Here is a 72,089-nt window from a genome sequence, read left to right as displayed (position 1 = left end):
GAAATGAAAAAAATATATGATGTTTCCAGATTTACCCAGGTCTACCTGGGTTATTGTACACATGCTGTTTGTGTGTAGCTTCTTTCTCAAATTTCATATTAAATATAAAAATGTGTCTTTTAAAAATTATTTTTTCTAAAGAGGATGCACTGTATCACTCATCAGTCATCTGTTCAATATCTGAATATCAGAGGCTTACAGTCTTTGAACCTGCAAAGTAGGGCGATACACAGCTTTAAGAGTATGAACTTTTCATTTCCGAGTTGGACCTCTACTATAAGGTCTTAGAATTCACTGGTTAACTGTAGCACATAAACATGTGTGGTTTTAAAAATACTGATGTTTCTTTGCTTTCCATATGTGTGCTGTTGTAAGCTTAGACAAGGCAATTGGTAGAACCAGTGCACTCATAATACTGCTGTGAAGAGAAGCATAATTAAAATGATTTTTGACATCTATTCATTAAGACCTAGGACTTCTAACATATGTGTCACTTTTGCACAAGGACTATTTGCATATTTAGGACGATAATTCTAGTATTTTGTAAAATGGTGGTTTTACTATTTTGATTTTTAAACAGATGAAAGAATAGCCACTCTGGCAATATCTTGTCCTAGTTTGCTTCAACTACTCTTTTTCAGCTAGAATGTTAAGGGATTATATTGAAAGATAATGCAGATAAAGATATAAGTATAGGTGTGTAAGATTAAAGTAACTTTGGCATTTATAAGCAAAGTTTACCCAGTTTGAAATACAAAGGTTGGGCAAGCCAGTTCTTGAAAGATCAAAAAAATTTCTAATGACATAAAGAAAAAGAAGCTGAAATGCTGGTTCTCTTAAGCCTGGAGAGATGGGCATTATGCATGTTTAAACCATGTCAAAATGACAGAATTCTCATCTGCTAAACCCCTTCCCATCCATGCACACTGGCAATCATTCTCATGAATAAAAGGAAGAAAAACCAGTGGGGACATAAGAACCATAAACATTCTTCAATTAGCTTATTTTTAATTATAAATTAAAACAATCATGTTTTAATTTATAATTAAAAATATATAGTGAAAAAATAGTGTTCAAATATCCTCAGCTTCCCACAAAATTACTCCCCACTATTCAGGGTGTGAGGGACCCTAAACAGGATAAACCAGACAAAATGTCAGGTTGGATGTGCAATGACAAAGAGAAGGAACCATCTATCATGCCATGTACTGCTGTTGCATCAACTCATACATTTCTACTCTTGGCCTTTGGTCTTCATAAACCAAAGGAAAGTCACTGGGGCAGGAGGAGAAAAATGAGCTTTAACTGAAGCTTTTGAGGAACACGGAGGAAGAAATATTTCTCTGGAAGCACGGACTTGCGGAAATAAGGGATACTAGTTATGTGTTGTTTCTAACACCATACAAATCACGTCCTACCAATAGAATATACTGGGAATTGCTCCTTCCCTCTAGGTGCATGGCAAGAGATCTCAACCATGGAAACTCAGTCTTTCAAGATCAAAATGTAGGGGCTGATATTTGCAAGTACAAACTGTGATCCTTTATTTCCCTTAGTAACCAAAGAGATAATTTTTAATTTAATCAGATGGGGGAAAACAAGGCATTGCACTTGGCATGAATAATCACTTTCATAAGAGCAGACTGTGGAACAGCTGGCTGGATGTCAGATCCGCAGAAAAGGATTTAATGGTTAATGTGAGTCAACATTTTCATGGCATTGCTCTAAGGGCAGACCTTTCTGTGATAAACAGGACTTGTGTGACCTTCAATGTCCCCTTCAACTCAAGCCATTCATTGTGGCCTTTAACAAAAAGAGTGTATTTTGGGATTCAGATTTGCCATGTCAGGGGAAACGTGCTCAAATGGAAAAAATCAAGAGAATGGCAGCATGAATGCTCAAAGAGTTGGCAATGGTTTTAGAGGGAAGAGCAGAGAGAATAAGACTGTTTAGTCTAGAGAAGGAAAACACTGTGACATAATGCTTTTTGCATTTTTAAATATATTCCATAGTTGTTGCAAACAAGAATAATTTATTCCTCATGCTTGGGGCAGACAAGGTAGAAGGAGAAAAATAGGCTGATTACTAGGAAATACTTTCTAACCATGAAATAAGAAAGCAAATGGATGAGCTGTCTGGGAAGATGCTGACATCTCCTCTATGAGAGGAAACTCTTTTCTTTAAGAAAAATTAAACAGATGTCCATTTTCAGCATTAGACTAAAATAATGAGTACTCTTCCAATGTTAAATCAAATGGGACACTCCTGTCCACCTGATTTTTGGAATAAAATCTACTTGGGTAGAACATTTTCTTGCCTAAGGAATAAGTCAGATTTTACAGTGATTTCAAAAATGTTGAGGTTAACAGTACACAATCAATATTTTTAACACAATGAAACCCCATTTTAAGCTTATCTTCTTAGTCCAAAAGGCATTGTTAATGAAGAAAAGTGTTTCATTAATAAAATCACATATTCACAAAATAACAGAATCAAAAAATGTGTCTGGCTGGAAGGGAACGCCAGCCAGGACATGGCTGTGGGACTGTGGGTCATCTCATCCAAACTCCCTGCTCATGCAGGGTTATCCCAGAGCACACAGCACAGGATTGTGTCCAGACGGTTGTGGAATACCTCCAGTGTATTCCCCAACCTCTCTGGCAGTCTGTTCCAGTGCAGTCACTCACACAATAAAGAAGTTCTTCATGTTCAAATGGAACTTCCTGTGCATCACTTACTGTTGCCTCAGCACCTCTAAGCAGTGCCTGGTCCCTCCTTTGCAGACAGAGACAGAATTGATGAGGTTCCCTCTCAGTCACCTCTTCTTGAAGCTGAAGAGGCCCAACTCTTTCAGCCTTTCCGTGCAATAGAGATGCTCCAGTTCCCTAATCATGTGTTGTACTGAGCCCAGAACTGGGCACAGCAGTCCAGATGTGGCCTCACCAGGGCTGAATAGAGGGGCAGAACCTGCTGCCAATGACCTCTAATAGCCCCTGGGATACCATTGTCCTTCTTGGCCAAAAGGTCACACTGCTGGCTCACAATTTGTTGTCCAACAGGACTCTCAAAACCTTCTCTGCAGAGCTGTTTTCTATCAGGTCACTCCTGTTCTGTACAGATGCATCTAAGATTTTGAGAAAATCAGAAAATAAAAACAATAAGAATATTATTAGTTTTGATTCTATATTTTTCATCTATGAAGTTTTCCTTCTAGTTTTTGTACTCACCCTTAGTCTTAAAAACACCCAACAGAATTTTTTTTGATGCATTCTAACATTGCATAGACCTATATTAATCTACAGTTAATCTTTGTAACCTACAGAAAACTTGGTAATCCAGTTGTCATTTACAATAAATATTCAATGCAGAGATAATTTCTGGTAATTGTCATCAACATTTGTGCCAAAACTCCACTCATTCAAGGAATACTAATTTAGTCTGTCTAAATTGTCAAGTAATATTTAGGCTGGAACACTTAAAAGAGCAATTGAATACATAATTTCAATTGATTTCACATTGCCATTTCACTTTCATCTTTCAAGAGGACATGCATCTTTGAAACAGATCAGAATGAATACAATGAAATTTGTTCTCTTATTACAACCTCCAGAATTTCTTTCCAGTAAATTATTCCATAAAGAATGATAAATACAAAACACTTCAGAAAGCTTTATTGATTTTTCTTTTTTTTTGTAATTAATTGAACACTTTTAAATGAAGAGGATAATACTTATTTGTATGTAGAACATTCACAAAACAGAAATCCTATCAAGTAACCAAAAGGGAAGAAATAAATCCTTTCCAGCCTCAATTTTTTATTCAACTTTTGGTTTGAGATCAGTTTTGTCATCCATATTTCAGGTTTTAATATTTGATCTATCAGTATTTGGGGAGCAGTACAAGATATAATGACCAACAAGTTTAGTCTTCCAACACAACATTAAACATCAGAAGCATTAAACCTCTTTTATAAGTTCTGTACAGACTTCATCCTGTAACTAGGACCCCTGTTCCCAGTGTTCATCTGCCAAAAGACAAAAGAAAAACCATGCAGACTTTCCCAATCAAGTTCACTACTGGTTACTCCTGGCTGCCTTGTGTAACTACCACAGTGTAAATCATGGTTGAATTGGACACAAAGAATTGTCAGTCCTGGTGTAATGGGTCTGGTCAGTTTATTTAGAATGCATTCAGAGCATCAGATTTAATTTTGTGTATTGACCACTATACATATATTTGACCAAATATTTTGAGAAAAAAAAGCCCTGGCCAATGTCAGAGGAATTTTTTTACTTCACAATACAATCAAAACACACTCCGTGGATGGAATAGAAACATTTTCCTTTTAAGATTCCCCATTTTTCATATCTGGACTTAAAAGAATGCAGGACTAAGGCAAAGGATTGCTCCCTGAGTATTTACTATCTCTTTCCTTGTTATTCACCCTTTCCCCAGGCAGTATGCAGAAAGCTTACATAATTCAACAAGAATCAAGAGATTTCATTACAAATGAGAAGTCTTAGTTAGGTGCAATGTCTAGCTGTTCCATGATGCTTGATTTATCGTAACACTGGAATGAAGAGAGAAGTCAAAATAAAATGCAAGAAAAACTAAGCAAGTATTCTTTAATCTGTGTTTTTAAGGAAACTTGCAAAAAGCAACTGCCTTCAAAGATTCAGATACCTTCAAATACAAGAAATGCGTTCCTCTATTCTGCTAACTCAGTGTTTTAGCAGCCTGCAATTGATTTAAAGCTGTCTAACTCCATATTTGAGTATTCATATAGAAGTTTATGACATTAAAAAAATATTTTTCTGTCTACATAGCAGAACCCCAGCTCTGAAAACCCAGCATGAAAATAGTCTATGACCTCAATCAGGACAGAGTAGGTGGCAAGGACACTAGAGGATGGCATTATAAGGGTCACTGTAAGGTTCGTTTATTATATTATGAACAAAGATATACCTAATTTCAAATTAAGTTTCATCCTTTTTACTCTCTTATGAAAAGAAGCTCTCTGTGACACCCTTCACCTTTAGTCCTGTATTTCAAAGTGTATTCTAACGTGGGACATCTGGCTTTTTAAGCAAAACAATTAGTACAATTTCAAGGACTGTAAATAACCAGTTCAAACCTCAAACATTAAAACAGCTCAAGAGATCATTTTGCATATTTCACAGAAATTCTTGCCTCTTAACAACATTTCAACTATGTAATTGTATAAACCAGGACTATGTAAGTCTAGGAATGCATTGGTAGCTCTGCTCTGCAGTAACATAAATGACTCCTTCGTGGATTAAGCTTTCCATACTAGCAAGCAGTAAAACATGCAGCACCTACAATTCATCTGTTCCTAAATGTTTTAATATTTTTTTCAATTATCATTATCTGAGATGGCTTCCACCAATAAGAAATACATATTTTAGTAGGTTAAGGTTTTCAGTTTTCAGTTTCTCTTCAACAATAGCTTGCAGTGCAGTTATTCCATTGTGCCTCAGTGTTTTTCCTGCAAGTTTAACAGAGATATTCTAAACATTTGACAATGGCCAGCCACAACTGTCTTGATCTATCATACGAAACAGATTGTACAAACTAATCCTGTCTTCCCAAGAGCCTTCTAACAGTGGGGTGTTCTCTGCCCTCTGGCTTTCTTAGAGGGGAAAGTTGCTGCCTTCCCATTTCCTTCCCTTCAGCCGGTCTCCAAGTGACACTAACTACCTGTTTGAGGAGAACTGATATTGCTGTTTTATGACTTTATTTACCATGGACCTGTATGAAAATTTCCTTAAGTGGATACGCTGGGGGAGAGACAACTGTGTTAATTTTGCTGTGGATTTGCCTGTAAAAGCAGTGTTAGGATGGGTAATGCCATACTTTGCAGAAATAGAGTTTCTCTATCTTGCTGTTTTTCAAGAACTGTCATGAATCAATGCATGCATCATCCTTAAGAGCACCACCATGCGTAAGGCATCACCAAGGGAACATCTGAAGATTTTTACACCTAATAGTTTACTTCCCCCTAGATTTCTTTGTTTCACAGAAAAGCCTAAAACATCATTTATTTTCTAAATAACTATAACTGTATTATGTCTAGCATAACTGAATATTGTTTAAAGAAATTTCCAAGCTATCACAATAGTATTGCTTGCTAACATGTCAGTGTTAAGCCTCTTAAAGTTCACTGTTCTGGACAAAGTAGTAGGAAAATATGAGAGGACTTTCCTAGAGAAGTTTTCTTTTATAATAAACCTCAGCTCCTTCTTAACAATCCTGGATTTTTTGAACTCCATTATTTGATTAGAGGTAAACCTCACCATTTTTCTCTGGAATTATATCAGTACATATCCTGCAAAGTTTATGCAAAAAAATTGGCATCCACCCATCCTGATATACCAAAATGTCAATTTTATAAGATGCCCAGTGGTTTTGCTGTGAAGAGAAAACATTAATAAATACTGCTCATTTTACAGAATGGGCAGAAACCAAGTACTTCTTTCTTTTTCACTCCTTAAACTGCCTGCATAATCCTGGCACTTCCAAAAATTCACATTCATTTTCAGTATATATTTAAGATAATTTTATCCAGCAGCTGACATACAAATTCTCTGAGGTTTAGATAATTAACAAAAAATAGTTATTGCTTTTAAAATTACAAAAACTTGTACTGTCTTAATGCCATTTATTTAAACTTTTAAGACATTGGAACAATTTTATAGCATATTTGGCTGAGAAGTTTACATGTTACATTATACTTTTTATTAGAGTTGGGAAAAGACCCATTGCTCATATCATATCTTGCTCATGAAATAAAAATAGTCAAGAAAATAAGATGAAGGGACCTTTGAAAATAAAACAAAACACTTGATGTTATTTCCATATATTTTATTCCTTTTCTTAAAATTACATATATTTAGCTTAAATGTCATTTAGGAATTGTACTTTGCTGTGAGAAATTTTGCATCTTCACTTAAAAATGTAAAAACAAAGCAGAAAAAAACCCAAACCAAGAAAAAAAATTAGCTGCATGAATTGCATTCCATTCAGCAAAAAGGAATTCCAGATTTAGTGCAAAACCAGATAGATTACCACAAGGATATGTTTTTTATTAACTTACCTGATCCCAAAAGTGATCCCATTCATATGGTAATATCCAGCTGTCAGCACTGTGTGTAAGGAGACTAGAACAAATTTGAATTGCTATGAGGTGCTTCCTCAACCAACAATAAGGCATAGCTCTGCACAGCCAGACTCACATTTTAGCTTAAACATAGTTTGTATATGCACACATGTAAGTCAGGAAGAAACATTCACACGTGACCAGTTAGATGCAAGTTTCAAGTCTGAAGTGTTGAGGACACTGTCAATACTCCTGGCTCTGGAGGTGGGAATATATCCTCACAGCACCATTTGAAGATAGGCTTGGTCGACCAGGGACAAAAATGAAATTTTCCTCCCATGGATATTTGTAAAGCCACCTTGTGGCATACAGACATGTACATGCAGACAGCCACAGTCACAACTGATTAACATTCCATATATTAATCTTTTAGACAGTTCCCCTATGCTCAAGCATTCTACAAAGAAACAATTGCAGACTTGTTGTCACTCTAAAGTGAAATAATGTTAGACTGTCCCAAGATATGGATCAAAAGGAATGCAGATCATTGCTCTTTCAAAGGAAGTCTATCTCTATCAGCATCAAATTCAATGGACTGAGAAATTTTCAATGTCTAAATGATGTTTATATTTTTGGTATTGTGTCTGTATTCAGTGATACAGTGCATGTGGCTTCCTTTCTGCATGTCTCTGATATCTGTTGTTCAGCGGAACAAGTAAATGAAAAAAATCCTCTGATAGAGTTTATTCTCTCTTTTCCCTACTGTTTTGAACACTTAAGAAATATGACTTTAAATTTAATTTTAAATTATTTTATTTTTCTATGAAATAGTAAGAAAAAAATGCTCCTAATTGAGATATCTTCAGTTGGCTAGCATCCTGGCCTTCATTCTTACCAACTGCTTTAATGTGAAGGGAAGTTTTTTGGGCATAGATATACTGGGAAGGGGCAAAAGTTAAGGAGGTGCTATCCTTTCCATACCCATTAGTATTAATATCTGTAGTATGTCACTGTATGTCATTGGTGGTGTAGGAGTACTTATTTTTCTTTTCTTCCTTCCTATCAATTCAGGTGAGAAGATAGGAAGTAGATTACTGGTTAATAGTAAAGTTATTTTTTACTTTTTCTCTTGATTTTATATGTTTAGGCAATATAGAATCATAAAATCACAATACAATTTTTGTTGGAAGGGACCTGTAAAGACCACCTACTCCAACTCGCCTGCAAAGAGCAGGGACATATTCAACTTGATCAGTTTGCTTAGGGCTCTATCTAAGTTTTGAAATTTTATGGGATGGAACATCCATCACCTCTCTGGGCACTCTGTTCCTGTGTTTTCCCACACTCATCACAAAAACTTTCTTCCTGGTATCTGAACCTTCCTAGGTCTGAACCTATCACCTTTTGGATTAAAAATATGGGGTTTAAACTTATTTAATGCTTAAATTTTCATAAATTTAATAAATTTAAAAATATGAGGGACTACAAATACTTTAGGCTGGATATACGTCTAACACATATCTCCTTTCCCTTTTTGTCATGTTTTCATGGACCCAAATGCACAGAAGGGAAGGAACATAGAATGGTTTTACTTGTACAGACTGATCTAGATGACATGTAGTTTTAAGCATACAATTAAACTGATTTATGTTTAATCCATAGAAATATTCCTGAGCCCAGCTGAAGCCAGTGAAGAACACATCAGCATATATGCAGGAAGCAGATCACACAAGTGGAACTACTGAGGATGTTTCTCTTCTGGAGCGTTCCGTCTTTTCACAGTAGGTGCTCAATAATTTGATTGTCTGTCTGAGCAGTCCAAGGACATAAGATTTGGCTTCGTAACCATTCCTGGAGGCTAACACATTTCACCAGAGCAAGGGCATGAGGTTCAAGCAAAGAAAGCTCTATCACAGACATAGTACCATGTTCAGAAGAGCCAAACAGCAGAGGGTGGAACTGATCATTTATCAAAATACCTATTTGTCTTTTCAGATTTCTTTTCCTCATGGTACTGAAGTCCCATCTAATACAGAGTAGTCTATATTTGTGAATTATGCATATTCTTGTCTAATTATTTATATAGAAATCCATATTGCTGATCATTGCAATATCTGGATCTCCAGAATTACTTCCATTAATCTTACACTGACTGTATATAAAACAAGCCCTATCTGCTTTGACAAGCACAGATAAATTTGCTCTTATTCATTTATTCAATATCCAGTCCTCTTGACAAAGCAATACAGAGAAATAAAAATGGTGAAGCAGGAAGAAAAGAGTCTAGGCTTATATCAATATGTGATATACTGAGAGAGAATAGAAAAGTATCACTTATAACTTACTACTTTCCATTTCAGTCTTTGTTGACCACATTCAGGTTGTTTTAATATACATTAAACATTCAAAGACATAGTTTTGGCAGAAGACCCCTGACTCTGGCAGCATTACAAGTAGGTGTCAGCTATGAGCTGTCCCAGCCCTCTGTGCAATACCTCAGAGATTACTTGGCATCCATGAGAAAGTTATTTGTTTCAGGCAGCAATCTGGATTCTCACCTCTAAACAATTCTAGAATATTGCTTTTAAAGGATTCCAGTGATTGTCAAGAAGGGGTTTATGAAAACAAATAGCCCAAAACATTGTGTGCACAGTTTTCCTGTAAGGAATAAGGACATTCTCCATAACTACTAATTGTTGTGGTCCATTTGTTAGCCTACTTCAGGGTGTTTCACCAGATTTTCGTCTTAGTTTTAAGAGAGAAAAAATCCACAGATAAAGATATACCTGACCTTTAAAATGTGCTTTATCCATAGCTATATGTATATAGAATTCAAACTCATTCACATCCACTCTACCCAGGATGCTTTCAGCAGTTTTCCTGTCTATCTGTAGACAGTAAGTGCTTAAAACATATCCTGCCATTCTGAAAAAATAGGGATTTGATAAATTACTGCTATAAACCTGATTCATTTGTATTGTTTAGACTTGAATAATAATAATTGTGGTCTGATTTTCTGTTGTTGTGAAGGAAAAATTCATCCCATTCATTCTAACCTTCCTGTTGGACTGTCATATAAGGTTAAAATTTTCAGATAAATAACACAGAAGTGTGGACAAACTTCTGAAAAAGGATTTGGTAATTTAAAAATATCCTTTTTATGTAAAATAAAATGGTTCCCCACAAAATAATTTTCAAATATTTTGAAAATCTTGAAAATCTTCTGTCTTGCTTTATAAACACATTTTAGGAATATCAATTTATGTATTGAAGAAAAATAAGTCATGCTATCTACTGCTGGCTGCTCTCTGGAACACTCACTAGTGGGTAGCCAGTGTCATTTTATATGAGAAAAACAAGTTTATCTGTGCACACACAAGGCATGACTATTCCCAGCTACCTGTAGATTTTTTTAGGTAGACAGGAAGTGTTTTATAACAGTGGAAAAAATAGGAAAAAAATAACTCTAGCATTTTCATATGAAGTAGATGATAGTAGTTGTAGAACAGAAATGTACATGCTAGTACAGATTTAATAAGTAAAAAAGGTCTTTAATGAGAATCATATATAAAAACATTGATCAAATTTAGATAAAATAGGGTGAAAGAAAAAATTCTAAAGCACGTAGTGAAATAAACAGCTGATTTGGGGATTTGTAACTGCCTCAAATTTGTTGAAAGACTTCATTTTTAAAATGGAAGTTTTCTGAAGCTTTATTTTCACAATTACCCAATTTTGTACTTTTGGCTATAAGATTTTCCACATCATTCAGATATCTCAAAGCAAGTATTACAATAAAATTTCAATCAGGCTCATAGAGAGAAAACATTGTTACATGTGTCAAGTCTACTTCTTTTTTACCCTTTGAACTTTTTAATATCCCAGAAAATTGGAAGGATGGATATGTTTGCAATTTTAGGCAAAGTCATAATTTACAAATAGCTTGGGTCATAGCTGCTTGTACGTGCAAAGATTTTCAGACATTCAATAGCTTCCACACACTGTGAGTCCTGGGTTAGAGCAGGACCTTTAAGAAGAATATCTTTTAGTCAAGTGATTCACCAGTCCTAGTGACCTGTTTCCAAAGATTACAATGAACATTCAGGAGAGAGCTGTAACAAGTCAGGGACTTTTTCTACCAGTTGTGAAGCAAAACTACAGGTACCTGAGATGACAGTCACAGAAGCTTTTCTTCTCAGTCCTGTGGGCCAGGATACTATGGAAACAATCATGTTATCAGATAAGATCCAGTATCAGTACCTTTTCACTGCTCTATGTGTCCTTTTAGTTGCTTATCCAGGAGGCAACTAAAGACAATGAATTCTCCACTGAGAATGAAGTTGAATTAAACAGCATATGAAAGGAGTTCAGGAAAAAGCTATATTTTTCTGATGGCTACTTTTCCAGAAAATTTGTTTGTTTACATCCATGAAAAGAACAATCCTTGTTTAACTCCAAGTTAAATAGGAGAAATTTAACTCCAAGTTAAATTGGAGAAGTTAAATAGGACAGTGTTGATAAAATGCATACCAATGGTACTGACACAAAGGTACACACTCCTTTATCTTGATATTCAGGTAAGAGTTGGCATTAAAAAAAAGCATGATATAAAAGGGTGTTGTTCATTCCTAATCCAAACAATTATTCATTAGGATTAAAGTTAAGAAAAGCTTGATAAAAAAAAAAGAGGACTCTAAAGAAGCAGAATGTGGAGAAAGTTCAGCAAGAAGTCATCCCTTTCATTACTTTAGACTGAAAAAACATATGCAAAATGTACATCAAGCAGGAAACAATGTAAAGAAAATTAAAGTTTTGAAATACAAGGGATTTTTCCTCCTCTTCACTAAACTAACATTGTGAAAAAAATGTACAAAGATTCTGAACTTTAACAAACCATGAGTTATTACTGGAAGAGACTGCAGGCTTTATTTTCTGTCCCAGCCCAAATTTATATGCGTGGTCAATAATTCCAAACTGAACTGCCAACAGAAAATGCTGAGTGAAGACCAGTTATGTGTCTATAAATCATATAAAATGGAAAAATTTTTGAAAGTTTGCATTTTTGATTTACAGGATTTCTATATTTTGAAGTTTTTTGAATTGAACTTTGATCAAAAGTGAATGGAAGTATATTACATATGTGTGTATGTATATATATAAATATACACACATAAGCAGTAGTCTGAAGCTTTCCATTTCAGTATCTTCAAAATCCTTTTAATCTCATATACCTCATTCTAGAAATCACTAAGTATATACATTAACCCTCAGGAAAGTAAAAGCAAGTAAAATTTGCAAGGCAGTAATCACCTTAAAATAGTAGATGTGTCAGGTATATCCAATCACTCTCAAAGTTTTGGCTTGGTCCCTAAATTATCTGCACAATTACCTGATATGTGTTGCTTACAATATTCTTCTCTAAGACACACTTCACTGTGGGGTACGTCACCAAAAGACCCTATATGACTGCATTATATTTCCAAAATATTCTGAGTAGATTTTTATCTCAAATAATGGCAATGATTGAGGATGTTGAAGCATATTTAGAGTTATAGACCACTATAATATTCTCATATAATATTTTCATCTTCTTGAAATATTCTCAAGACCCCCACTAAAGTCACAACAATATTACTTACAGGCCAGATGAAAATTTGAATGCAACATGCCAAACTATTTTTTATCAGCAGAATGACTGCAGCTTCAAATAGATGGAAATATGTTTTCTACCTCGAAGTATTTTAGTTTTCTAAGTCTGTGCACCACAGAATGTTAAACTGACAGTTATATATTCAAAACAAATAACTGTAAACAGGCACAAACAGAATTCTGAATTCTAAAATGAAATGTTGCTGTATCATATTCCATCAGTCCAAAAAGATAGTTCTACAAATGGCAATGTGTTAATAGTTGCCTCTGTTCTTTAAACTGTGGATTATGGCAAGAATAGAACAGAAGAATAAGGAGAATATTTTCATACTGTAGATGTAGAAGCAGTTCTGATACATTTTTTCTTACAAGTGCAAGGATTTGCAATTCATAATTTTCAATTCACTGCCATCTCACAAAAAAGAAAATTATTTTCTTGGCAAAATAATAGGCATGTTTTATACTTGCTATGTAATTTATCAACCACATGACCAGTAAGGATTGTTATTGATTGTAATTGCAAATTCTTTATATAATAGATTTATGGCAATATAAAATTGGAAAGTACTCCAGAAGTTCATCTAGTTCACTCCTTAGATTCCTTAGATTCAGATATTCTTTTATCTCAGACCAGTGTTATGCAGAATGCACAAATTTGCATCTTTTCCTATAAAGAAGAGATGCCTGAAAGGCATCAGCATTACAAAAAACATCATGTTTTTCTCTTGTCTAAGCAAAAAAAAAAAAAAAAAAACCAAAACAAAAACAACCTGAGCCAAAAATACGTGGTTCAGCTTTGAGTCTGTTTTCTCCCTAAGAAAGAGTCAGTCTACCAGTGCAGATGTTGCTTGGTGTTGGTGGCTGTGAAAATAAATCTGTAACATAGTTAGATTTTAAATTTTGAGGTAATAAATCTTTGGAAAAATTCTTCTCCAAGACTGCCTGTTGTAAATGTCCTGGGCATCATTCATTTTTTAGTAGTTGTATTCTTGAAAAATTTTGTTATTTCTTCTGGAAATTAGCTATCTATCTATTTTAGCCAAGGGATTCTACAGTTCCCACAAAGTGGGGTTTGAACTGGGGTTTAAAGCTTTTGGAGGGTAGATCCTTCCCTTCTGCTTTCCCTGTTGGTCAGATTTGCTTTTTTATTTTCCCCTGTTTTGAAGAATGTCTACAATCACCAATTACCTTTTCCTATGATTAAGAAAGAAAGAAGAACAAAGTAAAAATTATTATTCTAGATGTAAAGACAATTTCTTACTTTTTTATAGTTCCATTCTAAAGCAAAAAGAAGCCTCTATTATTTTTCTAGCTATGGTTTTAGAAAGGAAAGCTGATAGGAGTAACCAACCCCAATCACCAAATGAGTAACCAAACCCAATTATAAACCCATAGGTCATTCTCCTGGCGAGTATACTTATCTTGTCTTTCTATTTCTTGAAAATATAAAAAAGAAAATATTGGTAAAAAACTGATCCATTTAAAATCCACAGTTCAAGGCATAATCTTTCTATATTTTCAGATAATGCTGAAAAAACCAAAATATATTTTTGGCATTAGATGAGGGGGTTTGCTAAACAAATATTTTACAATAATTTTTAGTAGCTTAATTAAATATTTAAATTATTTTTTTGCTTCCATTTGGAATTTAAGCTTTTACTGGATCCAGTAAAAACAGTAGGTCAAAGGGCAAATTCTGAACTGGACTCTAATATTTTCCCTTTTTTTCCCATTAATCACAAGCAGCCTGGGTGAATACAGATTGAAGGAATGACACCTTGAGATCATTTTCAAACTTAATTATCCTATCAAATACAATAGCTAAACTCCTAAGGATTAAAAATATTTTCATGTCAGATTATCTCTAGGAAAAAGAAAAAAAAGGGGAACTTTCATGCATTCCCTTCCATGAACCAACAATGTCAGGCATCTCAAAATATCTGTCAGTATGTTCCAGGATTACATTGGTGTTCAACAGTAAACTTAATAAAGGGAAGAAAGGACAACATCATTCCCAGGAGATTTTGATGCCAACTCAAGGAGAATAGAAACATATAGCAGTTGCTTAGAAGACAATTTTATTAAAATATGGTTAATTCAGAACTTATTAAGGTGAAGTTACGATGGACAGAATATGAAACATATCTCCTGGGGAACAGAAAGGAGAAAATAAAATTCAGTAGATGTACTAAATTGTAACAGTAGCCAGGAAACTGATTTTCTGCCTTTCCCCTACTAAGCAGAGTGCATTGGCAGTGGAGAAATCAAAGACCAAGTATCATCACTGAAAAATCAGCAAACTTTGTTAATGTTGTCTTTTGAGGGCAATCTTAATATGCATAGGATGGGGATGAGAGTAGGCACACTAACCAGTTTAAGTGCTTTTTTTGTGTTTTTCTGCTAGCAAGTTAATCTTTTTACTTTTAAAAGGGATTTGATTTTATTTTTTTAATGAGGAAAATGTTTTGAGTCAGTATTTGCTGTTCACAGAAAGAGCCCATGCAGGACACTTCACTATGAAGGATTCATAGTAAAAGCAGTATTGTCTGGGTTTCAATTAGGAAGCCAATATTTTAGAGACAGTTAAAATTCTTGTGGGATTTTTTTACCACAAAAGTATCTTTTCAAAATCTTTTTAGTATCTTTTCAAAACCTTCCTTTTTCATGTTTGCACCTCAGAAGAATAATGTTAGTGGCATTTTGGATTTTTCTTAAGTACTTATTTTTTATTTCTATCCATAGTTAAACACAGCAAACATGATTTCTTTTATTTATATCTAACTGAACTAACATCATTCAATAACATTCATTTTATGGAATTTTGGTCAAAACAATACCACAGATTAATTCTTAAAGAAACGTAACAGTCAGTTTTAAATTGCTACATTATACAAATGTACATTAGTAAGCACAAAATCTTCCTACAATTGAAAACATGCAATTTTTGCCTTAAAAAACCTGGAAAAGCAGAAAAGAATATTTGATATGGAAAGGTTTAACACACACAGCCATACACTTGCATGCATAATTGTGAATACATGAAAGAATTCTGTGTAGGTGAAAAAAGTTGAAATGACTGGTCAAAGTTTTACTCAATGGTTTTAAGTTAAATGGCAACATTTGCCTTACTAAATCTCACTGTATATTACATTAGCAGCTGCCCCATTTCAACTGGGATAGAGTTAATTTTCTTCTTAGCAGACAGTGCACTGCTGTGCTTTGCATTCAGTGTGAGAATCACTCTGGTGGCACGGAGATGTTTGGGATGTTGCTCAGCAGAGCTCACCCTAAATCCAGGACATTTCAGTGTCCCATGCTCTGCATTGCTCAGGTGCCCCAGAGGCTGGGGGAGCATGGCCAGGAGAGCTGACCTGACCTGGCCAAAGGGATGTGCCATGCACAGACCAGCATGGCCAGGATGGGAACTGGGGGGAGCTGCTGGGGATGGGCTGGGCATCAGTCAGCAGGTGCTGAGCACCCGCGTCACTGTGCATCACTGCCTCCCTGGGGCTTTAGTCCTCTCTCTTTTTCTTCTCCATCATCATCATCATCATTATTTTTAGTATACTTAATTACATTTATAAAACCATTCTTATCTCAATAGTCTGAGTCTCAGACTTTTTTCTGATTTCCTGGTCCATCCCAGCAGGAGGAGTTTTGCGGTAAGTGAGTGCATGGCTTCATAGTATCTAGTTGCCAGTGGAGGATAAATCAGGGCTCAGCAGTCTCAGCTTCTAATAAGGTCTTACCAAAATGCATCATTAATAAACTGTGAGAAGTTTAATAAGACAGTAATTTTTTTTTCAGTGCCCAAAAGAACACTAAATTTTTCAATTGACGATCCCAAATTGTTCTCAAGTGCTTTTTGGGTTGCAAGGCTGCTAGAATTTAAAATATTGGAATTTGAAAGATTTTGATAATTAAAGCTTCTGTCCCATAAGTAATTCTGATCTTTAAACATTCTGTTTCAGACCAATTTGGACTATCAGTTCAAAAACCTTTCATAGAAAAACAACTTTGTCATTTTAAAATTGAAAGTGAGTTTCAATCACCAAGCTGAAGGATATTTTTGCAATCACAATACATGTGCATTCTTCCATTTCTGAACATATTTTTTAATTAGGATCTGATCCAGGATCCTTATATTTATTAAAACACAGATTCGTTCTGAATCATGTGGAGAATTCCAGTTCTGAATTCCAAGATAGAGTGTGGTTGTAGAACTCCTATGAAGGACTGCCTAAGCTCTAACAAGAGGAAACTTGGGGCATCTGCCTTAAACTTTGGTCACAGAAGAGAATTGAAGCATAAGTGGAATATAACAAAATTGCCTAAAAATTCAACTTATATAAATTTTCTTTTTCCATTTTAAAAAGGATTGGTATGTTTTACTTCAATTTTTTTAGAAATATTGCAAAATTGCAACAAATTAAAAAATTGTTCAATCTTTTGCTTGTTATGCATTGAGAGAACATATTTTCTGCTAATAGCCACAGTATTTATGCTACTATATACCTAATATAGAGCCAAAAAAGGGATCTTGTTTCTAACAATATTTGTATAGCTATCTATTTCCTACAAGCTTATTGGTATGTAGGTTCTATCCCAGCAAAATTTCCATCAAGAGTCCACAGTGGAACATGATAAAACACACAACAAAGTACACTTTCCCCTTTTGTTCCCCAGAAAAGCAAATTTTTTGAGCTCTCACATTTGTTTTATCCTCCTTCCTCTGCATTATTATTGTTGTGACATCTGAATGCCATATGAACCATTTAGCAATGTTTTATTTTCATTCAGTGCTGCAATATCACTCCTAAAAGACCTATAAAGTAAAGAAACATAAAGTAATTTCACAGGCAGTTTCTAATATCTCACAAAAATAAAAACTCCATATTGATTATCATAGTAAATCTGTCACAAAAGCATGCTACTAAATGGTGTCCACTGACTATAACCAAAACATTATTCAGTCTCTCATTTGAAGACGTAGTGATGGATAAACAATATTTTCTACACAAAAACACACACACACACACACACACACACACACACACACACACACAAAGAAACAATAAAGATTCATAAGATGACAGTTTAATTATTGGAAACTACTTCTTAAAAAATGCATATTGTTGGAGCCCACCTATACAAGGCCCTATTCTGATTTAATAAAATGCCCTTGCCAGTATTGTCTTTGTTGCCCCCCGAGTGCTGCGTAGGAAATGCAGAACACTTCTAGACCACCAGAAAACTCTTTGCCAGTTATTTTCTTTGAGGCTTTTCCAAAAGTGGAATTAGCTTTGTGTTGGTGTTACAGAGAACAATGCTAGAAAACAATAAAACAGTTCTCAGGGAGATGGCACTCAGACACTGCAGTTGTTTGTCAAACCTTGTAAACTGAATATTATGCAAAATGGAAAGTCAGATTTAATCTTAATTTCCAGCTAAATTTGAGGGCGAGGAGTAGAGATTTTTGATTAAAAAAGACTAACGAGACTTCTGACCTCAAACTTACAGGAATAAAAAGTATTTTTTGTTATCTATTTTTGGATCCAGTGTTCCAATGTTTTATCAAAAAGGAAACAAACAAAGCAAATTTGAGTTACTGTCTATTTAAACCTATATTCTAACCACTAGACTTTACTGTCTTTTAGAAAATCTCTGTTTATATACAAAAGTTATCATAAACATGGTGATAGTTTCCTTAAAATAGCTACCAGTTAATAACCACTAATAATTATTCTTATTATTATATATTTATTAATATCATTACTTATATGGAGAAATTTGACAGTACATCATCAAACAGACTGGAATCAACAAAACTACCTGGGCAAGAGTCTTCAATATTCTTCCAGCAGCAGGCTAGGGCTGACTTGGGAGTAAGCAATGGAGAGTGGGGAAAAAAAAGCAGATACATATATTTATGTCATCCATCATCTCAGCAGTCTGGGCGCTTCCAAGAGATCCTGGTAGACATTAAGTTTGCTTCTCCCTGAGGAAAATTGAAAAAGTTAACATTTGCTCTCTCACTTTTAATTCAGCTGTTGCACAGTATAAATACAGACATATGTAACATGGATTTTATTACTATAAAGTACCATATATCTAGGAAAATATAAATTTCTTAGTAGACTGTAATATATTCCGGTTTTCAGACAGTGGCTTAAAATCCTAAATAATAGAAAAATACATAGTCATATACAACATGACATAACAGAGTTGCAATAGCCAGAATAATTCCCATATAATTTTGACCACACACCTTGTATTTCTTGCAAACAAGCTAAATTCCATACTGATAAGAGTGCAGTAAAACTTTATATCTTGTATTTCAAGCCATGCATCTACAATTGTACTAAGTGCTTGACTGGTACAAGCCAGTCAGCACAGCCTGTGCTTTTCTGTCTTAAACTGAATGACAGACAAATGTCTCCAGCCATGCAGCACTCATTAATGTACAGCTAAAGCCACCACACTGCAACCTAGAAACAATGCAATGTAAAAATGAGACCTCTGAAAGACTCTGTAACCCAATGAGCACATCTACCAGGAGCTGTTAGTCAAATAAACAAGCAGCTCATTAGTTCTTATTGCGGGTCCTAAATGCATGAAACTCTCTGAGAAAAAACAAGGCACAGTAGTCACAATCTGTCTGGGTCTGCTGAATCCAATCAAAAGGACTTGGAGAGTACATGTTGGTGCTGTGAGACTGAGGAATGCAAGTGGAGATACAGAGGCTGAGGAACCCTCCACAGTCTGTTTTGAACACGCTAATGTGCTCTGCTCACTTAATGGCATCTTATAAAACACCTGGTCTCAAACACTCAAATATTGATTCAGTATATGGAAATCTGCTATTACACTACTGCTGTTTCTAGGAACAGCTTATATAAACAGAGCTGACATGATTGTGCCATATGGTTTTATTTCTGAAGTGCTTTGACTACATTTCTTAGGGGGAGGGGGTAATTGATTGGAGTGATTTATAGGTCCCCCTCACTTCCTTCAAGGTGGATGATGACTAAGCTGAATAAGCCACGAATTTTGGTGTCCAGGTTCATAGGGGCTGTTGGTTAATGGTTAACCTAGTGACAAATCTCTGCTGTGCATTCACGTGTGACTCCAGTGAGTGGGTGATAAGGGCTAAATCCTCCATAGAGTACAAATGTGCAGGCTGAAAAGGAAGTGCGTTTTACAGGTTCTGTGTGCTTTTACCATGCCACATTTACCACACATTAGTGGAGGCAAATACAGGGAAATGAGGGGGTTTGAAGGGACAAATGAGTTGTGCTCCTTTCACAAATAGCAGTAACAATTTGAGTATTATACCTGGGTAAAGAGTGAAGCTTCAGGCTCTGGATTAGATTTAAAACTCTGGGTAATTTAGTCAGCTTGAAGGTGCTGTTTGTCCTGACATTCCTTCCTCACCAGACTGACTCAGACCCTGCTCTTTCAGGTTGTCTCAAAAAACTGCCATATTCCTGCCACAAGTCTTTTATGATTTGGTGGATTCAATTATATCAAGATCAAGAATCTGCGGAATCATAGGGATATGAACTGCATTCATATGACATGAATTGCGTTCCAAGCAGAAGTGAAAAAGATGCATGCACCTGCCAGACTGTCCTCCTCCTTTGTTCTGTGTATCTTCATCACAAACATCTGAACCCTGCAAAATGGTTTTGTTCAATTGAATCTGAACTACTCCCTATTCTCTTCACAGGCCTTTTGCTCACATGGCTTTCTGGGTGCACTTCATCTCCATATTTCCTCTAAGGAGTTACAAAATAGACAAGAGTAATCAGCTAGCAGAATTATAGAGACACAGCTGTGCAACTGCCTCCTTGCACATATGAACCATCTCTTAAATATTTGTACCGCTTCTGTGTTTTGAATTGGTTGCATTGTACCTATCCTAGGAAGATACTAGATGGTCTCAATTGCTTGTCATTTGATGCTGTTAATAGCACACCTGGTACTTATCTATTGTCCTCCTACCTATGCAGTTTGTCAGACACAGGGAGGGAGGAGCAGGAGCAGTCTTATGTGTGGAGCTGCTTAGGCACACTTGGCAAGGTTAAACCCTAGGCTGGCCTGTCCCTCTTAACTCTCATATCATGTAAGTTCTAAAACACCCCAGGATGCCATATTGCAGATATGTAAATCACCGCATCAGATTGGATTAACAGTCCATCTTGTCAAAAGCTTCTTACTATAGAAATATCAGATGCTTTAACAGAAACAATCCTGCAATAAACAATTTTCCATGTTTCAACAGAACATTTCAGTCAGCTCAGTGGCATTTATATATTACCAGAATGTAACAAGTTCTGTGGACTCATTTTGCTTTGTGAAGGCTATTTCCTTGTCTTTCCTTGGAATTAATTGATTCTGTGAACTTACATTTACAGAAAAGATTGAAGAACGTGTGTTACATGCCTTAACATTGTTCATTATTCTGCAACTTTTGCCTTTCTAGTTTGGTTTTGTTAGCTGTTTTTTTTTTTTTTTTTTGCCAATGAGATCTCTTCAGTTGGTTTATTTCAGGTTTGGAGGTTTTTTGGGTTTTTTGGTGGAGAATTTTTCTAATGTCTTTATTAGTCCTACTTTAGGATTCTGCCAACTAGGAGTATATACTTTTCAGCCAGAACTGATAGAGGTTGAATCCAATATTAAATATTAAATGGCACTTTTCTTATACATGGTACTATGGATTTTAAAGTCTCCTGCATGCTTCCCTAACCATATTCTTCCCCTTAGTTTTACAATGTTTAAACCATTATTAATATATTCTAATATTATTAAGGTGGCACTATAGATGGAGTGGGTTTAAAATGCAAAGAAAACATTATTTATTTGCACACTACTTGTGTTTTAATATCTTGACTATAAACTTTAATTAAGGCCTTGTTTTCTCCTTTCCCACTACCAAGCCACGCAGCAGGAAAAACATCAGGGTTTTCCTCTTCCCTACCTCTAAAAACAGTTTGCAGTTTTAGAGTCTGCTGACTTGCCCTGTGTGGAGGTGAAAACCAGACCAGTGCTTCCCCATTAGGAAAGCCCTTCTCTCTTAAGGCTGTGGGGTCAGAAACACCAGTCTCTGACATTTCTTCCACACAACTGTCTGTCATGGGCCTATCCTTTATATACATTCCTACTGCTTTTTTTCCACTCCACCCTTCCATGCTGACCAGCTTTATCTGGTGGGCTTTCTGTGCTGAGAAGGAAGCCGTGAGACCAAGCAGGGAAGCTGACAAATCTCAGTTGGAGCCCTTCTGAGAGGAGTCTGACATAGGATGATGCACTCTGCCAAGGGTGATATCCATCTGAGGCGTGGTGAGAGGGACAGAACAGACTGTGATGCTGCAGGGTCAGGACAGCTGCTTCATGTGTGTGCCAGCAGAATAAGCCTGTCCAAGCCCAGGCTGTTTTGTTCTTCAGCCACACCTGGTGCCAAGCACACTTAGCCCATCCACTTTGGGGAACCACAATATCATCAAATTAGTATCATTCTAACACAGCTTTCCAACAGGAAAGACAAGGAAAATAGCTTTTACCTTGCACAGAGCTTGCCACCCTGCTCTTGCTAATCCCCAGGCCGCAATTGAGGAGCCTTCTACAGCAAAGGGAAGAAGCAAAGTAGACATATTATCCTTAAAGTTTGGAGGAATACAGGGACCAATACGGGCAGTGAAGTAATAACAAGAGAAATATTAGCAGAGCATGAAGGGAAGCACAGAGATGATTTGAAGCGCAGTAAATTCAGGTGGCCCAGGGTAGTCTGGGCAGAGCAAGAAATCCTCCTGTGAGATGGACTCCTGCTGAGATCCTGCTTATTCACCTTTTAGCAGGGTCCAGAGGTTACCCCCACCCTCGCCATCCCCACCAGGCACCTACCTTACCCCTGTCCCGTGACACGCCAGCAAGAGACCTGTCATGCTCTATGGGGTTCAGTGAGGTTCAAGGAATCAACACACCCAAAAGGGCACCTGGGCTTTAGCACTTGGACTGAGCAGCAGCTCCCTAGCTATTTTTCACAAAGGCAAAATAATTTGAATTTATGTGAAGATGTAAATTTTACCAGATGGAGTGTCACAGCTGTATCCAAAATTTAAAATGTTCATGGAAATTGATTTCTTTTTTAGGTGATTTCTTCTTTAGGTATAACTTAATGGAGTCACCACAAGATCTGCCTCAGCCAATTCCCTCCCTTCCTTATGTCTCAGTGTTCTGTTTAAGTTGATACCGCTTTGTACTTTGAACTTTTTCTCTGTTTTCCCCCTGAAATCCCCTGCACCTGTATTTTTCTAGTTTTCACCATTCCACAGGTATTTCTCCTCCTTCTCTCTTACACCTTTTGTTTCTGCAAAGTACTGTGGCTCAGACTTTGATTTTCTGTGTAGTCAATAAGTCCACAGAAATCTCAGAAATGAGATTTGCAAAATATATGGAGATAAACAGAATCAAGTGTGGATAGATGTGCATATAAGGGAGAAGCATGAAAATTCCTCAGTTAAGGCTCCTGATCATCTAGTGATATTCAAATGTGAGGCTCTTGAGCACCTTAATTAGCATAATTGCAAACAAAATAAATTATACCCAAAACATTTAATACAATAAAAGGAATGTTATATTGGGCTATGAAAACCAGATAAGCCTAATCAAACTCTAACATCTTAGCTTGGGATTTTTAGAAATCCTTCCTCCTCTCTGCTTGATTTGGTTTTAGTTTAAATAGAAAAACAGATGGAGGTCAATGTTTTGTATTCAGTTTAAATGTGACCCAGGGGTATTTCAATCTCTCTAGACAAATTGATTTCAAAAGAACCTAAGTGTTTAGTCAATATCTAATGGTGATTATTCATGGACTTTCTGGTCCCAGCAATTCTCAATATAAAATTTCCCATCATACAGGTTTGAATGTGAATTCCAAACAATGCTTATTGTTATTTGGAGGCTCAGGATTGATAATACTCAATGCAGGATTGATGATTTTAATCACTCTAATTATTTTTATGAAGGCTTTAAGAAAACATTTCCTTTGGCTGTGGAGCATTCCATCTTACTCTTCCAGAGTATTTCACCAAAAATGAATATAAGTTTATCTTATTAGGAATAAACTAGTAGCTGATTTTCTTATATGAGAGAGACAATACAGTGATCCATTTTTAGATTAAAATAACTGACAAAGCTCTTTTCATGCATGAGTCGAAAGAACACTGTCAAACTGGTGTGTGTTGTACAGAACAAAACAAAAAAACATTTAAATGGCTGGTAGACAACCTCCAGTACTTCTCATGTTAATGCTGTCAATGTTCAAATCATTCTGCTGGTATAGCTTTGAGCTTGTAACTGTGAGGCAAGAATCTGAATTCTGTGAGATATATTGAAATAGAATACGTATCTGATGAGGCAAATCTCCCCAGTTTAGGAGTTTATTATTATTTGCAGAGGTCCAAGTCATTGGTCACCTGCAGTTTAGATAACATCCATAATATACAAGTGGAATTCCATATTCACACTGGAACTTTAAGGTGGCTGAGGAGATGACAGAGAACAGGTGTAGCTCTACTTTGCTGCCAGAGGTAGATTCAAACTGCCTCACGTAATTAACTGGAGGCTAAGTGCATCCTTTGAAATTGGGAAGTTTGACTTCTGTAGTGGGAGAAAATTTTTAAAATATCACTTTTTTGTCTTTAAAAACGTGGCTTAGCTTCAGAACCACATTGTTTGTTTAGTAAGGAAAGGCCAAGCAACAGCAAGGCAAGCCTCAAATCAGCAAACTGCCCTCCAGCCTGTTCTTTGGTGATCAGCCACAGGAGATCCCAGAAAGGACACCTGCACAGTGAAAATGCTTTCTTTCAGAGCAATATCCTCCAGATAAATACTCTGTTAGTGATGATTATGTTTCTGTGTACTTTTTTTTTGCTACAAATACCATCATTTCTCTCTAAAAAGATGGAGTATAAGGTCCATCAGTGGAAAGTTCACCTAGTGTTAACATTAGAGACCTAGGATCTTCCTGATCACAGGTGAGAGTCTGCATCCCTGTGCTCCCGTTCTTTGCTCTAAAAATAGGACAGCTGAACAGGCCTTTTTTGTGAAGCACGATATAGACACCAAATGCTTACTGACAAGACTTCTGAGAATCTCATCTGTCAACAAGAACATTATAACAAGAATGTCACATTTCTGAACCCCTGCCAGGAAAAGAAGGAAATCTCTAAAACAGTCAAGGTTTCAAATCTTGTGTTTCTCATAGTTAGTGGTACATATTTTTTAATATCATCATGGTTTTACTTTGAAAACAATTGAAAAATAAATTTTTCTGCAAAGTAACAGCTAAATTTCTTTTGAATATGTAGAGCGAAACCCAATAATTTCTATTTTTTGTCTCCAAACTGTCTTTCCTCTTTGCAGGTTACATTCAACATGGAAGCATTGTAATATTCTTATAACAATATATTATTTATTAAACTGTATATTAGATTGTAGTCCTTCCAATAAATTCCCTTTCTACTCTAGATTTTTTCATCACTGTTCGCTCCCACACTAGGGAGACTAGGAAAGAAGAGACTTCACAAACACCATAAAAGTCAGATTCTCATAGCAATTGATAAAAGGGACCAGAAGTATACTTTAAAACATATAATACAATAAATCAGAGTTAGGGAGTAGTGTAATAAAATAATGCTTGAAAAAGGGGAAATGCAAGATAAATATGAGCCAAAAGTTCTGCCAGTGGAGTGTTTTATGTTGCTAGAATAAATCTCCCAGGGATAGTAAGGAATCATCCCCTGTGGGTTTCTGCACAGTGAAATGCACAAACTCTTCACAATATTATTGAATGGAGTGATCAGAGATACCTTTTAAAGGTGCTTTCAATATCATGCCTTTTCTGTTAGAGAAGATATATTTTTCAGTATTTGCATTGAAAATTATGTAAATTTCTTAAAATCTGTTTTTTCATCCCTTTGAAAACATAATTTTCTAACTTCACATTAAATGGCTGAATTTATATGCAAATCCATAAGTAGACATATATAAAAAATGTGTGATATTTGTAATCACTGTGAGTAAATTTGTTTATATCAGTTACTTCAGGAAAAAATATATTAAAATAGGGAATTTTATCACAGTGAATGCCATCCCAGTAAGGTGTGAAAGCTTCCTTTAAAAATATTGTACTTAGTTAGCTGCCCTTAATGTTATGTTGTTCAAGTAATTAAAATAGAAGTCATACTTAATTTTTACCAACATTTACTGTGTTTATATTCGTATTTTTTAAAGTTGTTACCTTTCTATCCTACTCAGAAATGAGGACAGTGAATTCATTTACAATATGCTAATTTATTGGTGAACCAATATGAATTTTTTATTATTTCTTTCTCACTATAATAAATTTGAATGTAGAACCTTGCTATAATCTGGAAATAAAATCCATATGCAAAAAATGTGCAGAGGATGATGTGTGACAGAAAAAAATTCACACTAAATCTATCAGTGTTTGCCAGTCTTTCCTAAAGACAGAAAAGGTTCAAGGACAATGAGTGAAGCACTAAATACAAAGCCATAGAGGGTTATATATTAATCAGTATATCTCATTTAAAAATTGTTGCTCTGTGTTTCAGATGCTTTCAAATTGAGCAGCATTTTTCTGTACTCTGAGAATGAAAGTGAGTAAATTATGTTTCTTCTGTTGCGTTTTCTGGATTTAAAAAGAATTGTACTCTAAAATAAAATTATATTCCAGGATTTATGCCACATCATGACCCAAGAGATGTGCATTCCTTGGATGTGACATTTCCTGTAGAGTCACAGAAGGCTCACACAAAGCTCATGCATAAAGCTGTCACAGAGGTTTCCATATCACTCCCAGGAGAAGCAGGGCACTGCTGAAGTGTCACTGGAACCTGGCACAGTCCTCAGCCATTCCCTGGGGATGACTGTCCTCCTCAGGCTTATGCTGGAGGATTCAGTGACATAACAACAGCTCAAGATAACAGGATCACAAAGAAGGCTTCAAATCAGCCTTGAAGGTACAGACAAGGTACAGAAGAGAATACACACCAAAACCTTCTGTGCTAATCAGGTAACTGTAGAAACCACTGGCAACAAGTGGAGGACAGAAAGTCTCTCACAGACCTAAAATCATGTGATTGTGCCTCTGATGAAGCTCTAGTTTTGAGCAGAGACTTTGTATTTCTCTCAGTGTGCAGGGTCAAGCCTTACACTATAAATATTTTATCATGATTTCCCAGTCTTCATCTGTTTGGAAACCTGATTTCAGAAGCAGTAAGAAAGACTGAGAGGGTCAAATTTATACTTGATGTAACTCCCTGGCAGAAAACCAAGGATAAATTTGGCCCATATGTATGAATAGAAGTAACTAAAAATGTACAAGTGTTACAGAGCGAGATAAAGCAGCAAGTCAAGGGAGAACAGAGGGCATCAGCTTGAGAGGTAATCAATATGTGTGGGAGGCTGGAAATGATAAGCAACACCAATGTCAACAGAAAGTCAGAAGTAGGGGGAAGAAAGCTATCACTGTGTTGTATAATAAAAACTTTTTCTCTCTGCAACCATGAGAGCTTGCCTTTCATTATTTAATTGCTATGGGTTATATGATGCAGTTGAATATACAAATATGCAAAAGCAGAAGGGATGAGGGATATTTCTGGCCTTTTTCTTATGCTTTAATATTAATTTTTAGTATGCCATTTTAATGAAAAAAAACTTGGTTTGCAGTTCTGATTACACCCCACCGCCCATGGCCAAAAAAGTAGGCATTGTTTGTTAGATGATGTGTACAGTAAAGTCTGGAAGTGCAAATGTGTTGCAAAAAAATGCTCACTGGTGAGGGGAAGATTCGGGCTGAATACCTCATGCTTATTTCATATAAATAGGGGTCTACTTATTTTCTCAGGTTGACAGCATGATGTAGAGTATAATTTTGGAAGTGGAAAGGCCAACTTAAAAAGAATCATTATGTAAAATTAACATCTGGATTCATCATTGCCCAATATTCTGTGCGGACATTTATTCACATGAAATTAGGGAAGTGCAAATATAAGCAAGGTATTGACTATAAAATTTACATTCTCTAACTCAGCAGCTTCTATATAGTGTATTTTGGAACACATGAAAACATGGTCTTTGTGATTCTGCCTGACAGAAATGTGCAGATCCTTTCAGATCTTGACTGTTCTACCAGGTGTTTTGAATGCACATGTACTTACTACACCAGTGTTAGGTAATCCTCCTCTTAATAACTGAATTTTATTTTGATAGTTTAAAGGTATGATCTATGTGACTGCACCTTTTAGATACACTCTCCCTTTTTCTTAAAAAAACCTGACCAGTGTGTTTTCCCACATATGAACTAAAATATGTTAGGGCTTGTTGGTATTTTCTTTAACAGTATGCTAGTAAAAGATTACAGTGTGTAAAGGAAAACAGGTAAGTCCAAATTTTAGCTCACTTTTGAGATGCTTTTTTAGTAATAGCTGTTAGTGTTATGACAGCATTAGTGCATCCTCCTTTTTGTAACACATTGTCTAAACACTTGTATGCTTTTTTGTACCCACATGCAATTCAAACTCTTGATTTTTTTGAATTTCCCAATTAGAGGGCCAGTTCAAATGCATTAAAATCTCTGTTTCCTTGTTTACTCAGGTCTTTTTCCAGCAGGTTGTGGCGCACAAACATTCATTCCAATGGCTAAGCTGCAGACATTTGGAGTGAGACATTGGAAATTTTCTCAGTTCACTCTGGCAGTCCAGCATCTCTACCATACTTATCAGTAGTGAGCTGTAGCTTTATGTTTGTCTTCTTAAGTTCATCTTAAAATAACTGGAAAGTTTATGGAAAACATATGGAAAGGAGTAGGAGGCAGAAAAAAATAAAAGTGATTAGACCATAAAAGTCTATTAGCCAAAATACTTACAAGAATTTGGCTTTGCTTAAGATTTAGATACCACTTATTTCAGAGCTTCTACTGCGTACTTCCCCAGCCTCTCTTCCCTTTCCTTGGTGTCACTTGGGAGTATACATGGCCAAAAGAACATGCTGCATTCTGATTATTTCCTGCATATGCACTTTTAAACACTGCACAGCACCTGTTTTCTCTTGTATACTGTTTACTTCTTCCTGAAACTGATTAATTACAGTTATACAAAAGGCAAAAATGTATCTTGAATTTGCCAGTCTGTTGGGTATCCATCAGTTTGACTGGCTTCGGAATTAGACACTGAAGGCTCATTTCAGTCTGATCTACAGGCCAGAGTTTCTGGTCCCTCCCAGTGCATTTTAATTATTTTCCACTACCTTAAAATTTTTCATGAAAAGGGTTCTTTAGTCTCACCTGCTATTCTGAGCCATAAAAATTTCTTCTCTTCATGAAAGAAAACACTAGACTGTTCCTTTTGGGTTTGTTTTTTCAGGTTTTGTTTGTTTGTTTGTTTGTTTGGGGTTTTCAGTTTGAGGTTTTTTGGTGGTGGTTTTGCCTTTTTTTGGGTTTGGGGTTTTTGTTTTGGTTGGTTGGTTGAGGGGGTTTTTGGGTTTTTTTGTTTGATTGGGTTTTTTTTAAATTTGATTTTTTTCTGTCAAGAATACTAAAGCTTAAAGCTACTCTGTGTATGTTCGGGACACTCAGATCCAAATCCATGCACATTCTATTTGAATAACTACTAATCCAGAAGAATATAAATAATTTTCACTTCTCTGTCCACCGCAGCTCATCACCTTATACAAAACTATTCTGAGGTATTTTCAATAAAGTAAAAATTTTATCATAGGATCCAGTTTAGACTAGGGAACTGCAGAAGCAGCCCCAAGATTAACTCTTGAAGACCTGTTAAAGTGCATATGAAAAAAGAAATCACATTTATGTGCATGATATTTCTAAAGAAATCTGTCCTGCCACTACAAATTTTTAAGGGGATCCGCAAATCTCCAAGCAGTAGTACTCTGGCATTTGTGTGTTGTATTTTCAAAATTTTCACTGCTAAACTAAGTTACTTCCTGCTGGAGAGAATCCCACTGTAGCTTTGTCATTGACTTTACCAGAAACAGAGCCAGAGCCAAATGTCTTAAGAATTATATTTTAATATACATAGATGGTGATCATCTTCCTAGAGTGTTTTTAACTTTTTTGTCCCAACAACTAAGGACTTGCTAATCTAACTGAAAGCACCTTATAGCATATCTTGGGGGTCCCCAGGGAGAAACAAGGGTCTTAAAAGAAAATTAACAAGGCAGATTTTTTCCATCAGCAATAGGTAGTTAATCATTTGACTGACACAGGAGGCAAGAGAGACCTTGGAAATCTTGGCCCAGTGAAATAGCTGCTGTATGGGACATGGTAATCTAGAGTATATTGCTTTGAGCTTTACAAGGATTTAAGATTCTCTAGAAATTCAAGAGGCAAGTAAAAAAATTTTAAAAAGGGAACCAGAAAAACAATGGAAAGAAAGCAAGGCTTTCTATCTGATTGGTCTATCTCATTAGCATCACACAAAAAAAACTCAGCAGACAAAACTCAAATTGTTGATTTTAATGAGTAATTGGCACTAAACTACTTGCAAAACAACAAAAGAAAAGGAATTCTTTCACAAAAAGTTCTCTTACTTAAAGCCATTGCCTTTATAGTATTATATGACCTCAGAATAGATTCCTTCTTTTTATATTTTTAATAGTTATTTCATTTACCAGAAAAGGCAAAGTTATGAAGAGAAATTTTAATTTGTTTCACCTTAAAGTAAAAATAAGATACTTGGTCTCTAATTTATAGGTCTTCCTTTGTTTATATTTTATAATTATTCTTTTGATTCATTTAAAATCCCCTTTGAAATGCTGAATATTAGAAAGGCAGCACAGATGCTGATTCTGTTTGCAATGGCCTAAAAAAAGTACAAGCTTTAATCTGATGTCTAGGCTGCATTAAAAAAATTGGATTGAAAAGGATTAGATTAGATTAGACCTTCTGGATTTAAAAATGTTAAAGCTCCATTTATGCTTTAACATAATCTCCTTCCACTCTCCGAAGCCATCAAGCTGAGCTCTGTCCCTTGCAAGTATTTTTTATTATTATTATTATTATTAAATTTGCTTCTTTTTCATTTTAACATCCTAGTTTCATATTTGTAATAGCAAGAAATCCTCTGAGACAGATCTAAAAGTTATTCCTGACCTGGTGAATGGAAGGGCAGGCACTTAAACCTCTGGCTTTTATGATGATTTTATGTATTTGTGCACAGTCACAAGTGTAAATATTAATAGCTAGTTTTTAAAAGCCAAATAAGAGTGAGTGCTTTTAGGAACTTTAGAGGCTTTTGAAAGAGTGGCGATGTTTTATAGTTCTACAACTTATTTACAATGCATTATTATGAAGAAATGCACAGTTTAAAAAGCAATCATGCACTTTAGTAAATCTGAAGTACCTATTATCTACAGCATCTGTAAAAAAAAACAAAACAAGCAAGCAATAATATTTGCAAGCTACTCATGGTACTTCAGAATTCAGATTGGCCTTTATTTCTCATATAAATAAAATCAAGACATTGTTTAGGGGTTAAGGGATGGCATTTCTCAGAAGCAAAATGCAGGAATAATAATATCCTTCCTGGGATCCATGCAATCTTTACAGTGATCAAGATGATGATGGTACTGCTGAATTTCTGAGCATTCCACACTAGGGGTGGGGCTATCAGATTCCCCAATATCACTTACTCTGTACTGAAAATATTTCAGGCAAACCAACGACATTTATAAATATTAGATAATATTATCTGATACATGTGGGACATCATGAAATACTTACTCCTATATGAATATATTAAATCATTGACACTATTTCTGCCTAACCATGGTGAATCAGCCCTTTCTTTTTGCCCATGGAGCTCTGATAAGTCATGTGATAGATCACACCACCACATATGCCCTAAATTCTGCCCGTAGACACAGGCTCTGGTGAACATCCAGAAGATCCATTATCATGATTTGGTATAACCTAGCAATACAAATAGATGGGTGCTGCTATCAGAAGAGTGGTGCTTGCTGAGCTGGGCTAGAGATCCCTTGATTAATTCTGGATATCTGGGAGGACATAGCAAGGAGCTATGTTTACTGTAATTGAAGAGTCCCCCTGATTGATGAATCTGGTTCAGGACAGTAGGAAGTGAACTGTCCAAACCAGGTTGTTGTGACACCAGCTTAAAAAAAACTAATAACCTGAACAATAATGACAATTCTCAATGCAGACATCTCTATATATTCGTCCAATAACTAAAAAGATGTTCAATACATCCATATTAAAGAATAAGGGTAAGAAGGTAAAAATTTTTGGCTTTCAATTTTCTGCAATCTTTGTGAGGCTCAAAGCTGTCAGGAAGGTGTAACTAGCTGAATACCATTTTCCCTTAGCACCATCAGAGAAATTGAAATGTTTTATGACTTTGGTAGGTGTTTTTATCTTAATTTTTTTGTTTTCGTATCCTTTTCTGACAGCCACATTTAAGAAGAGAGATGGATTATGTCCATAGCAAACATCTGAGTACCTGAGCTGGATTTCCTCGAATAGAGACCCATTTGATTTCATATGTTCATTTTCACCATCCCTCATTGCTGCCCACATTGTCTCCGGTTCTTCAGCTAAGAACATTTTTTTGCTATGTTAGTTAGTACAGAAATCCTGTACTACCTGGTAGACAATCAAAATATGAGCAAAACTGCAGTGGCCCAAGACGTGTTATTGCCTATGTAAAAATAAGCTATCAATTAAAAGTCATTAGGATTAAGGGTCACAGTTCCCATTAAGAGAGTTGCAATTACTCCCTCATAAAAATCTGTGAAGAGTAACAGGAAAACTGTATCATGGGTCATCCAAACATTAGACAAAAAAACCTGTATGAATTGAAGACTAAGTTCTCATTAATCAATTAAACTCGTTAATTTTAATTCAGCATTGATTACCAGTAAAGTGGAACAATTTGAGATGCATTAGTTGTAAGAAATTTATTTCTTGCTAGTTATCACAAAATTCAAGAAACAGTCAGCAACTACTACTAAAAATAACTACTAAAAGCAGTCTAGAACCCCTCTATTTAGAGGCTGAAGCTAATAAAATTGGGATATTTTTCACCTTCTCTTCAACGCTGCAGTCAAGGTTGTGACAGAAATGAACTATCATTAAAGGGTGAACCACACCTCTTGCCTGTAATTAACCATTAGTCCAAGCAGGAGAGACCTGGACTTCAGGAAACTAAATCACAGTCCTTGCAGTTGAGAAGAGAAATGTGAATTATGGATGAAGTGCAAGCAAATTGTTGTACAGAGTGTCAAGAAGATTGTGCTGTTTTAGGAAAGAGTACCAAGTCTACAGTGCCTTGCACACTATAGAAGTAGATAACCACACATTTTGCTTGATTAATTGCCTCTAATTTCAAGCTTATAGGGCTTGTATTAGGTGCATTTTGATTGCTCTTGACTGCAACAATTTCAGTACCGATTTTCATCAGTTTAAACTGCAACTGCTTAAAATTTTCACTTAAAAGAAAATTTATCAACCATAACAATATTATATTATATTCAAATTTTATATTTCAATTAAATTCTGACTTGATATTAAATTCAATATTCTGAAATTTCAGTTGTAATATAAAGGTCAGAAAAACAAGCACCACAAGTCAATAGCACAATACTGGCTCTTGATGGCTTTGATGAAAACATATATTTTTTTAAATTTTTACAATTGAAATTGCAATGTTCTTATTTTGTCCTGTTTTCAGATCAAATTTCCCCTTTTATATTAGTTGAGCAGATCTCTTTCACTGACAGAAACACCAGAATGGTATATCACATTCTCCTAAGAATCTGGGGACCAAAGACTTTAGCATTAGCTGTTGCTGAAAATATCTGTACATTATACAGTAATACTGACCTAGCGTACAAATTTCTAGTGCAGACACCTCTCAATTAATTTCAGAAAAAATTGTCAAGGATTTGAACCAGGCATGTGCAGTGGAAGATGTGACTAATATCATAATTGTTCTACACTCGTAAATATTTTTGAATGTCATTTGGGTAATTGCACCTCATGGTATTTTGTGGGTGAAAAATACTTTCTATATAATCCTATTTTTTTCTCTCATATTCTGTGATTTCTGATTAATTGTGCAATATTCTCTATCCAGTATTTAAAGTATGCTAACCTATATTGATTTTCTAAGTGTTGAGTAAGAAATAGGACACTAGTATAAATAATTTTATGGAATATCAAAAAAAAAAATCTCTGTAGGTCCAATTTCTGTAAAAAACTGTAGCCATTGCTAACTCATCATTAAATCCTAAACTGACATGATTATTTGATCAGATAGACTTAAATGTATTAAGTAGATAGAAAGGCAATATACCGATACACACTCATATCAGTATGATGCAATGCTATTCTGATTTGCAAGGAAAAAAAACCTATTTAAAAAAAAAGTGGAAAAATTGTAGCTCCTTTACATGATTTCTGCAGGCCAAGTCAAACAATGCACAATATAACCTTATGTTTTATTATTACTATACAGATTTTGTAGAACCAACACTTTTACTTGTATATAACCTTGAGGCTGTGCCCTAAGGCAGATTGTCAGAGACTGTGAATTACTCTTCTTTTCACGCATCCTTACAGCAGAACAGCCAGCTGGTGGAGGACTGCAAAGTTCAACAGGTTAAAAGGCTGAGTAGGTCTTTTCTGATAAGGAAAACAAATGAGAAAGAAAAGCTTGCAGGAGGAGTCTTAGGAAATGCCAGCACCTGACAGTGTTGTGCAGCAGGTCTGAAAAAGCCACATAAACAACTTTCCCTCAGGAGTATCTGTGGACTCTTTCATAAAATCTCAGCCTTGGTCACAGAAGTGGGGAAAGTCTCTGACTTCTCTGTGTAAGTGCATCAGCCTAGCACAGAGGGTGGCACCTAACCTAGGGAGATACTTTCATTTTCCCTCTCAGGGGACTCTAGGCTGTCAAGGGAGGTTGAACAAACCTACCATCATCCCTCTGAAGTAACAAGCCTAATTTGCTCCCTTGGGGTCCAACCAGTTACCCTGAGTGCAGTCTCCTCACAGACAGCCACCGTTCCATGGGGACCCTGAGCTGAGGAGCAGTGTGTGGAGGCTGCAGGCAAGCAAGGCTTCTGCCTTTCAGCCATGGAAAGCCAACAGTGAAAACAAAGCCTTTGTGCCACCATTCTGCTCATGGTTATTAGTTAGAATGATGGAATAACAGAGCTTTGGTATTCAAAAAAAACCTAGAAATGTTCATTAATTACATGGTCTATCAGGGAAGCAATCTCCCAAGTATGAGAAGCCCTAGGTGTAATATAGCAGCCTATTAGTCACTTGCATTTCCAATAGAAATGAAGAAGGAAAGATAATTTTTTTCTCTTTCTGTCGCACAAAAGTAGAAAAAACAAAATATTTTTATGATTTTTCAGTGGTGCTTCCTGATTTTAATGTTTTTTTTTTTCCTTTTGAGTCTTAAATGAGAATACAAGTTATATGGAAATTTTAAAAATCAGAGCCCTGTGATCCTTCAGCAAACACACCGACAATTCAATGTATGACAGATATATTAGAGGGTCTCTCCACTTCAGCTTTCTGAGACTCATTGGAGATATATTATCACAGAAATCAATAGAGGAAGAAGTATCTTCAGTCAATGCTGATCACCATGATGGATCTCTGGAATAAACTAAGATTGTCAGGAGAACTCTTGAGTGCTCAGGGTAGTTACTGACACACCACATTGTTTGCATTTCCACTTTTACTAAGCTAACTTTTTTTTTTCTTCACTCACTTTGTTTCTATTAAATAGAATCCTAATCCCAGATCAAAGTGGAATTTTTTTTCCATGATAAAATGGTAAAGAAGGCATGAATCCTAGCAATTTTCCCTAAGACTCTGGAAAGGGCAGTTAACAGTGGCTTCACACAGTCAGACTTATGTGGGTTTAATAATGAGGAACAACAACTAAATTGAAAAACGTATAAACTCAGCAGACATAAACAGCTGCTGGGTTTTTCTCTTAGTTACAATTTGTGACTGTGTCTGCTGCTTCCTTTTCTAGACAAGTGTTCCATTGTCTACTTTCCAAAAGAACCTTCTTTGCCTGCATTAGCTCAACTGTTATTTACAATTACATGTTTTTATTGTCCTTCTGTCTTTTATGCACATATATTGTATTTATAGATGTAGTTATATGTGTATATAAATATCCTGCTGACTTTTCTTTACGCAATACCACTATGATCTGTTGATATGTAGCATTCTCTGAGACAGATCCCAAGTCTTGGGACTTAAGTGTGTTAAATTAAAATACAATAAATCAAAAATACATTAATCACTTTTAAAAAATCTTATAAATGAGAACAGTGAAAAATGAATCTTATATTTTGTCCTGTGACTCATTCTTTGACAATAATTCTTTGTTGAAAAGAACTAATGTACTGGAGAATCAATAAGCTTTCAGACATACTACATCAGTGTGTTTCCTTTGTTGATCCATATTTTCATTATTAACAGTTAATGTCAAGAGTGGCCTCTGTGTAGCTGGGGTGTTTTAAGTTTATTTCATCACTGTGGAATTCTTCACTCTTTGAGGGATCTCAGGTAGGACAACAGAGTCAGAGATCAAAATTAAGACCAACGTATTGTAATTAAGATTTTCCAAATAAATCACTTGGGTGCTGGATTTCACTGTTCTTTTGGTTTGCAAAGAATTTTTTGTTTGTTTTCTTCCATGCTAATAAACTTGATTGAATTTCTGATTCCCATTTCATTCTAGTGAATCAACTACTCACAGGTTGTTTATATTTTGTCAAGTGAATGTCATTGATTTGTAATAGGTCATAAAGCCAGAGAGAGTTTTGTTTGCTAGAGAAACTCCTCAAAATCATTGTTCTTTAATAACTACATTGGAATGGAATCACAATAAACATGAAATTATGGGTTTTTTTGTAATTTAACAATATTGTGCTTACAGACCAAAGAAGCATGCACTTCAAGCAAAGCTAATACAAAAAGCTTTACAGATAATTAGAACATAATTTAGATGTGTGGATCAACCTTCTCATATCAGTATATCCTGGGAATATATTCACAAGGAAACTGTGTTCATATCATTTTGCATTTTGCAAAGGCAAACCCCAGCACGAGACCTTTCTATTTCACAACATCAGCCCCTAGTCTGACTGTACCATGCACATCTTGCAGCTGAAGAACGTGCTTTAGAACGACAGAACTCTAGAATAATTTAACTTGGAGCAGACCTTTAAATGGCTCTCTAGTCGAAATCCCCGTAATGACCAGGGAGTTCTGTGACTAGATGTTCACATGCCACACACAGCTACTGAGAGGACTGCTTTTCACCCATAGCACAGAACTGCAGCCTCCTCTTGCTGCTGCTGATGCCTTCTGCAGCAGTGCAGCTGAAATACACACTGCTGGGCTGGGCCAGGCAGGCTGCACCTGCCCCATTTATTGTCACCTGATGTGCAGGTTTTGGTAAGATGGAATGTAGCTGATAACTTCTCATTCAAGAGAACAGATTTTTTCTGTTCATAGGGAAGAATAGGCAGTGGGTGACTTGCATTTTGCTATAAAATGAAGTGCTTCCAACTCAGTAGTATAATAATAGCTTTTACTGCTCAGTGTTGGGCTCATATCTAGTGCAAGAAATTATCATCATGTATGATAACTTTTACTCAATACAGTCATTAAGGACTAAACCCTGTACAGTACTCCTTCACCAAGTCTTTGGTGATTGCCCAACCTTGCCTACAGCCATCAAGTGCATAGAAAGCTTGGTTTCTCTCTTTAAGTGGTGAAGCAAAGATGCTCTGAGCTGTTCTCCCAAAAAGGCATAGAGTAACTGTCACAACAGTACAAGAAGAAATTTTTGTCTAGAAACTATTTAGTCACCAAGGTGTATTGTTGCAATAGTCCAGATATTTACTGCTCCCAATAAAAATATGTTCACAAGATGATAATCTCTTAATATTCAAGAGATGGATCCTAAAATGCTCCTGGTTGCAAGGTCTGAGATTAAATGTATATGCCCTGTACAAAAGTTCTGACAGATATTCTTTTCGTGGCAATTTTTCAATTGTTTTTTCTGCTACATCAAAACTTTGATAATTGGTGCTGTGTATGACTTGCTTGCTGGAAATGTTATTATTTTTGTGTGTTTGAGCATACTTTTCCAATTTTCCCAGAAGTCAGAAATCAGTGAAGCTTTTTCATGCATGCAGTTATTCATGAAACAATAACCTATTTCACTTTGTGCACTTCTGTACTTGCACTTGTTTTCATTTCATAAACTCTAAAAAGAGATTGGTAGATTGAAGCACCAGTACTGTAAGCCTGCCTTTCATTTTGTGTTTTGCAAAGATTTAGAAAGAAAGAAATAAAATCCTTTCTTAACTCAAAATTAACTATTTTGCTTCTGTTAATTTCAATCAGATTTTTGGGTTGTAAACAACTCAATCAGCTCTAGTCTGTCTATACATAAGGCAAGGACTGCCATGGTTCTAACTGCTTGAGTAATAATAACATTTTCAGAACATCATACTCCTATACAAGACCCCAGCCTTCATTTTCCAGTCACAAAATTTTAAATGAAACATAACAAAACAACAGGCCGGACAGAAAAAGGATAAAGACAGATGTGAAGGTGGAAGGAACTGACAGACAAATTGGGGAAAGAAAGAGTGGGAAGAAAACAGTGGTTCACATTCCAGAGACAATTTTGAGAGAAGAGAATGCATTCTAGCATATACACAGTCCTTTGATGTCAGCACTTCTTCCTTAGGGATAGTCACATTGTGATTGCTTAGAAATATATTCAAGCTTTTATTTTACAAAGCTTATAATCCATCCCTTTTTCTCCCTGCATCCTTTCTCCGTTCATTAGCCCCTGTTAACTAAATCATCCTGAAATAACTGAATAGCACTCTAATTAGACAGCATAAATTTAAAACCTCCTAAAAGCAAATAAAGTCTGGAGGTGAAGGAGTTTTGAGCACAGACCTACAATTTCAGCACTTCTACTCTTTGGAAGGTTTCAGCCTTGCTAGAATGATATGCCTCTTTGATTAGCAGAATTAAATACCTCAAGTCCCAGTAGGAGACTAAGATGAACAATCCTTTGTGCTTTCTCAGGCCTTCATCTGAAAACTGTGTTCAGAATACAGAGTGCAGTGTAAAAATTTCACTTTAGCCATGGCCACAGCAGTGCCTGGCAAGAGTCAGAGGTTTAATTGTTCACCTCAGGTAGCAGTAGGTTTAATTTCTTTTTCTACATGAGGGTTCAAAATTCTAGAAGTAAATACTGACCAGTGGGAAATTGGATTTTGATTCAAACATTGATATGTGTCTCAATAGCATGGCAAAAAAATATAAGCTAGACAAGTAGAACTAATCAGGCGTTTTGGATGGCCTAATTAGAAGGACCCCAATCCTTAAAATAAATTTTCTACCACTTTACATGTACTGGTATTTAGATATATGAACAGCATTTTGAGTAAAAAATTATTAAGATTATGCAGGAAATAAGATTTAAATAAGATCAAATAGATCTTCTTTTTTGTATAAGAAGTGGTTTATTAAAAAGTGAAAGAAAATAATTCATTAAATTTGTGTCCCTTTTTCATCAGTTTTCTGATTAAATTTTTAATATGTCCTTATCTTTTTTTTTCAAAGCATTTATTACTACTTTAGCAGACACCTATATTGTGTAAATGCAGTATACAATTTCATTATACTAGATTAGTAAAACGATTCTTTTTAAAACTGTTTGTAACTCCAACAGGACTTAACTTTTCATATAAAGAATAATATACTGCAATACAATTTTTGTAAATTTCCAAACATTCTTCCATGAATCTGTAAAAAGTACAGATTTCAGAGTCATTGCTACCTGTCCTAGTGAGCTTAGCTGAAATACATTGACATAATGGAACAGTTCCTTTCCTACCAAAAAATTGTCAGTTTTCTACTGACTCCAGAATGGTTGAGGAAGAGACTATGTGACACTTGTTTTTCTTGTCTCTGTACAAAAATATTTCCCATTTAAAATATTTTACAGGTCACTCAGCTTCCTGTTAGGTCCTTTTCATCTGCTGCTCTGATGATACTTGAAGTTTTGCTAAAATGGAAAAAATGAGAAAACACTATACTGAACCTTACAAGGTAAACTGTGTTAGCAGGCATATGAGGATATAATGGAGAAATCTTACAGTTTTCTAAACAGATCTAAATTAATGGAAAATCAGACACTTAGGAAATGCCTCTAAGCAATGATGTCCCCCTAATGCAATATACTGGAAGACCTTAAAAGCAGGGGCTTCTGTTCAGTCCTAAATTCTCCATACCAGCAAAACATCTATAGATTTTAGAAATAGATACATGAAGTAAAGAAATTTTTTTCATCATCTTCTTTATATTTGCATATATCATGGAAGAAATAAAATTTATTTAATTATTTAAGATTTATCAAAATAATATACTTTCTGCTCACTACCAAAGAAGAAAAACATGTTTTTTAAACCTAGGCATAAACAAGAAGAGTTAGAGACAGGCATGTGCCTGCAGGGCTGTGATCTTGTTGTCTCAGTGGAGATGTGGTGGGATGGCTCCTGTGGCTGGAGTGCTGGAATGGAAGGATGCAGTTTCTTTAGGAAGGGCAGGCAGGGAGATGAGGAGAAGGTGTCACCTCCTGTGTCAGTGACAGCTGGAGAGCACAGAGCTCTGCCTGGGTGGGTGAGGAGCTGACAGACAGGGAGGGGTCAGGGTTGAAGAGAAGGAGGGGACAGAGGACAGGGGACATTGCAGTGGAGTCTGCTACAGGCCAGCTGACCAGGAGGGCTGGGCAGATGAGACTCCCTGCATATGAGCAGCCTTGTGCTCATAAACCCTGGTGTTCGTGGGGGTCTTCAATCTCCACAATAGCTGTTGGAGGGAAAACAATCCAGCAGGTTCCTGGAATTTGTTGATGATGACTTCCTTCTACAATGAGGAATTGAGGAGAAAAAGTGCTCTGCCAGATCATGTTCTCGTCAAAAAGGAGAGGCTGGTGGAGAACGTGAAGCTCAGGGCAGCCTAGTCTGCAATGACCATGAAATAGTGGAGGAAATCAACCTACAGCAGCAAAGAGAGTACACAGCAAGTTCACTGACCAGCACTTCAGGGGAGTAGACTTTGGCCTCCTCAGGGATCTGCTTGGTGGAGTATGATGGGATAAAGCCCTGGAGGGAAGGGAGGCCCAAAAAAGCTGGTTGATATTCAAGGATCACTTCAGCCTCAGGAGGAATGTGTCCCTACAAAGAGCAAGTCTGGCAAAAAAATCCAGGAGACCTACATGGATGAAAAATCAAAATCTAAAAGGAAGCTTGTAGAGAATGGAAGCAGGAAAAAATAGCTTGCAAGAAATACAAAGCAATTGTACAAGAAACCAAAAACCAAGTTAGGAGAGGTAAGACATTAATAGAATTAAATCTACCAGGGATGTCAAGGGCAACAAATAAAGCTTCTCTAGGTTGGTGGGTGATAAAAGAAGACAAGGGGAAGTGTGGGCAATCTCCAGAAGGAGACAGAAGACCTGCTTCCCTAGGACATGGAGAAGGCTATGGTACTTGCTTTTTTTGCCTGACTTCACCATCAAGTGCTTCAGCCACACCATCCAAGTCAAAGGAAAAAGCATGGACTGGGACAACAAAGAACTACCTGTTGGAACGGATGCTATCCAGAAGGACCTGGACAGGCTTCAGAGTTGGACCTGTGCAAACCTCATGAAGTTAAACAACACCAAGTGAAAGGTCTTGTACCTGAATTGGGGCAATCCCAAGCACAAGTACTGGCTGGGCAGAAAATAGATCAAGAGCAGCTCTGAGAAGGACTGGGGACATTGCTGGATGGTAACATCCACCTGAAGCCCAGAAAGCCAATTTTATCCTGGGCTGCATTCTGAGCAATGTCACCAGCAGAGTGAGGGAGGGAATTTTGCTCCTCTATTCCATTCTGTTGAGACCCCACCTGGAACACTGCATCCAGCTCTGGGATACTCAGCATAAGCAGGCACAGACCTCTTAGAGTGGGTCCAGAGGAGGGCAATGATTATTACCAGAGGATTGAAGCATTTCTCCTATGGAAGCAGGCTGAGAGAGTTAGGGTGCTCAGCCTGAAGAAGTCTCCAGATAGACCTAGAAGATGCCAACAGAAAATCTGAAGAAGGGCTTTTGGCTGGAGCAGGTATGACAGGAAATGGGGAAATGGCTTCAGACTGGAAGAGAGTAGGTGTATGTTAGATATTAGGGAGAAACTCTTTACTGTGAGGGTGGTGAGGCACTGGCACAGGTTGCCCAGAGAAGTTGTGGATGCCCCATCCCTGGCAGTGTTCAAGAAGCTGGGTGGGGCTTTGAGCCACTTGATCTAGTGGAAGGTTCCCTGTCCATGGCGGGGGGTTGGAACTGGGTGATCTTTAAGATGCCTTCCAATCCAAATCATTCCATGATTTTATGGATCTATGACTCTAATATTGAAGACTGCCAAATGAAGAAATTCCTTTATTGATTTTTTTCTTTAAATGTAATAAAATCCAGGAAGACTGCATAGCTACTTAAGAGTCCCTATGTCTTTCTGTCGTGTGAAACAGGCACATGAACTGCTTGTGTCATCTTGGATTTACTACATCTGTAAAAATTGCCTGCATTTGAGTGATCACATTGAGTGATCACATTGAGTGATCACATTTTTGACAGATGTATATGCCAAACATTTGGAAATCTCAGACATTTGCATGGAATGGGAGTATCAAAGGCAGTTGTTGAAGTCCTTCAAGCCTTGACTTCACAATAGAGTTATTAATGTGAGGCATTGTTCCTGTTTCACATGTAGCCAAATTAAAAGTGTTCATTCAGATAAAAATTCACAGATTAAGTTAGAATCATAGGCTCATGAAATGTTTTGGTTTGCAAGAGGCCTTAAAGATTGCCTAATTCCATTGCTTACCATGAGCAGGGATAAAGATGGTTATTAATATTCTGTTGATGCGAAAGTTCACATGACACTGAGGGGCTGACATCAAACATGAGTTGTGGAAGCTGGACATGTCATACAGAGCCATCTGCCATCACCCTCTCATCCAGCACTTTAAAATAAAAATGCTTGAAGTGATTTTGTTATATATATGTCACAATTAGAATAATAATTTATTCTTATTGGTTTGGGTTATGTTAATTTATTGCATCTGTTTATTTTAAGTCACTCTTTCTTTTGGTTGAATACAGTGTAGAGCATGATACATTGTCTTCAATTGCATCTTGCAACTGGACTGGTATAAATATAACATATTTAAGCAGTACTAGAAAATACATTTCTACTCAATTCCAATCTACTCACTGGGACTTGACCTTGATTGCAAGTACTAATTTTCACTTAATCAACGATACAGGAGTTGTTTGGGGTTTTTCTTTAAAAAAAGAGAAAAAATCCAATTCTAGTGAAAATTTACAGGACTACTGAAAATTTAGAGACTAAATGCATGACTCTCTGTTTTACAGTGATTTTTAAAATCTATGCAATATACTGCTACCAATAATTCAGATAGGAACTTCAAGAAGGGATTTGTTTATATGCAAAAAAGTAGTGTGACAGTTGTCGCCTTAAAATTAATGCTTGGGAAGAGCAACAGCTTTATTTCGGGTTGTCATTTCTAGTTGGAAACACACTGCATTTGGAAAGCAATAATCCTATTGTGCGCATTTCAAGGGAATAAAATTACTGATCCTGCATCTCTGAAAGCATTATCCAAAAAAGAAGGAAATTTTTTCATAAAGTGTTTTAACTTCTTGTTTTCTCCATAACTGACAAAAAAAAAGAGAAAAAAATATGGCCAGATATAGTGGTTAAATATAATTTTAAGTGTTGATGGGAAATATAGACATTCCATGTAGATTTCATTCCAGCCTTATAGAAAATAAAAAGTGAAAAAGAGTGTTGGGATATATTTTCCTTTCCATAAAGCCTGGGAAAACCTATATCTTCCTCATCTTTTTGTGGTCACCTTTCTTTTTATATGGCATGAATAACTTTGCAAAGATGACCCTATGGGGAGGAACACACTGAGGTGCAGGATGCTGCTGTATTTTTGTGCAAACAGCTGAGGAATTACAGGTAAATCTCTGTATCTCTGCTCCAGTTCCCCTTCTGTGAAGCAGTGACTGCTTCTACCTTTCTGCCTCCTTTTTCCCCCTAGAGATTGTTATTCCTAAATGATCACCTACTGCATCTTTGTGCAAAAAGCAGTGAAACTCTGACTTTACCTGGACTGTTTGGATTCACTGACTAAAGATCAAACAGCTGTCCAGATCTGCCAGTTTTAATTCAGTAACTTCGAGTTTTGTCAATAATAAAGATTAAAAAAAAGAAATAAAAATTATTCTCAGATTATTTGTCAATGATTTTAAAACAAGTAATGTGGATTTCTGAGTGTTAAATCTTAATCTAGTAAATTGCTAACAACTGAATATGTGCTATTTATAACAGTGAAACAAATAGATTTATGTTTTCTACTACTCAAAGGTTATTAATCTTTCTTTAGTCAGTCCTCTCTCAGTTATGAAGAGAAGCCATCAATACTTTCCACAGTGATAACAATCTTTGAAATGTACATGCTCTCATTTTTCACCTAGATCACACAAAAATGAAATTTGGAAGTCTTGGGAAAAAAAAGGTCAATTTTCTCCCATTTCTTTGGAGAACATTATTTTTGAAAAATAAAATTAAAACAGAATAAAATACCTCAGATTCAAAAAACAAATAATCAGTCTGTTTGTCATGCACTAATCATTTGTACAGGACCACTGTCAATGGTAGTTCTGTGAAAGAGGGAAAAAGGCAGGGGAAAAGAAGAAAAGAGAGCCCAGCAAAAACTCCACACACATTGCTTGCCAGTTTTCCAGGACACTTGCCTTTCAAGTGCATGCTACACTCTTTCACCATCGCTCTAGCTTTTAAACTCTAGCTCTTTGTGATGATAATAATGAAGAAAGCAGGCAGCAGATGCTTCATCTTAACCATGAAAGAGAGGGTACAGTATGACTCTGGGTAGTCTTCAGAAAATGAAGATCGCGATCAGCAGACACTTGGGTGACTAGCTATGTTCAAAGCACATTCAAAAACATGGAGAAACTCATTAATGTTTGAGTTTCCTCCCTCCAGGGTTAAAGAAACAAGACAAAGTTTATGCTAGTGTAAATACAAGTGGACTACTAAATAAATAATTTAATCAGTTCAATATTTCTCTCTCTTGTATTGAACAGAACCTCTCTTTTTTCATGATATGTGTTTTTCTTCTTTTTTTTTGCCTTTTTTTCTTTTTTTTTTTTTTTTCTGTGGAAAAACAAATATCTGGGCTCGCTGGGCAGATTTGTTTGTTGCCAGCACCTGTTATCTGCAAGCTATGATACAGGCTCTGTGAAGCCAAAGAACATTAAAAGTAGGCAAGCTCTTCAACTCTCATGATAATTAGAAACAAGATAGAAGAAGTGCGAGGGGGAAATAGAGAATGGCAGGATATATTTTGAAAGATGAAAGGAACCTAGAAGAGCAGCAGTCTAATTAAACCAGAAGTGGATATGCTACAACCAGAGCACTCTTCTGTAAATGACGTATCGTTAAAAGACATTAAAGCTTCGTTCCTGAAGGAAATTTGTTGCTGCTAAAATAAGAGGAGAAAAACATGAGAGAGAGAGATTAAATTGATGTTATAAACTCCAACAGTCTAAGAATAAAGAGCTGAAAGAAAAATACCATTTAAATAATCCTGTAAGACATCAGAGAAAACAAGACACAGATTATTAAAATAAAAAAATAGCAAGTCATAAGAGCTAGAATGTTGATAATAATTATTTTCATGTCTTTCATTATTCCATTCGTATGATTTAAACATTCTTCATTAACTTGACCAGGGTGTCAGAGCACCCACAGTTTATTACTACTAAATATAGTGATAATTTATTGATGCATGGGGACGAGAGAGGTTAAATTTCCAAAAGCAATCATTTTGTTTGGTAATGTAACTTTTAGTTATCCAACATTTGACTTATTACCAGCCTGCTTTCCAGAGGAGCTAAGTACTCCTTATTCTACCTGAATTCTGAAATATTTCCTGCTTCCTAGGCATTTTTTAAGCCCATGGCATTACTCTCTGGTCAGAAGGAAGCAGATGCATCCACCAGCAGTAGCTAGTTCTTCAGCAGGGGCTTTAAGCTATGATTCACACAAGCCTGTAAGCAAAGGTCTGAATACATGATTACTGCTATGGCAGGTGGTGTTTGAAGAAAGACCAGACCTAAGCTGAGTTTAGACCTTTTTGGAAGGGCAATATTCTTGCTGTGAGCCAAGTGTCCATAGAGGTGGACATGAAACATCTTTTCAGAAATCCTGTGTGAGACCATGCGTATATAGTTAGTCTGTAATCTGAAATAACATTTGTTAGCTAGTGTGATGACCTACTCCATATTCAGATCTTCTTTGCAGTAAACAATAAGTTTGTCATATTACAGGGTAAAGTGCATAAAAGAAGAGAAGTAGGAACAAAGACAAAAAAAGGAATCATTATTCTCCAGATGGAACTGGAAGTCACATACATGTCCTTGCATTGCAGACACTATGGGAAATTTAATCTCCTTTTTATTAACTACTATGTAAATTCACTGTTCTGACAGTTTCCAAATAAAGTTAGTTTCAAATGTTATTTCATATTCAGTTTTATCAATTATGAAAGTACCAAAACTTGGCAAAATGCAAGATTGGTTAGCTGTCAAGTATTATTCATTATTTTAGGATTAGTTTCAAGATATTGATTTGGTAATTCACCCAGTGTTAAACATAAAAAAAACCCTCTAATACTCTTCCAAGTATGAATGGATACAGTTTTTTAAGAGTTTAGGTTGTGATGCACTCCTTTGGGAGGCTTCATTTTTTCTTCCTTTTCCTAATAGTTGTTATCTGTAAAACTTTCACAAGAGGCGTTATTGTTAAATGATAAATGTTAAATGAGGAATGGGTAAAAAATTGATACAAATTTGAAAAGCACACAATCATTCTCCAGCCCTTCTGAATGGCGAAGTAGCAGCAGAACACATACATGATTTTCAAGCCTCTGAAAATTTACTCTACCAGCCCTCAAAGGAGAAGTACTCACCACCTACCAGGAGGCCCAGCCTAACAAATGTAGGAGACCAGAAACTCCCAGAGCCTTGGAGATGAAAGGGTGCAAAGGAGAGAGAAAAATTTTAACAAAAACACAGGTAGGGAAGAAAGAATAAATTTTAGACAGCACTTCCATCACTAAACAATACAGGGAGAAAGAAAGAAACCTTTCTTCAAGACCAAATGGACTCATGTGAAACTCTGACAAAAAGAATGGAGACAGAAAATCCAATAGTAATGAAGAAATGCAGCTGGGGTCAGTTTATATTGTGCAACAAAGGTGAAACAGGCCATGGTACAGACTGAAATTGCAGTCAATTGTGGGAGGAATCAATTCTTTCAGTGCTGCACTTATTGATATTAGTTCATAAAAGTAAAAGGAATTTGTTCTCAGATAATCCATGCCCTTGTTTTGTTAATATAAATATTGAGCTGCAAATGTTACTATTTTATATTTTAAACTGGATGTAGAACCTTTTCCCAAAGCTTCTTCCTTGCACTATGGTGTAAGGAAACAAGTAGCGTTTAGTGAAGTAGTTCTGTGTACACAGAGGTGAAAATATCATTTGACCCAGTGAGTGTATTTCCCCAGGGATTCATAAGAATTTTCAAAAATTATTATTCTTTTTCCCCAGATCAGTACTTTTAGTACAGCAGAACACTCTACTTTACTTTTGTGCAAAATAAATGCTTAGTGAGGATTAAAAAGTATTAAATGTCAAAAAGGTTCTAAATATTTTGCTTTCAGAAATTATTTCAGAGAACTTGAATTAAAAATAAATCGCATGATTGAATTTTAAACTATTTTTAAATCTATTTTTCTCCAAAGGAAAAGAATACTATCCTGCAGGATTTATTTATAACCTAGTAGAATCTACAAAAAATGAAATAAAATAAAATAAAATAAAATAAAATAAAATAAAATAAAATAAAATAAAATAAAATAAAACAAAAAAACAACCAAACCAGACAGGAAGTTAAGTCAAACTTATGTGGCTCTGGATCTCCTCAGAGTGTGCATCATCTGTAAATGAAGATCTTTCTTATAAAAGCAGCATTTTATTATACAGAAGATTATATTATAAAATACAATTCTCAAAAATGTTATCAATCAAATTCGATCCCTCTTTCTTATCCCTGGATGTGGTGGGAAGGGCGCATAGGAAAGGCAAGCTGAAATACATTTCATGGAAGTATAGCACAATCTAAAGGACATTACCAACTAGGGGAAATCTAAAGGATGTGCAGCTTTACATGGCACATAGTAAGTTTTTCAATCTAAAGATCTTTACGAAGTTAACATTTCTGGTATTAAAATTTTCCTGGTGCCCTGTTTCACTCTGATATAAAATAGCTGTGGGGTGGCAAAGATAGTTAATGTTGTAAGTGACCCTTTTCTGCTGTAGTTGTAGGGCAATCGCTTTGTACTGTAACTTATCTCACAATCATTGATTGGCCAGGTTGGAAAGGACCTTAAAGATCACATAGTTCCACCCTTCTGCCATGGGCAGGGTCACTTTCCACTAGACCAAGCTGGTCTGAGCTACATCCAAGCTGGCCTTGAACACTTCCAGGAATGGGGTATCAACAATTTCCCTGTGCAATGCCAGTGCATTCTGTCATGCATTGTCACAGCATGTTGTTGTAAATAGCCTCTCTCCATCTTTCTTATGGGCTCCCTTCATGAAGACTACAATCAGATCACCCAAAACCCCTCTTCTTTTCAGGCTGAACACTCCCACATCTCTCAGCCTTTCCTCTCTAGGAAAGGTGCTCCATCTCTCCATTCATCTTTGTGTTCTTCCTCTGGACTGTCTCCAGAGGTCCCTGTCCCTCCTGTGCTGGGAGCCCAGGGCTGGATGCAGTGCTCCAGGTGGGTCTCAGCAGAGGAGAGCAGAGCAGAGGGGCAGAATCCCCTCCCTGCCCTGCTGCCCACGGGGCTCTGGATGCAGCCCAGGACACGTTTGGCTCTCTGGGCTGTGAGTGCCATGGCTGGGCCATGTGCAGCCTCTCACCCACAGCACCCCCAGGTCCTTCTGGGCAGGGCTGCTCTGGGGCTGTTCATGCCCAGCCTGTGTTAACACCGAGGATTGCCCTGTCTCAGGCACAGCACATTACACCTGGTCTTGTTAAACTGCATGAGATTTCCATGGGCCCCCTTCCTGAACTTGTCCAGGACCCTCTGCATGGCATTCTCTAAGCACTTTATGAAACTGTACTTTAGAATTGATTTTTATAACCAAGTAGAAAATAAGCATATCAATCAACAATATCTATTATTTAAAGTAATTAACTGTAATTAAGTAATTAATTGCCGCAAGGAATGCAATGCTGCAGATCTATGTACAGTGATTCTAAAGCTTTTTTCTTTGTGCATTTGAATTTGGCTAGTGCTGGTATAAATTAGGGTGATGCTGACAATTAATATTCACTTTCAGCTGTTGGCTGCTTTTTCAGTAATCACAATTAATCCCTGGTTTAATATAAATTCTAGAGTGGCATAGTCTCACATACATATGATAAATTAGATAGACGATAGATTAGATAGATAGATAGATAGATAGATCGATCAACTGCCCTAATAATGGTATTTCTTATTAACATTGTGTAGGTTATGCTTCTATGCCTTGTCAAAAGTCAACTACCATGGGTTATAATGTTGGAGACTGTGGCACCTGCCTTACTCTTCTTGACATGTTCTGTAAGGGAATAAACAACAATGGCCCTTCAGTTGTGCTTGCATTCTTTAGGGATGCAGCCTTCAAGGAAGCAAGGAAAAGATCACTCAGCTGGTGAGACCTTCTACTTTGCTGAATGAAAACAGCAGACTTGTCAGTAACCAAAAGAAAAAGGAGCTAAGGTCATGAAATGGGCCCAGCTAAGTTCTTTCATTAACTGTGTTCCTAAAAATGACACAGAGCACGAGCAACTTGCTGTTGTCCAAATGGATAGGTGAAAGCTTGCAATCTACACTAAGAGGGAAGAAATGAAATGGAGAGGAGAGGTTCTTACAATGCCTTATTACCCTGCATTGTTTCAGTGAATTATATTGTTTCTTTGCACAGCTAGTAAATGTTATCATATCTACATTTCTTAATTATGAATCCACTGCTGATGTTCATAGCATGTCTCCTGTATAGTTAAGGCTGGACAATTTGTCATAGCATTAAATCCTTTGGACAACATGCCTCAGGGGGCTCAGTCAATCAACAGCAGTAGAAAAGAGATGCATTTCAAATTTTCTTATTTATAGGACTTGAATAAGCAATGAAAGTGGGTGCAAAACACTTTAGAACTAAATGTACTATTATAATCATAACTTGCAATCTGAACATATGACATTCAAAGTTGAGAAAATTGCTTATGTTTCAGGAGACTCAACAGAGTTAATCGGCAATCAGAGATCTCTCAGCTGATATGCAAAACAGAAATGGGGAAGAAGGGCAGCAAAATGCCTAGGTAAATGGTGGAGATGAACAGAAAGAGGTTGTTCAATCAGTAATATCAGCAGCAAAAGGTGCATTAATGCACTTATCATCAATTTTATCGTGTACATCTTGTGGGAATACATTCTCATGGGAATGCCCACAGAGACCAGGGCAGGGGCATAGTTATACCCTATCCCAACAGGTATCCAAGTACTGCATATAATGTTCTGTGAAAAAGGCAAGACAAAGCACACAGCACTTTAAATTTCTTACATCCTTGTGTGATACTGGGGTGACCACCAGTAAGCTAAAGAACAGCAGTGTGTGGGATAATTGACCTGATAATTCTGAGACTGAGATCTCAGCCTCTATTGACAGATTTAACTATGTCCATCTGAGTTCCACAGCCACACCTTTAAAAAGACAGTCAGGCCCTTGTCCTGAAAGACCATTTTAGTCTCTATTTTCAATGCCCTGTCTCTGTGTGTAGGAGAACATGGTAAATATTATAAGATGCAAAATTTGTTTTTCTGGGTTCCCTGTGCTTGGCAAACATGTATCCACAGTAAATATTTTACACAGAGCATAACACACTGTGAAAAGGACAGAGAATAAAAGCAAAGACATATCTGCTGCTGACACTTCAGTGCTGCCAAGCACTTCCACCCCTTTTTCATAGATCAGTTTTTATTTTGTATTATTGTGACCATGTAAAAATGGGCTGGTTTATTTTTATTCATTCACAGTTCTACTGTATGTAGTTTGCACTGTTGAGGTGTTGAAGTCTGGAAGCTGTAGGTTATATTCCCAAACAATATACATTGTCATAGCTCTAGGGGAATCACTAAGCAAAACCTTATAGATAGAGAGCAGCAGTCCTTATCCTAAATCTGTAGCATGTGCATTGTGATTTCCAAATTGACAGCAATAACTTTTCTACTCAGGTTTTTTTCTTTAAAACTTAGCCCATTTTAATAAAATTTAAACCATCTTAAATCACATATGTTTGTATGTCTTACAATTTTAAACACTGACATCTGCCATTTCTATTATTGATTTTATTCTTCCTTTATACTGTCCAGTAAATTATTCTTGTGGAAATTATGTTTTATGACATATCTATAGAGCACACAGGACAATCTGAGAATACTAGTTTCTCAATACTAGTAGTTTCTCCTAATTTGCAGAAATCAGACATGCATCCAAGTGCTTAAATGTTCAAAGCCCAAAACAAGTTGGTTTTTCTTCTCTAATTAATTTGTGGTTTAGGTTTCAGTGTCAGAAATTATGTCTGAATTACATCTGTAAATATTAATTAATATTTAGTAATATGCCTGCAGACTGCTTCAATATAAAATCCTGAAATCCCACAATTCATCAGATTTTCTGTAAAATCAAAATTTCAATCCTTAAAATGGGAAATTCACTGAGAAGAACTATTGACAGCACTGTAATACATATCTTCAAATTAAGTAATTTAAGATCAATTGGGAAGGAAGGAAGGAAGGAAGGAAGGAAGGAAGGAAGGAAGGAAGGAAGGAAGGAAGGAAGGAAGGAAGGAAGGAAGGAAGGAAGGAAGGAAGGAAGGAAGGAAGGAAGGAAGGAAGGAAGGAAGGAAGGAAGGAAGGAAGGAAGGAAGGAAGGAAGGAAGGAAGGAAGGAAGGAAGGAAGGAAGGAAGGAAGGCTTTCCTCATTGGTAAATATTTTATTCCAGTCCTGAAAACAAAAGTGGGACAGCTCCACAAAGAAACATTCTGATCAAAGAAGTTAATGCTAAAAATATTACTAGCCATAGAGGTATTTGGAATATTCCCACTAATTTCAGTTTTTTCAAGTGCCTTTAGAAAAAATTTAGAAAGAAGTGTAGTGGAGTAACAGATACATAAGGTCTCACACTCCTCTGTCTTACTGAAGCTAATAACAAGTCTAAATTTAATGTTTTAGAGGATTCATGTAAGTATTAAACAGTTGTAATAAAACAATCTGCCTATTAGTTAAGTTAAAATAGTTGGATTAAAACAGTTAAAGCTAAATACATTGAATTGAAATTCATTAAATTGCCCTGCTCTATGATTGGAATTTTACCAATTGTGAAATATCCTGTCAAAATATATTAATAAGTCAGAATCTAATCACAATTTTAATGTGCATTAAATTAATTTTCACAGGTATTTACAGATGTAACACTGCAAGGATATATGCTGGTATATGTCAGTATAGTTTCAGGTATTAGTAGATTAAAATTATTATCTTTGAAAAGATGGCCTGTGTACTACTGCAGGACAATTCCTAGTTTAGAAATAAAAAAAATTGCATTGAATAATTTAGAAAATATTCTGGAAAATTTCATTTGAGCAGTAGTGAACATGTCTTATATTTGTTTATCTCCATAGAAACTAAAAGGGACACATGTCATCTGCTGGTCTCAGTTATAGTGCACAAACATTCAGCTCAAGTTTTTTCCCAAAATGTGTCTTTTGGTCTTCTTTCAATTCCTGTGTCAACTGCTATGATAACAATCAACCAAATAAACACTATTATCCTTTTATTTCTGATGGAAAAAAATATTTTCCTTGGATAAAACACTGAAGCAAGGGAAGCTAGGGGAGAAAACCCCTTACAGGATTTATACCCATAGATCATACCTAACCAAACACAGAAGACAATTTCCTGATGTCTGCTCTCTTCTACAGGCTGACTTCTATCTATCAATTTGTTCCAGCTTACAAGCTACGCTCAAAAATATCTGATAGCAGTTGACAGTTGTTTACAGGTGTGTCATATTTTTTTTTCCTTTTATTATTTCAACTCGCATAAGTTAATACTCCCATGAGGAAAACAGTTGCTACCACTTCTTTTTTGCAGTTTTACAAAGTTTCATAGTTCCCACATGCATATCACATGGAGGAAGTCATGAACACTGAACATTAGGCATATTGTTTTGGCCCAACTGTCCCAGCTGCACAAACATGCACAAAGTTCAGAATTGTGTTTAAAAGAGCAGACTCAAATAAATTCACAACAATTTTATATGTCAATAAGTAATGTTTAATATTTTTTAAAACACCAGTAATAGGTTCAATGCAACACTAAAAATTGTAGACAAAGCCAAAATCTATAACCCTAAGGCATAAGCAATGTACCCCAATTAATGTACATAAAACCCCTTGAAATATTATTTCAATCCCCAACACTGAATGATAAATTGTCTAAAGGTCTGAATGTCAGAAAAGGAATCCAAGTTTCTTGTCAAGATATTTGAGGTAACACCATAGCATAAAAAGACAGCCTTCCATTTATTTTTCTCCTCTGTGTGCACTGAACCTCTTTCATTCATATTTAGTAAGGAGGTATTCCCCAGGCATTTAAACCTCATAGCCTAATTCCAGTTTGAGATTTGATTATCCACCTTAATCCCATTAGACAGTGATCTTTTAAACAGCAGGAAAATTGCTGACAAAATGCCACCAAGAACATTAAAATTCCATTCACAGGGGGAATTTAATATTACAATTAGTTGCAGTAGCAACATAAGCATTGTAATTGTTTACATTTATTTAGTTACTGAGTGAAAATTAAAAAATGTTGAATTAAATGAGCAATTGCTCCATAAGTGAAAAAAAAAAAAAAATTAAGAAGGAAATTAAGACAACTTCAAATTCTAACTAATTGGACTAACTTCCATTTGCTTCTAACTTAGGGAATTTTAGTCTAGTATTAGAAAATAGATATTTTCTTCTCTAAATAAATGAAATACAGGTATTTCTGTCAGAGGTATATTTATAAGAAAGAAACATTTCCCTAAAGAAATGTGTGGTATATGGAAATCTGAAGTTTTCCATCATTTGGGGAATCAATCTGAGGCAAATGCCTAAGGCCCATTAAAAAAAACAGCTGTACTGAAGGGGATCTGATTTATGTTTCCCTTTACCAAACCTGTGGTCTTCTAAGTGACCAGTTTTGGTGTTTCACAGTCTTTAGTACTTGACTTGTCTGTATAGCATCCTAGGACTGTACAGCAACCCAGGACTCCCTTGCTACAATTTAGGCCGTGACCTCTTTTTCTGTCCATCACAGTTATGGACAGTACATTTCTCCTTCCTCTGTGCATATCTGAAGGTCATTACGCTCAAATGATGGAATGGGCAGACAATAACCTCATGAGCTTTACAAAGGCAAATGCAGTGTTCCGCCCCTGAGGGAGAGTACCTTCCTATATCTATGCAGTCTGCTGCCCATCTGGCTTGGTAGCAACTACACAGAGTGGGACCCAGCGAATAATGTCTTAAAAATGAGCTCATCTTTTGTTTTTCTAGTCAAGTCTTCCCATAGATGTGTTTGTGCTTGAAAAGGAGCTACTGAGAGGACACAGATCACTCTTCTGGTGGGTACAGAGTGGAATGTAAAGGTTCAACAGACACGAAGTCAAACACGGGAAATTCCAGCTACACATACCGCCAATTCTTCCTCTAAAAGTGTTTAAACACTGGAACAGGTTACTTAGAGGTGCTGTGAAACTTCTTGCAGATTTTACTGCAGGTCTTGAAACCTCAGCTTGACAAGGTCCCAGGGAAGCTGATTTAAGTCTGAATATAGCCCTGCTCTGAGCAATTCTGCAAAGTATACAGTCTTAATCATAACCTTCAGCAACTAGTAGCAAGTGAATAAAGAGACAGAAAATCCAAATGTTTTTAAAGGAGAAACAAGCAATATTAATACGCTGGAAAGCAGACTAAAAAAGGACAGGGTGAGACCCTTCCTACATACTGAACAAATACATAGAACTGAAATAGTACAACACTACAAAAATTTGTCAACACATTTCAAGGTATTTTATTATTAATGCACCATGTGTCTTTTGACATAAGCTTATAGTTGTGCCTTCTATCCTTGCTAGCCCCTCCTATATTCTATAAAATATATTCCAAATCTGTAAAAGCCAGCATATTTTGTCATTACATTTAAGATTTTATTTTTTTAAAAAGAGTCATTCTAGATTTAAGAAAAAAATTAAATTGGAGATATCCCAGAGTTTTTAAAAATTCAAATTTTAATCTCCTTATTAAAAAGAGAGATATTAATTTTATATTATATGGTAGTATATTTTTTTCTTTTTTATTCTACTGTGTTTGAAGCCTAGCTACTTTGGTAATAAGCATTCATGCAAACAAGCAGAAAATGTAGTTGGTGAAAGGAAATTCACAAAAGCATGCATAGGTGTGTGCAGTTGTGAACATAACAATACATATTCACAGCCATGACAGTTAGTAAGGCATCTCTACATGGAGTAGCAACATGAACAGTTAAATATTCAATAAGTTATATATATGTGTGTTATTTTCCAGATTTTTCTCTGAGAAGAAGAATTTTGGATCCAAAGTGTTAAATTATAGTAAGAAATTTTTAATGTCCTTCTTGTTTTTTCAGTCATCCTTTCTGAAAATGCACATTGGTTCTAAAAGCCCCTTACTGTACTGTAAATCCAATTCCATACTGCAAAGAATTTTTTTGCTTTTCTTGCTTTCTGCATGTATCTTTAGGTTGAGGAGGGTTGTCTATTTATATTTAAACAATGTTTTCAGTATTCGAGGAGAGAAAAAAAGGGGAAATTGCATATTGGTGTAAAGAAAACCATGAGAGTTTTTATTCTGAACTGCGCAGATTATTTTGTTGTGTCTGCTCTGGATTGCATTTTACCAGACCTGGAATAAGATAAAGGAAACATCTAACATGCAGTGTCTTCCTTCTATTAACATTTTGAAGGATTGTTCAGATGAGCCAACTGGGCTTTCATTCTTTCCCTGAAAAATCCTTCCTGTTCATAACAGGTTCTTTAAGATGTGAATATAGGAAAGGTCTGCATAACCCTGCCATCAGTGACCACTGCTGACCAGAACTGGAAAGCACCAGATAGGCAGACATTTGCTGCCCTCTTTTGGAATATGTAAGTGAAGATTCAGAGGATGATTCAATGTGGTTTTGTTTTTATCAGATGTTTCCCAGATTCCTCACAATCAATGGGTTAATATTTAACTTCTTGGCTTGCAGAATTAAAAATTCATTACTAAGTTAGGTATTTAAAATTCCACCAAAACAAAAAATTATTTTTGAGATGGATTTTTGAAGTACCCAGGTCATTTGGATACACAGAACACATTCTTTACTAACTGAATAATTGAGCATTTATTTCAATGGATAACTCTCATATTTTTTTCTATTAATTTTAATAAAATGGTTTTATGCAAATGTGTGAAGTGTGTGAAGTGTCCTTGAAAAAGTAATAGAGTTGGTCTTTCAGTTGTAACAGAAAAAATAATTCACAGAGTGGTAATGTCTCTTTTTGCATAATAACTCTTTATTCATTATTTGTTCTTTATTGATTCTGCCTTCACTTTGACCTAACTGACGTTCCACTAAATATTAGAACTAATAAACTAAGAATCAAATGAGATGCTGCATAAAATTTTAATCTGAAATACTACAGAAGTCAAAGTACCTTTTCAAAATTGTCACCACCTACAAACACAGCAAGGAAATTATCAGCAGCCTATCAGAGACGTAAAGTGGGGCATTAGGACAATAGAAACAGGATATAATACCTATCAAGGTCATCACAACTGTACCAGAAAAAAAAAAAAGGCTGTTTGAAAAGAAAGCAATGAGGAGCGTTTTGAACCAGTTATGGTAGTAAATTAAGGAGCTTCTACTAAGCAACATAGGTTGCTAAAGATAACATCATTGTATGCACAAAGGAAAGTCCATTTACACTACAATCACTGTACACACAGGTTAATCTGTACCAATATTTTTCCCTAGCCTTTTTTTTTTCATCTTTTCTATCTATGACAGAAAATAATTTTGCTCTTGTTGAAATATTTGGGCAGGAAAACCTGAATCAAATTAAATAAACCTTTCTGATTCTTGAAAAATTCTATCCTATACCATTTTTTTACATGATAATCATTTCATTGTTGTGCTTTAATGAACATGCTATATTGTAAACACAGAATAGGACAATTCCTTTTGTTATCAAAATCTCTATAAAAGCATCTTATAATAGACTACTCTAAAATAAATTGTCTATGCTATATGACAGGTTTCAGTCTTAGAGCAAGATCCTGAGACCATTATTTCCTGTGTTTAGGTAGTAGCTCTTGAACTTTCACACAATATATATTTTATGTCTAGACCAAGCTCCAAATTCTAAATCTGCTGGAGGTTTAAAATTCTGAAGATGTTTGTGAACTGGCTGGTTCTGTGTCAGAGAATACAGTTACTCAGCTGTGCGAGTCTGGAATTAAATACATTGGTGTTATTTCGGTCATTGAGACTAAAGTAAGTTTCGTGTTGACAGTGATTTATCAACATCATCAAATATGAGGAACAGGATGATAGGGAAGGGTGAATCTTTTAGAAGTCAACTACATATTGACAAATTTGGCACATTCAGTGTAATGGCTCTACAGCCCCTATTCAGTGAAATATCATTAAGCAAAGCTCTTATATAGTACCTTCACAAAACAGAGCATACTTTCTAGAGGAAGTTAAAAAGATACACAGAGCTCTAAAGCTTTCTTGGATTATATACAGTGCTGAAATATTTCTTTTCTGTTACTTAACAGTTTATTAGGCTTTCAATCTTAGAAGCATTTGGCATTAAAATACAATATTACAGTTATACATTACATGTTTTTTTGCAGTTTAAATATTTTTCTTATTGTTCAGAGGGACCCAGGAGCCAGTTCTACTCTTACAATTAGCCTGTCATTTTCCTTGTTGATTCTGGACCTATTAGGAAAAACAGTGTTCCTTTCTGTCCACCTTCAAAATTTTGAATCATTTAATCTCTTCCATAATTTGTTTTTTGCCACAATCTTTTTTGTAGTTCCTAGCTAACAGGCTTAATTAAACTAGAACAATCAAATCCAGCTGGAAGATTTTGCTAAAATGTTGCTTTGGAAAACCTGCGATATATTTTTATTGCCTACTACATCTCCATTAACTGTGTTTATTTATTATTTACCTGTTTGCTACTGTATTATGCATACTGTGTGTGCATATATACTGCAGTAGGAGCAATTCTGACTAAAGGGTGTAACTCCATTAGCAGTACAGGTCTTTAAAAAATCAGTGTGGGTTCTTACATCTTTCACAGAAACTCAGCGAATAATGTAAGCCTGCCAAGTGAAAGAAAGGAGCATTTCATCTACCACAAGCACAGTTCACTCTGGCTCTGTTCTAATTCTTGAAATCAAGAGGAAATTTTCCTATAGATAGAAAAGTCTAACTGGTTTTAAGTGGGTTCTTTTAAGTGCAATGATTTATTAGTTTGTCAGCTATCAGTACTAGAAATCTACTGAAGATTTATCATCTGCTATCACAGAAAATTATTTTTATTTATTTTTTACTTCCATTTCACCTGCAGTCAGGAATTTGGAAACTTTCTCAGCAATAATTAGAGCATAATTTCTGTCAGAGGCACTTCCAAATATACAATCAGTCATTCTCATCAATAAATTATGATGACTTTAGAAAGTGGTATATGGAGAAAAGAGTATAGAAGCCACAGCACTGACAGTCTCAGACAATAGATCATTACAATGTCCTCCAAGGCCATCAGTGGAATGGCTCATCTACTGTCTTTACAATTCCCCATGTAGCTATTCAGCAGAACTGATTGTGATAAAGAATTTGTATAGGTGGCATTAGAGTTTCCATAAAAGATCTTAATAGTTTATGTTGTAGTAGGTGTTATAACCCTATTTTGAACATATCTTTCCAAATATACCTGCAAAAATCACAGTTACATGGCTGCATTGGTAAAAAGCAGACATTTGTGTTTCCACATAAAATCTGAGTGTATATATATCTACACTTAGAGATTTTGGCTTTTCTCTAGAGGCATGATGAATGTAATAATTAAGCAACAACATCTATAGCCAGAATAGACTTACTATTTACCTGACATCTTCAGATTTTATCTGCTTTTATTAGCCACTGTAACATGAAACTTTCTAAACATGTAATAACTATTGTATCATAAAATTATATTTTTATTTATGTGGTCTGTAAGCCTTCCCTGTTCCTATCAAGAGCTTTTTTTTTTTCCCCCACAAAGTAGTTAATTGGCTTCACAGTTCAATTTACTTACACCATAAATTGCATGCTGCCTGAATACTATAAGATAGCAACAAGATGTCAATATTCATGAAGACATAAGGACACCACATACACTATAAACTTGAACCACCTTAGCTCTTTCAGTAATGTGTTCCTATCTTTAGGGTCATACATTTTAGTGGTCTCAATAACCCGAGAGAAGTAAAAAAGACATATATAGTGCACTTCCAGGAGACACATGATGAGTGCTGTTTCATATGTGCAGCATGAGCTGTGTCTCTCTCCAAAGATCTTCAAGGGTTTAGGATAATAGGACGGCAAAGAGAGACACAGAGAGGTGAACCACAGCTGTCAGCTTTTTTATTCTTAGTTCTGGTTTGCTTAAGGGTTTTAAAACTGTCACTAAGATCAAAAGCCTAGCACTTAAGACAGCCCTCAGGCAGTCAAAGAACAACACTTTCATGTTTAGTGCCTCCCACCAGAATTCATAATATACAGGCTGCCTATCCTTTCTACAGTTGCTGCATTTCCTAATTGGGTATAATGGATACTAGCGAATGTGTATGCCATCAGATTTCCTGCAAATCTTCTGTATCTGCCCATTAAAAATATGTCAAAATATATGCCCATTTACTGAGGAATACAACATACATGTACTTAACTTCCTAGTTCTGTCCAGCTACCCTCTACAAAGGAAACTTCACAGGACTGCAGGTTCCTCTAATTTGGGAAAAAGTCAGCATTCTTTGCTATTCCTGTCCTTCTGTGTTGGCAACCTGTCTTCAGAAATTAGCTGTTGACCACCCCACTTTGAAGCATAACTATCAATCTCCATATGAAGATGCATCTGGATATGAACCACAGATACCATCCAGACATGTTACTGGATAAAATCTCTGAGGCATCCACTACTCTTCCTATCTGTTGTTGATTTTCTATTTTTTTTATTGAGTGCTATTCACTCGGACATTTTTCAAGACAAAACTCACAATTAAATAGTGGTAAATCATATATGTGTTCTCTTAATGTAGCCAAACATAAAATAAGATGGATAAGTAGAGAAGATTGATGATTTCTTGTAGGCTTTTCTTGTCCTGTATTTCTGACCCATTGTCAGAAAAAAAAATGGTTTAGAACAATATTCCCAGAAAGAAGATATTTTAATTTGCCTCTGAAGTAAATGCTTTCAAAAAGAAAAAAATGAGCAAATTATTAATGTCAATAACTTCATCTACACAAAATTCTTGAAAAAAAAATTATTCCAATACCTAAAATTCTTAGAAGCGTATAATATTTTAGCACTATCAGAATTTTTTTTGGAGACCCTTCCTTGAAAAACAAAATAAAAGGAAGAAAATTAGAGGCAGCCAGTTTTAATGTGGCATTTGAGTACATGTTGACTATGTTGTAATTCCTAGGAAAGTGTCTTCATCAGAAGCCATAGAAGTGCACCCCATGGAGCAGACAAAGTCGTATTTACTCAGTTCTATGATGACATTAACCATTGTCTAGCCTTGGCCACTCATCTCCTGGGTCATTCTGAACAAATTGATCCATTTTTGTCCTTTTCTATAAAACAGAGACAATGACATTACCTCCTTTGGGAGGCTCTCCAGCATCCCCTGATAGAAAAGGTTGTTAGGCTGTAACTTACAGCCTCATCAGAATGAAAATAATTTTTTATTGATTGTCATTGAAAGTAGCTTTTTCAGGACTTCCAGCTTTCTTCCTAACACTTTCAAATTTCAAGTCACTTATGCCGAATCATATTATGTGTCATCCTGTGTATCTGTATAGCACCCACTACTGAGATATTTACAACCTGATGGAGTGCAACAGGGATCATAATAACAGTAAAGTGTAAGTATAGAGAGGTTTTTGAAGCCCAATATTAGGGAGAAAAAATTTTTTCAGAAGTTTGACATTCAGAGTAACAGTTTCTCAAGCAGAGCAGGTTTTCCCATTTCAGAGAGATGCTTAACCTCTGCCTGGAACCACAGTTTAGATACTGAGAGCCTTTTGTCAGCATAAAATTCTAGAGTCATTGTATGAAAACTATTGGTGGAAAGAAACCTACGGTTTCTGTTGTTAAGATACATCATCTATTTCAGTTTTGTATGCATTTGCCATAGCTCAGTGTTGTGGTACCTTGTATCCTTACTGACTTATTTCTGTCATGGCATGCTAGTTGCAATGAGGTATAACAAGCTGCGGCATAGTAACCCAATAAATCCAGGGAAACATGGTACATAGGAAACTCCACTGAAGAGTTCTTTCTCCCTCCCACAAAGATCACACCATCAGACACCTACAGTCATCTCAATTTGAATGAGTAGATGACACTGCAAGGCAAATGGAAATATGATGTTATAACAGGATTTGAAATGTTTCAAGTACATTCCTCTAATTCTACGCAGACAAACAGAAGGCAATAAACCATTCAGGTGATATGTGAAACAGCCAAACTGTAAATATTTAACAGAAGTTACATAAGAGAATTTTCTTGTAATTTGTGGTGTTAGATTGCTTTTATAAAACCTCCAAACTAACCAAAAGCATGAGAGAAAAGGTCTGAGCCTGTCTTTTCTGCGCTCCATCATACTACACCACAAATCATTATTCCTGTAACAAAATATCTCTAGTAAAATCAATCAAATTATATACTTACCTGCTAACTACATCCCAAAAATACATAGTTTTAAGATAACTGTGTGAGATAATGTTTCACATAACTGTCATAACTTTTGAATCAAAATTCTTATAAGATCTTATCATACGTCTAATAAATTTAATAAAGTACTATGCCTTTTCACTTGTTTTGAAAAAAATCCATGGCTTGGTAGATCTGGGAATAGTTTCCTACCCTTCTCTAAATTCCATATATGTAGGCTCTTAGTGCTTCCATTCTTCATTACTAAAATGGAAGAAAAAGTCAACACTGTTGCTGTCAGAATAAGTGGGGTCTAAAGGACCATAATTTCTCACCCCTCCTACTTGGTGCAACCTAAATTTCTCTGAACAATGTGCCCTCTCAGTCAGATGACAAAGAACAGCCTAGAGCACAGCAGTGCTCAGCCTTGCCCTTGCAGAATCTTTCTGCCACACTGCATGACTGAGGGAGCCACAGAAAGCCAGAGCATGGCCTAGTTAACAGCCAAAGCCAGGGAGATGCCTTTATTAAGGTCTAGAATTTGCAAGCCAGCTGGCATGTAAGTCTGACAGAACGTGCTGTCTCTCACCCCTGAAAACACCATGAAGCTATTCTCTACCTTTTCCAAGTCCTGAGTGAATGATCCTAGCAAAACTAGTCTCTCTATTGCAACTCCTTTTCCCACTTATGCTAAGTAGTTTTGATATTAATTCATTGAAGATTTATATTAACATTTGGTGAGGAGAAAAACATCCTTTTCTTAATGAAGGGTGTCAACTATTTATTCTTCAAATATTCACCATATAATTTCCTAAATTTTCAGGAAATTTGGATCTCTCAATTGAGTGCACCCTCAATTATCAGCAATTTTATATGTGCATGTACAAAAACAAGGCATATAAAGAAGGAATTTGCTTTTAAAATATTTGAAGTACTCATTAAAAGTACCTTTTGTAAATCTCTGAGAAAGAATTACTTCTTTCAATTCTCAAAGCCTGAAAACATTCTGGACACATGAAGTGAGTGAAGAAGTGCCCATCTTAGCATTCTAGACAAGAAGTCTATACACATTTTTTTACATGTAAGTTTAAAGCAATGGCAGGTGCATTAGACTATAAACTCTAATAAAATTGTGACATTTAAAGCTATTATACCTGGAAAATACCCAGTCTACCCATTGATGCCTTTTATCCATACTCATTAATATTACTGCAGCAGTCTGTGTTCTAAAAGTTCTGCCTGATGGTTCAGAGCCTTGTCATGGAAGGCATTGTACATGCACTGTTGTAAAAGCTTCCAGTGGAGACATGTGAGAGGCTACTGGCAGTGCTAAAGACTACAAAAAAGACAAGATGGGAGAACTGGAGTAGGAGCTCTAAAGAAAGAACACTGTGTCATGTGGCCCAACTGTAAAATAGAAAAATTGCATGCAATTATTTTTCCAAGCTGAGTGTGATGATGTGAAAGGGAAGAACTAATGATGATGCACTCTGCTTGTTAGAGGTATTTCCTTCCTGCAGCTCAAGGTTACAAGTGCTCTTTGCTTGGCTTTTTTTCCTTCCTTCTACTAGAAATGTGATGGTTACAAATAAATTCTGTAAACAGGGAGTTAATAATACTCCAAAGACATTATGAAATAATTTTAGTTCCTAATGCCAGACGCTCAGTCTTGGCAATATTTTTTTCCTGACTTCAAGCATCCTGTATTGATTGATTAATTATTCTACCAATGAACTAACAAATATTGACCTTACAGAGTTGAGCAGCATTTAGCCAAAAGTCAGTAATCCACATCGATCACTTAATGGAACATCAAAGCTCAGCATCTCTGACAGTTTTATGTCATTCAGCAAAAATCTGTCTATGTTTTGATGATACCTTTCTTATTAGGCATCCTTGGAAGAAAACTAAGAGCAATAATAAAATTAAACCTGTGGATAATATTCTGCTATCTATTGTGAAACAGTCACTGCAACAGAAATGCTTCCTGCAGATTTACCTACAGGGGCAGCCGGTCTTTTAAAGACCAAAAATATCATTTTTTAGTTCTAAAATAAGGCATTCTGATATACAAATGTCATAATACTCTTATGATATCAGAGATCAGAGTATTAGGAAAAAATAAGGGGAAGGTTCTGGTGTATATATTAAAAAAAAAAAAGAAAAAAAGAAAAAAAGAAAACTCAAACCTACAATTTCAGAATAGGACTGTGAAGCCCCCTTAATAGCTTGGGATCTGTCTATGCAGCTGTCACAGCAGCAATTCAATTCACCCCGCCTGTGCACAAGAGCTATTGCCAACATCCCTGATCAGGTACACAGAACAGGGCTGCTGCTACACGCCCTGAGCAGATGCAGAGAGCACCCTTGCTAAGCTTATTTACTCTGCTTCTGGGATATGTTTTCAACCTCTAAACCCAGCTAATGTGCATTTTCACACACAGCAAACATCGCAATCACGTATGACTGAAAGCATAGATGTACCCTGAGGGGATTAGTGAGAGGCAGCAGCAGCTGATGGGGGCGATTGCTGGCGCCGCTTCCCTCTGCAGGGAAACAAAGTGTCCAGAGTGTTTGCATTAGTGGCTAGCACCTCAAACTGGCTCTCCTCACTTCTTCAAGCTAATGTCAGTAGGATACTGAAATACCCCAATATATAGCTACCCCAATATTATTCAGTCAGAAGTAAACTTCAGTTTACACAAAATAAATCCCAGATCCCTAGGTGACAGGAGCAGTGGAACAATGACAAAAGAAGCATCAAAGTGAAGAGATAGAAGGAGGTAGAGGATTACCACTTCACTTCTTTAACCCCAGCTGCTGAAGTAGTTCCTCCCCTTGCAAGAAAGAAGTCTAGGAAATCCCCTCCCTCTAGTTTTACAGAGGGCTCACTCTAATCTTCTTGTCTTTATTATTCAGCTATCACTTGTCTAGAACAACATGCTGTAGAAAGCACTGGCATTCTACTGGTATTTACTTATCTAAGTAGCTCATGAGGCTCAGGCAAGAGGTGCTTTCCCAACTCTGAATTCTTTGCTTCATTATGCTGGTTTACAGACAAAACTAGTCCGTGCAACCCTTTCCCTAACTTTCAAAGATATTCCTTTAATCCCAGCTTAAAATGGATGAATATACACTGTTGTGATATTCTCCTACTCAATAGTGTTGCATAAAGAAATATGTGAGTAGGGTCCACATGAATTCTGAGAGATGATAGACTTCTACTGAAATCCAAAAGAGACAATGCAAAGAATTGCAGTCCTGAAGCTTGGGAAGGCTTTGATCATGACAATCTGGGTAAGAGAGTTCTGATTCAGCCCTCTGAAAATATTGCTACTGTAAGTCAAAATTGTTACCATAGAGGTGTCTTAATGGTCATTATTTCTTATTCACTGACACAATAATTCATCATTTCAATTCTTCATGTCATTTCACTGGGATCTCATGACAAGGTCCCTGGGTTTGCTGAAATCTTTCTCTTTTACTAATGTCAAGTTGCATCCAGGTTGTTTTTTCCTTTGAGTGGCTGATTTTACTGAAAAGAAAATTTTTCAAGCTGAATTGGTGAGCATTTCAAGTATTTTGCCAAGAGGACATTTTAAACTGATTGCCAACTAAATTGCATGCATGAGTTACCAAGAGAAAATGGTGCAGTTCAATAGTAAATTAGATCATGCTTGTGGCTCAATAGAACTCTGAGCATTTAACTTTTATATCTGCTAATGATGTAACCCAATTTTGGGCACCTAGGTAAGAAACCATATTTTGAAAACTGCCCAGTGACCAGCAAGCCTTAAAAAATTAACCTGAGATTTTTGAAAATGACTGCATTTAATGTCTCAGCTCCATCACACATACTTAAAAAAATCTACCTCAATTTCCTTAGTGAAATCATTGTATATAATATTTCTTTGTAGCCTATAAGTGTTGCAAGGTAATTAACGGTTTATGAAAAAACTACAGTGCTGTAGAAATGCACCTTCTGCACTAACAGAGTATTAAACAATCTAACCATTTTCTACATTCCAGCTTAGGGTACAATTGTCTCTTACAAAACCTCTTCTAGTGGAAGAAAATCATGGATAAATGAGCTGTAAGTTCATCACACCTGTCCATCTCCTAACCTTAAAGCACAATCAACTTGTATTATTGTGCATAAATTCTAGAGGCTAAACACACTGTTGTTGTTAAAAAATTCAGATATATTCTCTTTTCTAGTTGCTCAAAATCGTAAGTCTATTTCTTATGATATTCAAATTCATTGTGTGTGAAGACATACAACTTCCCATTTGTTTGTTTCTATTATACTAAGTAACACACCTTATTTAAGAGTTTCAGCTGAAATTACAGCACAGAGCAGAACTCTGGAAACAGAAAACCTGGCTTCCTAAACTGTCTATAATCTAGAATAATAACTAAGCATTTTACTACGCACAGTATAGATGAAATTGTGTGCTGTTATCAGTATCTGGAATAAAGGACACTATTTGTCTGCTGTCCTACAACAGATATTCATGTCTGCACATTCACACAGACACACACACATGCACTTCCATCTACAGAACTGAAGAGATATTATTTAAAACCACTTCCAATGATAGAGGTTTTTTTTTCATCACCCAGCTACATTTAATATATGCTTTGTGCACAAAACTATATCAAGTAGGGAACTCAGTTGAAAATAAATTGTGCTGTTGTTCTTTTCTTGAGTGTTAATTGGCTTCTAAATTTTCTATATGTACCCTCTTTAAAATGGTACATTCTGTTTCTATTTTAGTGTATTCAGCAATCAGTGTCAATTACTCTTGGTAACCATGGCAACAAGGCAACTAACTGTTCTTAAATCTTCATTTGTCCACTATTTTTACAAAATACTATACAGTTAAGAACGTTTTCTTAATAAATACATAGGGAAAAGCTATGGGAGAAAGGGAGAAATGCATAACCTCTTTTAACAAATACTATATTGGCAATACATTCTGCAATATAAATGTATTTTCTCTTCCAGATTTAAACATTCTTTAGGAATGAACCATATAACAATAGCAATTTCACAGTTTTAGGATCTTCAAGACTATACTCAACAATGTTTCATTTCTTGTCTGTATTTAATACCTTCCCAAAAGACCTGTGGAATCTTTTCTGATATTAGGAGTTTCTGATATTAGCCTTCTGTAATAGGCTGCTTCTGAATGACTACTAATTTCATAAGAAAATAGCTAAAGACCCTAGCACAAGCATAGTTCTCCAACTTCTTCTGCAAGCCAGAAAGGTTGGTAAAGTATAAAATGGCATAGAATAATTTCAGCTGCTTCTGTTATTCTCATGAGCTCCAGTCCAGACATAAAAAAGACTGTGATATTTGTGTAAAGAATCAGGGACTTGATATGGGCAGATCAACATGCAGCAAAACTAAAATTGTCATGCCATGAAGTGAGATGACTGGAGAAAAGGTTTTGTATTTCAGTAATCATGGAAATCTGTACTGAGCTATCAATACAGCAAACTATGCGGAAGGAAAAAATGAATGAATGACTGTATACATCTATTCTGTTTGGAGACAAGAGACACTCCATTTCTTTTGCAAATAAAAAGCACTGAAAATGTGAGGTATTAAAAGGATCTCATGACCAGTTTTTGTGGGGCAAACTCCTTAGGAATATATTGGTTTTTATCATTAATGATACAATACAGTAAGCAAGTCTTGTTGTGATGTGTGCAAAAATATTTCCATATCCCAACATTTTATGAAAATACAAGCGTTTATGCATTTATCCTGTTTAACATAGGACACTATGCATTTAATGTTGCAAAACGTGCAGTCCAGTTTTACTTTTCTCTTCTTCAGACAGCGGCTTCCAGAGTGTCTCCTCCTCCTAGTCACAGACTTCATACCACTGTGAATTTCTCTAAAAATGTTTGGTTTCTTTCCGTATAGTGAGAATTACACACACACATACACACACACACACACACACACATCCCCCCTGCCTTACTTGGTACAAATTTTGTACTTTGTGTGCATGAGTCTAGAAAATATCAGTTTGTGAGATAAAGGACTGACAAAAAGTACAGGGAATTGAAACTGGCCTTTCAGAATGGAAAGATTTTTAGCTCTAAGCAGATATTTCTATACTCTGTCCCTGGTAAATCTCAGAGAGGTTTGGATTTGGTTTGTAGAAAATGTGCTTGTAGCTACACTGTCTCATGAAAACTTCAAGCACATCTCCACAGACAGTGCCATAGCTGCCTAGCAGTCCAATCTACAGTCTCTACAAGAGACTACAAGATAAGCAAATGGAGAACCCTGCATGAATATGGGGCACACTGAGTATAGGTGGTGATAGACATGAAGATACAGTCCCAATTTTTCTCTCTGCTCTTTCAGATTTGTGTATTTCTTTTTTTTTTTTTTTGTGATTATTGAAAGCAGTTGTTATGTCGATGAATAGTTGCTTTGTACAACAAATTCCCATCTTACATATTTTTATTACATAAATTTGGGCATGAAATAAGATGTAACTTTCACAATTACCTTTGGTAATCTAATTAGTCTAAGTACAATCCAACTGGGAATGAGCATCCAATTCTTGCCAAACAGACACTGCCTTCCTACTTCTACATCTTACCAATTGCATTGCACTAATTCTTCCAAATCTAGATGTAACCACATCTCTCATAACACTTCCTTGAACTTACCCTCATCAAAAATTTTCTCTCTGACATAAGGGTCAAATAAAAATATATTCTGACAATTTATAATTTCTACTTTATGAAATAGGTCTTGTTTTCCTTTCCCATCCTCTCCCTTCCCCCTACCCTTTTTGTTCTTTTCCCAAAGGGAAGTGAATATCTATGATGTTGTCAGGCTGGTTACCAAGATTACTATTCTACATTTGGTGAACTGAAAGCAATATCAGTATTTTCCATCTATCAAGTGTTCCCTTATGTAACGTTTCAAGGAAAATTTTACAACTCCTGCTGAGGTATAGTTGAATCTCTTTCTATCACTGCATATGAGCCGAAGGAATGAAATTTAATGGTAAAATGTACATTGGAACCGAGAAAAAGACCACTATAATACTGTCATTGTCATACCATTACAAGGATTTTATAATGTACAGCTACTGCTTTTTTCAATTGACATCATGTAGGGCTCAACTAATGAAATGAGACATGGAACATAATGTACCAACTAGATGCTGGACAGGAAACAGTAAATGGATCATGAATCCAACCCCCCTAGCTAAAGCAGTCAAAATTCAGAATAGCAAAGAGACTAATGCTTTTAGCCATTTTCCCTTCCAGATATAAGCCATAAAAATCCAGCACTGAAGTGTTTCTGTTATCTGGCTGTCCACCCTATTGTGAAAGCCAAAAGACAGCCATGCTCAAAAGCATTTGTTTTTAAATGAATCATGGCAATAGAATAGAGATGCAACATGTAGATTAAGTTCAAATCCATTGCAGAAGCTGTGGCTCACATCAGTGTATTCCAAAGTACAAGAATTGCTCACAGTCAGAGAAAGTCAATCCTTTCAAAAGAGAAAAGGCAGACATACTACAGGCCAGTGTCAGTCCAGATCCAAGGAAGATCATGGGGGAGATACTCCTGAAAACTATGCTAAGCCATGTGGAATATAAGGAGGTGATTGGTGACAGCCAGCATGACTTCATTAAAAGGTAAACCTTGCCTGATAAATTTGGTGGCCTTCTATGATGAGGTTGTGGCATTAAGAGGCAAGGGAAAAGACATAATCTAGTTGCAGATGTGTATTTGACACTGTCCCACACAATATCCTTGTCTCTAAACTGGAGGGAATGGATTTGATGGATGGACATCATAGAAATGGAATTGGATGGATGGTTGCAGTTAAAGAGATCTGGTCAGTGGCCTGATGCCCAAGTGGAGGCCAATGACAAGCATAATTCTTCAGGGTTAGTATTTGGATTGGTGCTGTTTTACTTCATTGGTGACAGGGATGGTGAGATTGAGAGCACATTCTGCAACTCTGCAGACAACACCAAACCCCAAACCGTGTGGGGCAGTTGACACCCTGGAGGGAAGGGATGCCATCCAGAAGAATCTTGACAGGCTTGAGAGGTGGGCCCATGCAAATCTCATGAAGTTCAAGAACACCAAGTGAGTTTTGCACCTGGGTTAGGGCAATCCCAGACACAAATACAGGCTAGGTGGAGAAGAATGGATCAAGAGCAGATCTGAGAGAAGGACCTGGGGGTGCTGTGGGTGAGAGGCTGCACCTGGCCCAGCCATGGCACTCACAGCCCAGAGAGCCAAACGTGTCCTGGGCTGCATCCAGAGCCCCGTGGGCAGCAGGGCAGGGAGGGGATTCTGCCCCTCTGCTCTGCTCTGCTGAGACCCACCTGGAGCACTGCATCCAGAGGCAGGACACTCAACATAAGAGCCAAGACTTGATAGAACAGGTCCAGAGGAGGCCATGAAGATGATCAGAGGGCTGGAGAACCTCCCCAAGGCTGAGAAAGTCGGCAGTTTTCTTCCTGGAGAAGAGAAGGCTCCACCTTATAGCAGGCTCCCAGTACCTAGCAGGGTCCCACAGGAAAACCTGGAGAGGGACTTTTTACAAGGACATGTAGTGATAGGACAAGAGGGAATGTTTTTTAATTGAAAGAGGGAAGGTTTAGATTAGATATTAAAAAGATAATATTTAGTGGGAGGATGGAACTGGTTGGCCCAAAGAAGGCTTCTTGACCAGTTCTTGGGAGGGATTAAGGCTAGATTGTAGCACAGAATCATGGAGCATTCTGAGTTGAAAGAGACCCACAAGGATAACTGAGTCCAATTCCTGCACAGGACAACCCCAAGATTCTCACCATGTGCCTGAAAACACTTCTTGAACTCTGACCGCCTCCCTTGGGAGCCTGTTCAAGAGCCCAAACACCTTCTGGATGAAGAACCTTTTATGCTGCTCCTTTTGGTCTTATCACTGGTTACCAGAGAAAAATGGGATGTGGCTTTGAGAAACCTGATCTAGTGGAAAGTGTCCCCTCCCATGGCAGTGGTTTTGGAACGAAATGATCTTTTAAATTCCTTCCAACACAAGCTATTCTATGATTCATGTGCCACAATAGATGAACAGACAGTTATACTTGGAATTAATTGTGATGGCCTTGTTGCTACTGTTGCTCTCTTGAACAAATTTTGGAATTTAATAAACATACCAGCATTGAGAAAATTTTCACCCCTCCCCAGTGGCTGTTTGTAAAGCAGCAAATCTCCTGCTACATCTCTAGCTCTTTGGCTAAGTTGCTGTAATCATCAGGCTTCTCTTCTCCAGTACAGGAATAAACCATGCTTACAGTACTGCTGTTTTTAGAAAAAAGGGTTTTATTTAGAAAGAGATAGTAATTTCATAGTTCTTAACAGGCTGAAACCTTCGAAGTTTAAGAGAACTTTGATGTTTACCTATAGTTTTTCCACAGGAATTGGCAGTTTTCCTGGAGTACTGGAAGAACATTATTTTCCTCTGTACATGCACGTATAATTGAGCACATGAAATAGCAATCTGTCTTTAGGCCTCTCCCTAATGCAATTGCTGAAGCTGGCAAAAGACAGTGCTGGGGATGAACCAAAGCCAGACCTCCACAGTCAATAGTTTTCAGTTATCTTGCTTTTTGTTGACTAAAACTACCAAGATCTAAATTCTCTTCTAGGGGGTCCCAGACACCATAAATACAATCCCAGTTTCCTCAAACTTAAAATTAGACCCTTCTCATGCTAAAACCTGTCATGGTTTAAGCCCAGCTGGAGACGAAACACCACACAGTCCCTCACTCAACACCCTTCTTCTCTTGCCCCCCCACCCTGGTGAAGTGAGGAGGAGA

The sequence above is a fragment of the Agelaius phoeniceus genome, chromosome Z (genome assembly GCF_051311805.1).
Source record: "Agelaius phoeniceus isolate bAgePho1 chromosome Z, bAgePho1.hap1, whole genome shotgun sequence".
NCBI classification, from domain to species: domain Eukaryota; kingdom Metazoa; phylum Chordata; class Aves; order Passeriformes; family Icteridae; genus Agelaius; species Agelaius phoeniceus.
The sequence above is the reverse complement of the archived record's forward strand: the minus strand, read 5'-3'. Positions refer to the sequence as shown.